We start from the raw sequence: 71,083 nt of genomic DNA on the forward strand, positions 1-71,083 counted from the left end.
GCAGATCAGTCGACGCAGATCAGTCACCGTAACTTTCTCAAAACGGCAACGCTTAGCTCAACCCACCTGGTGAACACTGAACACGCGGCACTTCGAAAACTGCGGGAAAATACTCCCAAGGAAAAGAAAAGGAGAGCCAGCATGCCGTCCGACTGACATGTGGGCCCACGCGCTCCTTACAGCCACCCCACGCAGGCCCTGCGAGACCCACCAATCAGCCCCGCCCACGGCCCGGGCCCGCCGTCCCCACCCCCACCCGACGCGCCCCAGGCCGGCCGATCGCAACACGCCAGTTCCACCCACGGCCACTGCCGCGTGGGACCGGGGAGGCCCTGCCCCACATGGCAGGGCTGGGGGGAGCCCGTCGCGGCCGAAAGAGCCCCGGACGAAAAATACCAAACGCACGCGAGGCCACACGCACCCCGACCCGTTCGTCCATCCCACCCCCGCCCCCGCCCCCGCCTCCCCCTCCCTCCTCGCCGCCGCCCCGCCGGGGACGCGGGCCGCCGCCGCCGATGGCCAAGACACGGAGGCCGCCCGCCCCGCCCCCGCCGCCGCCCCCCGCCCCCGCGGAGACCCCGTCCCCGCAGCGGAAGCGCAAGAAGAAGGGCCGCCCGTCGCTCCTCGACCTCCAGCGCCGTAGCCTCCGCCTGCAGGCGCAGAGCCCCGAGGCCGCGTCCCCGCCGCCCCCCGCCCGCCGCGGCCCCGACCCCTCCGACGACGACGACGACGCGGGGGGCGCCAGCACCGGGCGGCGCCGCCAGAAGCGGCTCAAGAACGTCCTCTCCGGCGCCGGCGAGGTCGGGCCCCCTCCCCCCTCCCTCCCTCGCCCCGAAATTCCGAGTCCCCCCGAGGTTTTGCGGGCGCCCGGGCGGGGTTTTGGCCCCGCGGGACACGCGGCGATGCCGGGCCGTGGTGGTTGGATCTGCGCGCGGGTCTGCGATTTTTTTCCCCGGGGCGCGGGGCCGGCCTCCCCCGCGGCACGGTACGGCGGGGGAGAGAATCTGGCGGGACGAGAGAGAGATCAGTACGCGGCACTGCGGGCGGGAGTGGCAGCCGCGGATTTTTCGAGCTTCCCGGAGAGAAGACGTTGGCTTTTTTTGGGCGGGCCTGGATTTGTTTTTGTTCCCCCTGGGGGTCTGCGTCTAGCTTAGGGGATCTCCACCTCGTCAGCGCTTTAATCCTTTCCTTTGGCGGCAAACAGTACGCGGATCTGACAAGTTTTTGACGGATTTGACTGCCTTTTCCTCGCATTTTTGTTGTTGTTGTTGTTGTTAACGGGTCGCGGCCAAGCAGGCGCTGTCGGAGCGGCGGCAAAAGTCGTCGCCTCTCAGAGCCAAGGATTTATTGCTGGCGAATGCAAAATTTTACGACAACCATGTTGACGCAAGCTTGCGATTTCATCCATGGCGGGCTCGCGAAGCAAATAGCTGACTGACTGACTGACTGACTGACTGACTGAAGTTCTTTTGCTGCTGCTGCAGGAGGAGGAGGGAGCTGCGGTGGAGGAGAAGAAGGATGCGGCGAAAGCGACGGGGAAAGGTGAGGTCTTGGAGGGAACCAAGCATCAGCCTTGAGGTGGTTAAAGAATTTGAATTTTTCTCTCCCTGCGGCTAACGTTTGCTCGCCTCTCGCTGCTGCTGCTGCTGCTTGTGGGAGCAGGGGCCGCTGCGTCGTCGGGTGGCGGGCCCACGGGGACGCCCCTCCCGGACAAAAAGTTGCTGCTCTTCATCCTCGACAGGCTCCAGAAGTGAGTGCCCTGGCCCCATCATCCTTCATCCTCCTCTGCTTCTCCTCTCCTCCTCCAATGGTCTTCAGCTATTCGCGTCTGTTTTCTTACTCTGCCTTGCCTTGCACTGCTTCTCCCAGGAAGGACACCTATGGAGTGTACTCGGATCCCGTCGACCCGGAGGAGGTGAGCAAGCGGTTTACCTCTCATGACTAGCTCTGTTCTTGTCATGTTGGAGTGCTAGTATGACTGTTTTGTGTGGCTGCAGCTTCCGGATTACCATGAACTCATCGAGCATCCGATGGACTTCTCAACGATCCGCGAGAAACTTTTGAGCGACAAGTATACCATCCTAGAGCAGTTTGAGGTATTCTGCCTCTTTTTGCTGTTACTGTTTCTATGCCTGATGTTTATTTTCTGTTACTGGGCTCTGTTCTGATCCAGTGGCAAAACAGATGTTGGCTTCTGCCCTCTGTTATATACATACTGTCTTTTATTCTGGGTCACACTTCATAGATTAGACTGTTGTCCTGCTTTTTTATTTATTTGCACAATCGAAGGCCTTCATCCTGGTTCTGTTTTTCCTTCTATTCTGTCTATTGTTTGTAATGTACTGACTCTTCCCTCTTAACTGGTGTTGTTTGCTTGTGCTTTCGGCACTTTGGGTTTTGAAGATACATTCCGATCTGCCCACATTAATTGAGGCGGTCGTCTGCATGTGACTTTTGCATGTATCTCAATTCCCATCGTGGGCCGAAATAGGGATCTTTTTGTATGAATTATTGTCCTCATTGGGGGGTACACTTTTTGATTGGCATTTAGAGATTTTCATTGTTGCTGTATATGATGTCCTTTACTGGAACTGTTGAGGGAGAAAAATACATTCAGCCTTTTCAAGGTTTACTCCTACTGCAGCTCTGCTGTTGTACTTATTAATTAAGTCCACATCTTATGCTCTGAAGTGCTATGACAGTGTGCTGTACATGATCACCTAACACAGTACAACTCCCGCTTTATTCTTGCCAGCTAACATAGGATAGATCACTTGAGGGTGAACTTCCGTGGGGAAGTACGTCCAATTTATGCAGAGATAATCCTGTAATTGATGTAGATATCTCCTTCTCGGAGATATAGTCGATGCACTGGAGAGTGCTTTTTTACAAGTTTAAGTGCATTTTATGTTGAGCTTGTATTTTGGAAATTGATATGTTCCATTAAACCAGCAACAATGATGACAATTTTCCGGCATATATATATATGTTGCAATTGTATGTGAGATTCATTACTGTCTTAAGGGATGATGCAAATCATAATGGAATAATACTCTGCTTCCGTGGCATGGATCTGTTTTGATATCGATGTTTTTCTGTGCAGAATGATGTATTTCTACTTACATCCAATGCCATGTCCTACAATTCAGAAGACACAGTATACTATCGCCAGGTATATATATTTTACTATGATGTAGTGCACATGCTGCTCGTATTAAAGATGTTTCAATCCATCCTGGCACATGTACTGCTGTATTATCTGGACGGTTACTTGGTAGCTCTTTGCTTAGGAATATGTAGGATGTGCTTGATTGGTCCTTCCATTTTTCTGGCAACCCCTAAGAATTTGGGGGACAGCCAAGTTTGGCATGCCAATGGCCCTTTGACCATTTTTGCGCCAATTGGAACCAAAATGTTTGTGGATTTTTGGCTAGCTAATTTATTTTCCAATTGGTACGTATCATAATTTTTGTATGATCAGCGCAGTTCTTTGGGAACTTATGTGTTAAGTGTGTAACTTGACCTTCTGCTGTTAGTTTGTATACCAACAGGACATCAAGTTTAGTACTTTTCACAGCATATTTCCTGAAAATATTGTGCATTCACAAGCGCAAAATCGAACCGGTACATTTTCAGAATAGTTGTTTCTGTTCTTTTGCTTCTTACACTATTTTGTCGTGTATGTAAAGTTGCAGTCTTCTTAGCTGTACCTAAAATGTTCGCATCTCCATAGGCACGGTCTATTGAAGCTCTTGCCAGAAAGGATTTTGAGAACTTGAGGCAAGCTAGTGATAGTGAAGAAGAACAACCGAAGACAGCACCTAGAAGAGGCAGGCCACCAAAAAATGCAAAGAAAACAGTTGAGAAGGTTGAGGACGATGGTTCACCAGATTTATCCAATGTAAAAGGAAACAGATCTGTAGACAACACTGAGACAAGAAAAAGATGGACTAGTGAGAGAACTCGAAATAATATTACCATGAGAGATTCATCCATTCTTCACCACAGCACGTTTGGTTCTTTTAGTGGTAAAAAAACAGAGAAAACTGGTGTTTACTCAGGTTTGTTTTTCCTAGTGTTCATTTCTCATGTTTTCTTTGCAGTGCTGTACTCGTGGAGCATAAATAAACATGGCTAATGCTACTTTCATCGTGTAGGGTCTTTGAAGTATGGAAAGAAGACTACTATTTTAGACGATGATCGGCGGAGTACATATGATCAGCAATACTCAAATTATAGTCCTCTTTTTTCTGCCCTTGATTGTGAGCGGAAACAACTACTTCCAGTAAGCACATTCTGACCAGCTTAAATTGAACCTTTAACTCTTGATTGAAACCTTTTTCAACTTAGCTGTTAAGGTGAATATCCGCAGCTACTACTTTACATTTGTTTCGGATTAAATTGACTTGGGGTTGGAAGAAAAAAGTTTACATGCTACATCAATAATTTTATACTGATTTTTTTTCATAATGGAAACAGATTGGGCTTCAGCAGCAACATGCATATGCCAGGAGCTTGGCACGGTTTGCGGCAAAACTTGGACCAATTGGATGGGATATAGCAGCGAAAGGAATCAGACGTGTATTACCACCCGGGACAAAGTTTGGCCCAGGATGGGTTGTAGATGGCGAGCCACCTCAAAACTCGCAGTGCCCGCGAGTTCCTGAAGTTGCCGACCCGACCGCAAAGTCCAGTATTCCATCATGCGGTATACCACCCAAAAGCGATGATCTACGTCGGAGTTCTGAGCTATCTTCAGATGGGGATGCTGCCGCAGGTGAAGAGTATATGACTAAAAACCAGCCAGTGGCGTCTACATCAGCAGGCATTGAAAGGAGCTCTACACCTGCCAGTAAAATACCCACGTATGAAAATGGAGCTACCATGACAGGTGATGGTGTGGGTAATACTCGACCAACGCCTCCGTTACAGCGGCAGAGTAACAGTCAAGAAGTCCCCTCTAATATCAATGGAATGACTGCTGCGCCGAACGCCATGGGTCAGTATGCTGGACAAGGTTTATTTGAGCAAATGACGCATGCCCAAGTGCTCGGGATGTTTTCTGGAGTCAATGGCAGAGCCAACGGGTTTCGTCATGGGCACCAACTGACGGAGGAGAGTGTTAAAATAGTGCAGAATGGAGTGATTGGAAAGGCAGCTACCACCACCAGCCCCTTGCAAGAAGCAGATCATGATCCAAAGGGTTCATATCCACAAGACGATAACAGGTCCGCTTCTCCAAGCTTCAATGCTGCCGGTTCCCCGCCTAGGGGGAAAGCGGCAGCGAATCCGAAGCAACCAGACTTGGTGTTACAGCTGTGAGCGCAGTAGCAGCCATTGACATACATAGTTAGTATCTGCCACCCCTGATGGAAACGAGATGGATCGGAAATTCAGAATCCTGCTTCTCCAGGGCCGATCATCCAGCTCCGGATCCGCTGATAGTACACCTGAGTTGTGCCCAAGAGCTTGGAAGGAAGGATAACCAAAGACTTAACCACCCGATGGAGAATAAAACGAGAGGTAAAAGTGAGGGTTGCGGGAAACAAAGGAAATAATCATGGGCTTGACCCCTAGCGAGCGAGCGAGCGAATGAAATTGTTGTAAAAGGGTAGGTAGTGTACAGATTCTAATCCTATTGAGGACGACGACGCTGTTCCAGCGGTCGACTGGTGGTGGTAATCGAATCGAATGTGTAACATTATTTATAGTAGAAGAAGTTAGCATACAAGCAAGCAAAGCGGTAAGAGGGCAAAGGTGAATAGTTGTGCCGTTTCGTCCGTTCCATCTTGACCTGAGCAGCAGCCTGTGGCATGCATGATCCTGTTCTAGTACTAGTAGTAAGGATCCAATCTCCTGACATGGTTATGTCTTATGTGGTGGTAGTGGTAATGATTTGTTGAAGTTGAATATATTTCTTGCTGTGGAATCTTGTTGGTATGTGATGAAGAAATGGGATGGATGGATGTTGTTGTTTTCGTCCTTTTGGGGATGTGCTTGGGTGTATTTGCTCCTTTTTCAAAAAGTTAAATAATTTTCTTAAAGAAAACTCCATATGTTTGCTTGCAGATTTTCCAAGCACGTGGAGTCGCAAATCATTTGCGAGATGTGCAGAAAAGAAAAAAATTAAACCAAGCAATTTTCCAGAACAATACAAAGTACTCCCTTCGTTCCATAATATAAGAACGTTTTTTACACTAGTGTAGTGCCTAAAACGTTCTTATATTATGTGATGGAGGGAGTAATTCACATTCTGGTTTTTATGTCCACCCGGATAGCAAATCGATGAATGTTGACACAAAATGTTTCTGGAGGATGTTGACATAAATTTTGAAGTTTGTTCTTTTTGTGCTTATTATCAGCACTTGTAACCGTTGCTGACACTGACAGGATGTGGGGGAAGTTGTGTGTATGTGTTCTCACCCGTCAAAAAAAAGTGTATGTGCAGTCTCTGTGGCATCAAAACTGTAGGAGCATCGCCAATAGCAGTTCTAAAATATAGGGCACTAGCAGTTTTTAAGGTATTTGAGGCAAAAAATGGTCTCCAGCAGCTGTCCTAGCGTAATTTTTTTGCAAAAGATTTTTAGGCAGCACAAGAAAAAGGGATCCAAGTGCGGCAGATATACAACGGTTGCGCAGTTGCCGAAAAACCAACCCCCTCCCCACCCTGAGCCTTTAGGGCATCTCCAGCCGTTGGCCTCCCCAGAAGGCATTTTTTTCGCCTCCTGGGGGGCTGCCGGCGAAAACTTCGGCCTGGGGGTGGAATTTTTTCCACTCGTTGCGCCCCCATAGCTCCATCGACAGGCTCCATTCCTTCATTCCTTCAAGCAAGAAACAAACAGAGCTCCATCGCCAAGAAACCACCACTGAGTTGCTTGCCGGAACCAATGGCGACCACCAAGAAGAGGGAGATGGTGTTCTTCGACGTGGAGGCTGCGCAGTCCCCGTCGCTGCCCAACGAGTGCAGCCTCCTGGAGTTCGCCGCCATCCTCGTCTGCCCGCGCCGCCTCGTCGAGTCTGCCGGCCGCGCTCGCCCGTCCGTGCCTGCTCGCTCGCCCGTCCGCGCCCGCCCACTCGCCCAGGCCGCGCCCTCAAGCACACGGACGCCCCAGCTGCCGCGACCGCGTTGTCCGTCCGGCATCGTCCTCCGAGAGGCTCGCGCTCGCCTGCCGCCCCCACTCTGCCCCGGTGCAGGGCACGCCCCTTCTCGTCTCCCAGCAGGCGCTCTCCACAATGCGCTTCGCCTACGCGTACGTGACACCGACCCCCGCCTGCGGTGGAGCTCCGTCCTCCTCGGCTACGCCCGTGGAGCCTCCGCACTGCGCTTCTGCACCCCCGCCTGGCTCGAGGAGGCCATGCGCTTCTGCATCCCGGAGCCGGCTGGGCGCGCGGCGCGGAGGGGTGGGGGGGCGGGCTGGCTGGCGGGAGGCCGGGCGCGGCCGCAGATGGCTGGCGGGGCAGGGCGCGCGCAGCCGGGCGCGGCGGCGACGCAGCAGGCCTGAGCTGCGGGAAGGCACCAGGGCAGGGCGGCGCGAGCGGCCGGGCGCGGCGGCGACGCGGCGGGAGCTGCGGGAAGGCACCGGGCATGGCGAGAGAGAAAGCGGACGGAGAGAGAGGGAAGGTGGGGGCTTTGCGAGGAAAAAGTGGAGAAAGCGACGGGGGAGTGGCTGCAGGTGGGCCGCAGGAGGCAAAAAAGTGACGTCGGCATGCCCAGCTGCCCCCCGGGGGGCTGGGTTCGCTGTGAGACTACCGATGCTATTTCTTTATAAATCCGGCGAAAAGTGATGCTTTGGGGGCGTGACTGGGAGGATTTTTTGTCGCCGGTGATAAAAAAATGGCCTGGGGGGCGTTCCTGGGGGCTCGGCTGGAGATGCCCTTAGCCGCACCCCTGCCTGACCTCCACCATCCCAATCGCCGTTGTCGCCTCTAGATTCGTGACCACTGCACGCGCCACTTCTGGATCTACTCCTCACACCTCGCCGCCGCCCCCACATCGTGCCCCGCTGCTGAAGCCGAAGACCGTCGCTCCGGCGCATCCGGCAGCCCTCCGCCGTCGCCATGCTGATGAAGCTCGTCGGGCCAAAGGTGACCATTTGTGACCTGCCCGATGAAGCCGAACACCGGCATTGTTGCGGAGGAGAGCGACGCGGGGATGAATTTCCTTTTCTTGCAAACAAAAAAAAATTAGAGAAGGAATCCGTGGAGCGTCACCGTGTCGCCGTGTCTGTCTGCTCGACAGGGAGCACAGCGCGGCACCCGACTCCATTGTTGCCCATGTGTCGGACCCAGGGGGCGGAAGGAAATACGTATGTGTCTTGTGGATCGGTACGAAATTTTTGTTGCAAGGATACGACACAGCGGGCTACCAAGACCCACGCCAGGCCCGTGGCCGTTGCCAAACCTGTACGACAGTATGTCCGTCCGTACAGACCGGATACACACGCGTAGTAGTAGATCAGGGGTGGCAGCTGGTGACGCGACGCTCCGTCGGAGGACAATCCCCAGTTCATAGCAAAAAGAAAAAAGAAAAAAAAAGACAATCCCCATAGTGAAGGGGAGAACTGGATCCCTCCATCCCGGCCGGTGATTCAGCGTGCGTCCCCGTACATCTCGGTGTGCCTGCGTGCTGCGTGCTGCGTGGTCGTGGACATCACCACGCCCGGCTTCATCGCGGCCGTGTACCGCCCGCTCCATCATCACACCGAAACTGGCTGTTCCTGCTCGCTTTCTCGCTCTCACTCTCTGATCAGACCGCGTCCGTGTTCGACACTCACGCGCCTTCTCTGTACAGGCGGCCTCCGTGTTGTTGTCAGTACACGGCTTGGATTTGTCGCCAGCCATGTCGTATCGGGTCCAAGGCGGATTAGTTTTGCATTCTCTGTTGAGCGTAGCCAACGTGGAGTTTTTCATGTTCATTATTTTGATTTTCACGCACGAGCCCAAACAGACAGTTTCGTTTTGTCTAGATTTTATCAGTTTAGGTCACAAAACGAACATCATATAGACATGCGCGTCGGTTAGAGCAACTCCAATAGGATGAACCAAACGAACGGCGGTTTCGTCCGCTTTTTGTCCGTTTGGGTCGGCGGCCCGCCCGGTTTTAGATATGGGTCGGCAACGCGCCGACCCATATGTGCCGGCTGGCTGCCCTATTTTACATTGATGAATTGCATTCAAACATATTGTCAAATAACATAGTTTAAACCGAATAAAATAGTATAGTTTACAAGCCGAATACAAATAAAAATGTTTCACATAGTTCTGCAAACGAATAAAGTTGCACGTGAGTTTCCCAGTCACGCATGTCATGATGAAATTGGATGAACTGTTCAAAGGTTGCCGTTCCTCCATGCTCAGGCACAGCATTCTCACCCTAAAACTGAAACCCTTGATCGTACAGACGTTCCGGGCGCTTGTCTTCTATGATCATATTGTGTATGATTACACAAGCAGTCATCACCTCCCACAGTTTCTGCGTGCTTCAGGTATTAGCAGGATACCGAATGATGCCCCATCGAGATTGCAAAACACTAAAGACACGCTTGACATCCTTCCTAGCACTCTCTTGCTCTTGGGCAAATCTTTTCCTCTTCTCTCCGACAGGGTTGGGTATTGTCTTGACAACAATAGTCTACTGAGGGTTGGGTATTATCTTCTTGGCCGCGGGCGGCTGTGTGGTGGTGGAGCGGGGATGAGAAGCAGTCGGCTCCCCGGCGGCAAGACGGCGGTGGCGGGCAACGTGAGAGTGGGCGGTGTTGCTGGACGAATGTGGAGGCGGCGGCAGCTGGCAGAGTCGCCGGCCAAAATGGGCGGCGGCGTCGGCGATGAAGGAGGCAGGCGAGGGTTGCTGTTGGATGGGGGTGGGAGGGGGACGCCAATGTGCCACCGACCAGCGGGCTCGAGGGAGGAGAAGGCGAGTGTGCGCGCGTCCGTCTCGTGTCCGCGCCGACGCAAATCCGGCTCAAAAATGGGCCGGGAATGGGTCGCCATCGGACAAAAAGCGGATGCGCGTCCGTTTGGGTCAGCGCGTTGGGCCGCCTTTTATGTCCGCGCCGACCCAAACGGACGGCGGCGGACGAAATGGATCGCCCCATTGGAATTACTCTTAGAGCATATGTACCCAAGACAGACAACCTACACTTTTTTTTTCAAAGAACGTCGCCGCCCTGCACGGGAGGAGCCCCGCGCCGCCGCCGGCGACCAGTCACCCACACGGGAGCAACCACACGTCGTCGCCGCCGGGGACCAAGCGCCCCACACCCGCCTCGCGGCGGCCCCGCCTGGTCGAGCGTGGCAGCCCTGGAGCCAGACGGTGCTCCTGATGCTGCTGTTATGGGAGGTGGCGGCGCTCCTGCTGCTGCGACATGTTGTTGTTGCTGCTGTGTTGCCGGGATACTGTGCTCCAGCACAAGCCGCGCCTGCGCCTGGCCTGCTGCGGCTGCGTCACTGGGGGAGGCGGCGACGACTGGTCGGGGACGCACAAGAGAGAGTAGAGAGAGAAAAGCAGGGTAGGCGGACCCGACCAGACACGAGCGAACAAGGACGGCCCAGACTATACATGTTGTGCTTGCTTTCGACCCAAACCTAGAGCAAATTTGGTCCGAAAATAGGTCCAAACAAACAAAAAAATAAGATGATTCTATGGTTGGGCCATCGTTTTTGTCCGTTTGGACCCCAACAGACATGACCAGACGAAAATGGGCTCATTCGTTGGAGTAGGCCTAAAAATCACTCAAATGGATTTTATTTTCGGTTCAGTCAGATTTCGTAGGCAGTAGACAAAGAGAGAGATAGAAAGCAGCAGCACCAGCAGCAACATAACTCCAAGCTCGAGCTGAGGAGGATGGACAACGAGGTATCGCCTGCACCTCGTTGGAGGCAGGGATGACGCGGCTTGTAATGAAGGCACAACCTGAGAGAGGAAGAAGGCTCACTGATTCTGGAGTAGGCCTTTTTCATTTTGGTGCATTTAGGCTGCTCATAATGGGAGTATCATAAGTAGTATTATGCATGCCAACTAAGCAATTTTGATGAGGTGACATAGAATTAAATGAAGAAAGAAAGGCTTGAGTATCATATCATGATACCGTATTATATTAAATGATGTGCTACTTTGTGTCATGCATGACAATAAATATAGTCCTCTATGATACCAACTTATGATACTATGCATTAGAGATGTAGTATCATAGACTAGTATCATATGCATGATACTAGTATATGATACTTCCCATTATAACCAGCCTTAAGATTAGGCAACTCCGAGCTCAAGCCGGGGATGCAGCAACCCTGGATGCGGGCTGCGGGCCGAGACTCTCCCTTATTATTTCTTGCTTAGGGCATCTTCAACGCCGACCCGTAAATTCCAAGGGTATATGTCCGTTTTTGTGTCCAGACGTGGTCCACGGACATGATACGAGACGGAGCCATCCAGCGTTAATTATAAAGTATCCGGCTGGGAGGAGAGAAATAGATGAGGACCATGCATATGGTGTGCTGTCCGTTTTAGAGGAGATAGAGAATAACGGGACCATGCATGTGCCGAGAGAGAGAAAAGAGGAGGACCATCCGGAGGCTTTTGGTTGGTCAAGTGAATGTCCAGACTCCGGTACATCTCTCCTACTTCTGTCTTCAATTTGCCGAAAAACGGACGTCCATACGGTTTGACCAATACGGGTCTTCATAGGATTGCAAAAGTGAACAAATGTATCCGCCCCGACATATACCGGAGCTTTGCGGATCTCCCTTGAAGATGCCCTTATTATCTTATATACTACTCAGCAAGAAAAATCTGCAACATTTTTTGTCCTTAACTCTGGCATTATGTGTAATTGAAATGTCAGCGAAGTGGAGTGGTTCACAAGCATGGCTAGCCGAGCAAACTACTGTAGTTGACGTTAATTTTGCCGGGCCCGTCAGAGAAACCTAGGAATAGGCAATCAATCAATCAATCAATCGATCGATCGATCATCGCGCCAGCCACACAACTGGCTCCCCCTGATGACAGGACGGACGCAATGGTTTATACTAGTGTAGTTTATAAATATAATTTACTAAAACATCTCACGCATGTGATGCGAAGCAACTTGACATGCGTGGACAATTGGTGCCTCCACACTCCACACTCCACAGTCTACTCTGCGAATACTAGATCGCCGCTAGCTCCTTCCTGATGAACAATGCTGATCCTTCACCTTTGCACTCGGCATAGAGCAGGCAACCAGGCCCATCCTGCAGGCAGGTGATCATGTCATGGCCGGCCCAAGCTGCAATCCATCCCGGTTCTCACGCGCCCACGCATGGACCTGTACTACTTTGTCAACCAGGGTGGCGGTGGTAGAAATCCGCATGATGCATTCATCCACGTTGCAATCATATCCCTGTGTGTATGATTTGGGCCGACCTTTTGGGAGTTAGGTTTTGGGCCGACCTTTTGGGAGTTAAGTTTTGGGGTTTGATTCGATTACAGATGCCCTTGTATACATGGAGATGGAGTGAGATCGAGGGAGTAGATCGGAGCAAAGATGGCTTGGAAGTAATTGTCATCGCATCGCAGTGGAGTGGTTCACCTTATCTTCCTTTTTTTTTGTAAAGATGAATCCTCTTAGGCTTTTTTATACTTTAGTCTTTGCTATACGTTCTATTTGCGATTTCCTTATATCATGCCATGCGACCCTATTAAGCGGGTCCCACTTGTCATTAACAAGCTTAAATTGACCGAATCGGGCGACTAGTGTTATTTGCAAAAAAACTAGCCTCGGAATCAGTGGTTTTTGGCACAATTTTATAGAAGTGTGATTTATACAACACTAGACTTCAATGTCAATGGTTTCTGCAATTCAAGAGAGAGCAGATCGGTGCAAAGATTGGTTGGAACCTACTCCCTCCGTCCGGGTTTATTAGGCCTCTCAACATCACAAGCATGCCCTCTTTTATAAGGCCCCACGTTGGAAAAGTGCATGCATGCAACCATTTCATTGGTTGTATTGAAAGCTATTGTTGTTGGTGCCATGGCTGAAAAGTTAATACACTTCATGTGTGCTTTTTCATTGGCTGCATGCATGTGAGAGAGTGCATTGGGAGTGGAATGGAAAAATTAATGTGAGCAAATTACTATGTGTCTTGGTTTAAAAGAAGTTGTCTTTAGGCATAAGGCTAGTCATAGTGGGAGTAACTTAGATAGTAACCTAGCGCACTTCGAGAAACTTTTGCTTATGTGGCATGTAGTTAATGAGAAGTGGTAACATAATATGTTAATGTAACATAGCGCTTCCCAAGATAAGATGAGTCTACAAACCATTAAATGAAGTCACATATGACACTACTAGTATATTACTTTGCATTATGAAGGTGGTAACTTAGACTACTACCTCCGTTTCGGTTTATAAGTCCTACGCGTATACCTAGGTTGCCAATTTTATCACCCTAATATAAACTATATGACACAAAAATTATATCGTTGGAAAATAGAACATCTAAAGTTTATATTGTTATATTTTTTGTAATATATGACTTGTATTAGGTTGGTCAAATTGACGACCTAGGAGTACGCGCATGCCCTGTAAACTGAAAGAGATAGTAGTATCATATGCATGACATTAGTATAAGTTATTCCTCACTATAACTAGCCTAATAAACCCGGACGGAGGAAGTAAATGTCAGCGTCAACGCAGTGGAGTGCTTCACAAGGAAGCCTAGCAAGCTAAAAAAAGCTAGGCAGTAACTAGTTGGTCTTTTGTCGGGTCCATGCACGGCACACCTGATTAATCACGCCATGTCCTAGGAATCAATCAATCAACCAACCAACCAGCGCGTCACACCATTCCACACACAAGCGGCACTGATCCAGAGTAAGAGCATCTACATCCGGATCCTTCAAACCATCTCTTATATGCTCGTGGGCGTGCATGGTCAGTGTCCGAACAAAAAAGAAGGAAAAAAGTGATCCAACTGAATCTCTTATATCTTTCCTATATGTCTGGCCTGTCCGCGAACCCTCATTTCCATTTCAAATATAGGAAGAATATGAGGGCTCACGGACACGCCCGGATGCGTCCGGTCAATTCGTCACATAGGACGCAACCCCACCTCGGATCACCTTTTCTTTTTGTTCAATCATTCTTTTCTTTCTCTCTCTTTACCTCCACCAATCACGTGCAAGTGACTGGACATATAAAAAAAAAGAATTATGGCTGCACGAATGAATAAATAATGGCTTAAAATGGACACGTCCGGTCACGACCGGACCCATCAGTGAACGTTTGAGAGATCGAATTAGAGATACGTGACCTGAAGGTGCTCTAACAACCTAGACCAGATTGCCCACTCACATCACACGCATGTGATCGACACGACGCGAAGCAACCTCACATGCATGCATGAAAAACCGGTGCAGCTGGATCGATCGATGGCCCCTACATTCTACGCACGCGGTCTATGTACAAGGTAGCGCCAGCCAGATCGCCGCTCCTAGCTAGCTAGCTAATGCTCTTGGTATTCCCTCTATAAAGAAATATAAGAACGTCTAGGCCACTACTTTGATATTCACTACTAACACCAGGACTAATCTTGGTCTACACCACTAGCCGCTGCAGTACACCAGCTAGGACTAATCTTGATCTACGTAGTACACCACCAACCACTGTACTACACTAGCTAGGACTAATCTTGATCTACGCAGTACACCACTAACCACTGTACCAGCACTCACGTACGTACCAGTGCCGAACTGGTCTGGTCCCAGAGCCACTATTGCACTGGTTGTAGAGCGGGCAACCCCTGGCCGGCCGGCTATGAAATCTTGCATGATCATGTCAAGTCATGTCATGCCCGGGCCATGCCGCAATCCACTCCGGTCCTCGCGCGCCGCTGCAACATTCACTCGTGCTTGCTTGGTTTTAACCAGGGTGGGTGGTAGAAATCCGCATGACCCATGCATGCATGCATGCATGCATGCGCCCACGTTGCAATCATGCATCCACACACACACGTCCTTTCCACGCATCATTCATTCATTCATTCATTCATTCATTCATAGGAGTGTCCATGTCGGTCAGTGTTAACCCGGCAGGGGTGAACGAATAAAGTCGTAGTAATGCATCATCATCGTGTCGTTTGCGTAGTTACCGACGGTTCAGGTCGACGGAAATGCAACCAGAAATGGCATCCGATCAATGCTTCGATGCTAATCGACCGCATGTACTAGTACCATTGTAGTACGACGCCCATATGGGCACGCACACAAAGTGCGTGGGTGCGCGGGCCAAGCCAGGCGGCGGCAGCGGCATGCATGATTATGGATCAAGAGTTTGGTAACACAGTGGCAATTTTGGTGCAGCGCACGCCAATCAATCAAGAGCCTGGGGAGGCATTGCATTCCAGGGAACACTTCCCCCTGACCTGGCCCAGCGGAGCAGACCACACTAGAGCAACCGAGGAACAGGGTGCAGGGAGGCAGATCGATCGGGATGCATGGCACCGACAGATTCATTCTTCTTCTGTCTTGCCAAATGTTTAAGAAAGGCCTCCTAGCAGAATCTCTTTTATTCCCAACTGTCAATGGTGGCAGCTGGGTTAAACTAGTACCAATTGTTCCATTGTGTCCGCTTCAGGTTTGTCCTTGGTGAGTCGAGCATTGGAGTTGCGCCCGGCTCTCTTGTTGCCTACTCCATCCATTCATTCAGGAATTCTTGGAAGACGCACTTTGTCTTCCTTGAAGAGTACACAACATGTTCACTACTCACTATGCAATGCATGCACCAACCCTCCCCGGCCTATGAAGTCTCCAACAAGAAAACTATATATATAACCAGGCAAAGCATCATCCCGATTCTTTTTCTTTTCTGAGAGAGCATAACAAGTGCCAATTTTTTTGGCTCAGAGCGATCATGTGAGATATAACTATATATGCATGGTCATGCACCCGGCCATGCATGCATCAGCACCAGCATCTTCCATGATTACTTCTGAAACAGTTTCAGGGCAGTACTGTACTGTTGTTGCGTCCAGAGCACCTCCTGCATTTGCACTCCAGAGTCCAGCAACAGTCGCAGAGGGCAGCCAAGCATGCATGCACGTTCGTCTGAATGAATACAATGCATCTGCAAAAACTCAGCTATGACTCCCTGTCGACCAGTCAGCCAGTCCCGTTGTACCCTCGTTTAATCAGAGGGGGCATGGCCAGATGATACACACTGCACTGTGTATAACAGTGCAGTCAGTGCAGGACACATACGCCCATTGATAAGCCTTCAATTTTTGCTGGCCATTTGATTCTTCATTTGTAGTGTAACTGAAAAGAAAAAGACACGGGAAATTTCAACAATAACCAACCACGGTGAAAAAGCGGGGCGAAATCTACCACCCATTAACATTGTATATTAGTGCAAATTATTCAGATATCTATTTGAATAATGATGGGCTCTCCCGCCGATTTCTATTAAAGAAACTGCCGAAGATTACCCAGATACAGGTTATGCCAAAAATCGCCGTGGCTTTGTCGGAAAAATCCAACTAGATTTCCGATTACAATAATATTTCTTGCAATAAACATCCATCGTGACATAATGCTTTAGCCAAAATATTTTGGCGGATTACAGTGGCTAAGAAAAAATGTACTCCAAATACACCAGAGAAAGTTTTTGGGAGATGCACCAAAAAGGCACGTGTAAAAACGAGAGTGACATGTGAGCCCGCTGCTAGATTTTCTCACCAATGGCAAATCAAAGAAATGAAGCATCTCACCGTCAAGAGGAAGGGTGGACAAATATCGTAGGGAGTGCAGCTCATCCGAGATCAACAATAGTCGTGGCGAAAAGAGAGGTAGAATCTACCACCCATTATCTCTTCTTTTTTGCGGGATACCACCCATTATCTCAACACATACTATTTCAGACATCCTTTTAAGACATAGGCCCTCCTGCTGATTTCTATTAAAGAAACCTTTGAAGATCATCAAGATATGGCTTTGTCAAATATCGCCACGGTGGGATAGCAAAAGTTCAATTGCATTTCCAATTACAACAGTATATACACTTTGAATACATAAAAAGGGTCTTGTGGAATGCGCCAAAACAACACACGTAAACCGAGAGTGACATGCGGGTCCGATTGGATTTTCTCACATATGCCAAAGCAAAGCAACAAAACACCTCAACATTCATGGAGAGAGGGGTGGACAAATATTATTGTCGAGAGCATATCTAATAAGATTTCAACAATAACCACATCGAAAAGAGAGACGGAATCTACCACCCTATATCTCAATTACAGAGTTTATAATAACTTTTCTAAACAATGGGTCATCGATGATTTTTATTAAATAATCTATAAGAAAATAAAGTTATGGCAAATATCTGCAATGCTTTGTAGCAAAAATCTAACGTCATTTTTCAATTATGATAATATATTTTGTAGCGAGCATCTATTGCCATATCTCTACGGTTCAGGCACATCGGTCATCACACATTTGTCTATATGTACATATTGCTTAATCCGAAAGAGTTGACGGGTTAAAGTGGCTATGACTCCATTGACTAGTCAATCCCGTTGTACCTTGGTTTAATCAGAGGAGGGAGCTAGCATAGCCGGATAATATACACTGCACTGTGTATAACACTTTAGCCAGTGCAGAAACGTACACACATTGATAAGCCTTTGGCTTTATTGGCCATTTGATTCATGATGTGTCGCGTACCTGAAGAAAAATAGGTTAAGTTAGAAATTTCAACAATAACCGCGGAGAGAAGAGAGGCAAAATCTACCACTCATTACATCAATGCAGTTCATTCGGATATTCTTTCAAAACAACATGAAGGTTATTGAAAATACAACCACGTCAAATATCGTCGTGGTTTGTAGCAAAAACCTAGCGACATTTTTAGTTACAATAATACATCTTGTAACAAACATCCCTCTGGCGAATCAACATGTGGTTGAGATGGTTAGGTGGACAGTGGTATCCCCAACCCACCAGGGTTCAAATCCTGGTGCTCGCATTATTTCTGGATTTATTTCAGGATGGCGATGCGCTTTCAGTGGGAGGAGACGTTTCCGTCAAGATGATGTGCCGGCTCAGTCTTTCAGAGGTGTTCATAAGGGTGAGTATATGCATGTGTATATGAGCGTTTGTGTCTGTACTGATGCTAAAGAAAAACATTCCTCTGATATCTTAGCGACGTAGGCGCGCAATCGTCACACATTGTCTGTAGGCACATACCATTTCTATCCAAAAGAGCCAACGTGTTAAAGTGGCTAAGAAAAATGTGCGCCGAATACATGAATAAATGTTTTGCGAAACAACGCGCCCTTCCGCCGATTTCCATCGAAGAAACCATCAAAGCTTCTACAGATACGGCTATGCCAAATGGCGTCGTTCCTTCGTAGCAAAGAAAATAAAATCCAATAGCACTTGCAATTACGACAATATATCTTGCAATAAACATCCGCCGCGATACCTTAGCGGCGGGCGCGCCGGTCATGATACGCTATGCATACCGCTCTATCTCAAGACAAATCCGACAGCATAAAGCGGGCGACACAAATACGCGCCGAATGCATAAAAAAATGGTTCTGCGTAAACTGAGGGTGACACGTGGGCCCGGGCGGAGTTTCTCACACATGGCAAGGCAAAAACAGCGAGAGGGGGAAGGGGAAGAAGGGTGGACAAATATCATCGTCGTGTCCTACGAGGAGCACGAGATAGAGAGAGAGAGCGCGGCGGTGGCTCATCAGATCTACTCCTCCGCCACCGCGCAATTAAGCCAGCACAGTCCACGCCAGGAAAACCGTACGCACGCAGCAGTCACGCTCACGCTCGACTCCACTCCCCCATCCTCATCTCGCGGGAAACCCAGCCAGCCAGCCCGACCAAGAAACCGGCCACGAGTCCCTCTCCCTCACCCTCGCTCGCTCCCTCCCTCCGTCCGGACGGAGCAAGAGCGAACAAGGCCGCGAGACTGCCGGCCGGCTTCCAAACCGGGATTCGATTTCGGTCTTGGTTCCGCTTTCCCGCAGGAGCCAGCCAGAGAGTCTGTGTGGACTTCGTTTCGTCCCGCTGGTTAATGCTTTCCCGAATTGCTCCTCCGCCCCGCCACCGCTGGGGCCGCCGCTGTCCTCCTCCTCCTACTCCCCACTGCTGCTGATGCCGGCGATTACTTCTTGCCTAATTTGCGCAGCCCCCCGGCCCCGGCGCGCTGTTGCCTGCTAGCCCCGCAATCCCTCGCTCGCCCGCTCGTCGGCCGCCGCTCGATCGATCGGTCCAACCAATCCTGGCCCCTGGATTGGAGTTCCCCCGGGACGGGGCCCATGCCGACGGGTTCGGTCGCACATTTATAGCCCCCCTCCCTCCCCTGGGCGAGCGAGATTGATCCTCCTCCCTGCCCTCGCGCCGCAAGTATCTGACAGGTGTTCTGATTTGGGGGGGATGGGCTGCTTCGGCTGCTTCGCCCCGGCGGCGCGCCGAGGGGCCGGCGACCTCAAGCCCTCCAAGCTCGCCCACCACTGCACCGACGACGACTCAGGTTCCTTTCTCGACTGATTTCTGCCCGTCCCCTCCCCGCCCCGCCGCCGCGTGGTGCAAAGCGCTCTTCTTTGTTCCTCATCTTTCTTATCCGTGTTGTGTTGTTGGGTCTTGGAGCAGTCGCGGACGCGCAGAGGAAGGTGGCGCCGGACGTGGGGAGCGGCTGCGCGCACAGCTTCACCTTCAAGGATCTGCTCGTCGCCACCGGCTACTTCAACGAGGCCAATTTCATCGGCGAGGGCGGCTTCGGCAAGGTGTACAAGGGCAAGATCTCCAAGACCAACTCGCAGGCGAGTCCCCACTCTTCCTCCCCTGTTTCACCTCTGTTCCTCCGGCGGCCCTGGTTTCCGGTGAAAAAAAGATTCGATTGACTGTTTTCCTCCTCCTCACAGGGCGCTTCCGATGCGCAGATGGTGGCGGTGAAGCAGCTGGCCCGGGAGAGCGTGCAGGGGAGGAAGGAGTTCCTGGTGGAGGTGCTCATGCTCACGGTGCTCAGCCACCCCAACCTCGTCAGCCTCGTCGGCTTCTGCGCGCAGGGGGACGAGCGCCTGCTGGTCTACGAGTACATGCCCTTCGGCAGCCTCGAGAGCCACCTCTTTGGTAATACTTCTTCCCAGAATTCTTCAGACTCGCTCTCTGTTTTTGGTTCAGTTCATCTGTGCAATGCAGTTAATATCCATGTTGATATGTATTGGCTATTCTTCATAATGTGCGTGTTATGGTACAGTTCAGTTTGTGTGGTAAACCTTCACGCTACTCGCACTCGCTCTCGAAAGTAATTCGTGTGGATTTGGGAAAATCAAAGGGGAAAAGAAATGGAGATCATAGAAGAAACCATCTATGGTTCCCCTCTCTCAGTTCTGGGAAAGAGGTGACTTTGAGGATTTGCTTTTTGGGGGTTCACTTTTGGGAACCATCCATGGTTGTGCTGCTGTCTGTTAGTCTATGATAACTTCTGATAATGGTGGAATGAAAAGTCTAGTTACCATTACCAAACAAAATAGAAGGTCGTACTTCTGTCGAAAAAACAAAAGGTCATGCTCCAACTGTTCGAAGATTCTTCTTGTCCGGTACACCGATATGAGGATTTATTGGAGTTTCACTTTCTCAGGATCATGGTGTTTTTTTTCCTTTAACTATGAAACAGATGGTATTTTGATCGGGTTACTCACTTCATAAGAAAACAAATATTTAGTTGTCTTCATACCTACTTCTTATAAAGATCTGGGTTGGTGGTGGTCCATTCACCCATCATCAAGATTTCCTGTTGTGTTATTAGGACATTACCTGTTGTCATCCATTATGTGGAGGACATAAGGTTCATTCAACTGATGTATACTTTGAGATATATCTTTCTTTGTTTTGCACAAAATTATGGATGTGATGGCACAAATGTTTAAATGACTGATGCGATATAAAAAGAAAAAAAAAACTTCTGTAGCAACACATGGGTATTTTTTGCTAGTACGAACACTGGAGGAAAAACATCTGAGTACCAAAAGTTAAACCTTCAAGTGTTGAAATTTTTACTTTTATGTGCATTCAGGCAATACATGTGGGTCCTCACACATGAGCAAAAAGAAAGAAATCAAAATCGCCTCCATTTTCTCTTTTCCAATAAAGAAAAACTCGACCCATGGGCAATAGCACCCAGAGAATAACTTATATTAAGAAGAACCGAGCACCCTGCTGACGCCAGGCCTCGAACGCGGGTGGGCGAGCAACAAGCGCGCAGACCCGCGCTCCTAGCCAGGCGAGCGATGCTCGGTTCTCTTTCTTTTTAGCTTTTATTATCTGCTTTAATAGAATTCAGGATGCCTGTTCTTCTACATGTTGAAGTATTAATTTCTACAAAAATCATGAAGAAACAATAGGTAGATATTTTATCTGTATCAACTGTTGGTTCATAAACCACCCTTGAGCACCCTGCTGATGCCGGGCCTCGAACGCGGGTTGGCGAGCAACGAGTGCGCAGACCCACGCTCCTAGCCAAGCGAGCAGTGTTTGGTTCTCTCTTTGTTTGTCTCTCTTATTCTCTACTTTAATAGAACTCAGGGTGCTACCCATTCTTCTGTATGTTGAAGTATTCATTTCTTCAAAAATCATGAAGAAACAATTAGACAGATAATTAAGCCGACCTGCGTTCCTAGCCAATCGAGCATTGGTCGGTTCTCTTTATTTGTCTTTTTTATTATCTGCTTTACTACAATTAGGATGCTATCTGTTCTTCTATATCTCGAAGTATTCATTCCTACAAAAATTGTGAAGAAACGATAAGACAGATTTTTTTTCTGTACTAATTGTTCGTGCATCAACCAACCTTTAGCACCCTGCTGACACTGGGCCTCGAACGCGGGTCGGTGAGCAACGAGCATGCAGACCTGTCCTAGCCAATCGGGCTATGCTCGGTTCTCTTTCTATGTCGCTTTCATTATCTGCTTTAATAGAATCCAGGATGCTATCTATCTTTCATATGTTGAAGTTTTCATTTCTTAAAAAATCATGAAGAAACAATAAGGCTGATATTTTTTCTGTATTAATTGTCGGTGCACCTAGACAATCGAGCGTTGCTCGGTTCTTTTTCCATGTCGCTTTCATTTTCTGCTTTAATAGAATTCAGGTCTATCTTTTATATGTTGAAGTTTCTATTTCTACAAAAATCATGAAGAAACAATATGGCAGGTATTTTTTCTGTATTAATTGTTGGTGAATCAACCAACCTTCCACCTCTGTTTCTTAGTGCATGGATTCAGATTGGAATTTTGTGTTTTTTAGTACTTGATTGCAATCCGGATTTTGTATTTAAGAAAGTCAAAGTTGGGACAAAGATATAAGTTAAAAAAGGTCAGACATGGTATAGTATATCTATGCACTATAATGTTCAAGAATAATAGGGGCAATAGCTCCCCACCGTTTAAAATATACACTACAGTACTACTTTGCATTCCCCATATGTCCTCTGCCATCGCCTTTGTCTTCCTGATTTGTTCTCTTGTAAGGCTGAATACTTTGCAAGATTTCTGAAACTATGGGTATGCTGTCTCCTCTTTCAAGGGATTAAAGTCAGGGGACAATGTAGTTTGTTATTGTCATTTATGTTCATGTCCATTTACAAACACTATTAAGTATTGAGTGTGATGGTAACGCCTCTGGAGCGACTGACCCCAGTTCAAAGCCTGGGTCTCGCATAAAAAAATTCCCTCTCGCTGGCACGCACAGAGACACCAACCCACGTGAGGGTCGAGTTTTTTTTTGTTGTGTATAGTTATTAAGTTGGTAAGTATTATTGGCTAATCGCTTAGTTGGGTAGTGTGAAGTGTGAACCATCCATTTTGTGTATTCTGGAAAACTACAAAATAAACTGGTTTCAGCGTGCAATCCGCACAAAAACTTTGTCATACTCGCTTATATGTTTCTTACCTGAAAAGCAACCTTTTTGATGATTGAACATTTTCCTACATGCCAAAATTATTGAGCACATAATGCCTAAGGTTAGCCAGAATTGTCCCCACGTAAATTATTGAAGCTCTCAGGTCCTCGTGCTTTGTCTCATGCCTGAACATCACATGGTCTGCACAATGATAGCAGTACTAGGTGATGGGCATGATGTGAACCATCTGAACTTTTCTGCAAAGTTCCTTTATTTTCCTAACATGTAATCTGTTTCAGTGATGTGCTCCTGCTAAACTTAGGCCAATACTTCCAGTCTTCCAAAAATGTGTTATCGTTACTCGACTTGATTTTTTTATCTAACCGTTTGCGTACTTTCTGTTTCTTGTCTCACTATGCTTGATACATCTTTTACTTATACATCAATTTGGTTATTTGTATACTGAATGAAACATCGTGTACACTTCATTCACTGATAGAAATTTTCACCTTTGAACAGATGTTCCTCATGGCAAGCCACCACTCGACTGGAATACACGAGTGAAGATAGCTGTTGGGGTAGCAGAAGGGCTCTCATACCTGCACAACGTGGCAGACCCACCGATCATTTACCGCGACATGAAAGCTGCCAACATTCTGCTGGATGAGGACTTCAGCCCAAAGCTCTCCGATTTTGGACTGGCAAAAGTTGGGCCCGTTGGTGACAGGACTCATGTGTCTACCAGGGTCATGGGTACCTATGGATACTGCGCTCCTGATTACGTGGTGAGTGGCAAGCTTACCATGAAATCCGACATCTACAGCTTTGGTGTTCTTCTGTTGGAGCTGATCACCGGGAGGAGGATCTATGATGCTTCGAGGCCTAAGCCAGAGCAGAGTTTGCTAACATGGGTAAGCAGTTCTACCTCGTTCCATACTTTATATGCATCCTCTCAGAATCTGTCTGCAGAATAGCTGTCTTTTCTTAGAATCCAATTATATCTTGAGAGTACTCTGTTTTCATAGACATGTTAATTTTCCTTCTATTTGGATGATGTTCACATAAGTTTCTCTGTTCCTTGGCAAAAGAAAAAACATATAATTTTCTCATTTTTACCCACATTGCATCATTGCTGCCATTGAACATCAAATTTGGAATGGTTAATTTGAGTATCATCAAATTTGTTTCTGTAAAGCTCTGGAGGGTTACTCACACCTTTCTTTTATTTATCTTTTTGCAGTCAAGGCCATTTATGCATGACAAGAGGAAATTCCACCGGCTGGCTGACCCAGCCCTCCGCGGCAGCTACCCGCCCTCGGCGCTCAACCAGCTGGTGGTGATCAGCATCATGTGCCTGCAGGACCAGCCCCACGTCCGCCCCATCATCGCAGACGTTGCGATAGGCCTGAACCATGTCGCCAGCCAGCCTTATGCTTCCCTGGCCTCCATGGGCTCCCCGGCATACAGCGGCTCACCGCAGTACAGCCGCACGCCGTCCAGACGGCGAGGAGGCGGCGGCGGCAGCAGGAGGGTCTCGCAGTACGCGTCCTAGCCTCCTATAGGCCTCACTGGGCCTGGCGAGAGAGATGAGTGCGGTAGGTCGTTGAACAACCTGAAACTGTCGAAATGTCATAGAGTCGCGGCAGAGGGCTGGTATGAAGGAGACCGGTGAAATGTCATAGAGTTGCAGCTGACTGTGTGTGTGTGTGACTGTTGGTTTTTTCGTGTTGTTTGTTGGTTCTAGTAGCTTCATAAATTGTGTGGCGATTTTGTACATATGATCAGTCATGCGTATTGGTCATTCCTGGGATGATAGGGGAACAGCAATGTATTTGCTGTTTTGGTTTTTGGTCAAGTTGTTATTGTCATCATTGAGTATTTTTTTTTGTGGGGTGGGGGTGGGGGTGGGGGGTATCTTCCAAAAGAGCAATGCTATTCTTACGTATGTGTTTTACATAAAACTCCGTCTGTCCGATAATATGAGACATTTTTGCAAGCTAACGTATTATGTTATGGGACCGACTTGGGCGACGGTTATTAATTCAATTTGCTCTAGGTAGTTACTCCTCTCATAACACGTAAGATTCAAGTAAAACTCTTGCGTAGGAATAAGATTTCTGGTTTCAAAAAAGAGAAAAATTATCAATGTCGATGATCCAGTGGGAGATTGTGCTTGCACATGTGGCGGTGTGAGAGTTTCTTCAGATTGATAAATACTCCGTGTGTGACGCAGAACATATATAGGGAGGACCAAATCTACACAAGGGAAGGGACAAAATGGTTAGTAAAATAGCTAGCACAACTTGGTTACTCTTGGAGTATATCGTCTTTTCCTTGGACATCTGCAAAAACAAAAATAAATGGACCTTGGGACATGTGCCGGGTTAAGAGGTGGTGAAACAGGAATGTACCCAAAATCATTGCGGAGTGTTATCTTTTTTTTTTGACACGTCAACGGCGGGCTTACGCCGGCCTGAATTTATATTACCGAAACCAACGTCATTACAGAGAGTAGAGTTACAGGGGGTGGTGTAGGAAAAAGAAAGAGAGCAGAAAAGGGGAAAAAGGAAGATTACACAGGGACTATAATCTCGTGGCTAGGTGAGACAACATAGCGCCCCAGTTGCGGAGAAGCGATTGATATTGAGTGTGGTCGCATCGATGAGACGAAAGCACAAGGTCGTCCGTTGCGACCATGGCAATGTGGTGGATGCCCGGAGTTTCATTGCTAAAAACTTTGGCATTATGATGTTTCCAAGAGTTCCAAAGAGTGGCAATTATCACGATTGAGCGCACTTTGCCGCTCAGAGTTCCCCTCCAAACATCTTCTAGGTTGTCCGAAAATCCATTATATAAGCTTTTCAGCTCGTCCAGAGAGGCCGGAGGAAGAAGGTGTGTGATGCTCTCACAAGCCCCGCACAATGGGCAAGCAACAGAGGTTGCGATTATTTCCTTTTGTATTTATTACTAAGATAAGATCTCAAACAGTTTGTGCCTTGCGATTTTTTCGACCAGTGCTATACGGACGACACCTCTGCACACGATTGTGAACGATGAATCAAATCATCCATTAGATTGGATCATTTCGAAAATCAGCTCCGTTGAAGATAGGCATCGTTCAGATTTCGTCCGTGGACTGCCGTGTGCAGAGCAGTTTTGTTCTTTTTAAACATTTACTGCTTTCTTTACCAGTGTAGTAGTAGGCAACGTAGTAAACGCCGGAGATACAATAAGCACGGCGTGTATACACGTGAAGGTTGCAATTGAAATATTGCTCCCAACTTAATGGATGTCAACTGCTGGTATATCTTTTTTTAATCAAAAGGGAGTTTCCCCCGGTCCCATTTTTATTATTAAAATGAAACCACAACAGTTCACATCATTCAAACTTGGCCAAAGTGGCAAGTAAGACCGGCATAACAAGCAGGCAACCAAAGGAAGCGGATTAGGAGCACTCGGGTGCTCCACTCCCCTATATTCAAAAATAATTTAATAATTCAAAAAAAGCCAAAACAAATCTTGGATATATTTTTGAATCAAATATGACTAGGTATTGTACTCATAGAAAATGTTTGGCCAAGGAATAATTCTCGTTGACTTCAGGGCAAAAAAGAACAAATTTATGACGACAATATAGCATGAATAGTACTTGTATCTAGCATTTTTTAGGAAATCTTTGACCCCGGATACAATAAAAGACATTTCCTATTTAAATATTTTTATACGAGTGCAATACCTGGTCATGTTTGATTCCGTAAAAAGTTCCGGGATTTTTTGACTTTTTTTGAATTACCAAATTATTTTTTAATATAGGGGGGCGTAGCACCCGAGAGCTCCTATGCATTTTCGGCAACCAAAGGGCTATCCACGATACTTGACGATTTAAGACATCACAAGCCAGGGATTAAACGCCAAAAGGCAATAACCAAGAGATCAGCTATGAAGCACATATCATCCCCAGGGGCGGCAGGGGCAGGATCTAGCCAGGCGATCAGGTATATCTTTCTTCTTCTTGTACTCTTTCATTTTTACAAGGCTTTGTAGATGTTTCAGACGGTGCGCGAAATATCACAATTTTATTTGTCTGAAACGACTTATAAAAATGAACGGAGCGAGTAGTATTTTCGCTCATGTCAAATCAAATGGTTTGCGCATCAGCCAGCCAGCGTGTGGCCACCGAGTAGCTTCTTGCTATTGCCATAATTTTTTCGTCGCGCACTCAAGTAACGTGTAAAAACAGAAGAGCAACAGCTGATCAGATGGCCGAGTTGGTCTAAGGCGCCAGATTAAGGCTCTGGTCCGAAAGGGCGTGGGTTCAAATCCCACTCTGGTCAATTTCCTTTTTTTGTTTTTGACTTCGATTTCCATGCATGCACACGAGTAGTCACTCACCGGAGGCCGTCGCTCTGTCCAGCTACCCGAGACGACGAGGCAACCAGCGCGATCTAAGCAGCAGCAGCAGCCAGGAGCACCTGCACACTTGCACTGACCAGCCAACGCGCGCGTCACCGGCCGGGAATTTCCGGCTGCTTGCGAGGCCACTCCATCCTCGCTGTGGCGGTGAACTTGGCCCCTACGGCATGTCCTCGGCCACGACCAGTTCACTTCCTTGGCGCCATCGACCTCGCGTCCTCCCCTTGTCAACGTCGGCCGGCCCCATCATTTCGTTTCCGCCACAACCCAACTGCATATACATAAGCAAACGCGCGCACACGATCACCTAACAGGCTAACACACACGCGCACGAAAACAGCCAGAAGAAGAAGAGGAGGGAAGCTAGATCAGCTCAGCTCAGCTGTCATGGGGAACTGCTTCCGGTCCGGCGGCAAACCCACAAGCCCTCCGGCCAAAGGGAAGCCGTCGCCGTCGTCGTCCACCAGGGAGAGCGGCGGCGGCGGCGGGAGGGAGGAGGAGTCCTTGGAGTCATACCGCCGGTGGCCGAGCGCGGGCGGGCGTGTCCTGGACGCGCCGAGGCTGCGGGTGTTCACGCTGGCGGAGCTGCGGGCGGTCACGCGCGGGTTCAAGCCGGAGATGGTGCTCGGGGAGGGCGGCTTCGGGCGGGTCTACAAGGGCTGGGTCGACGACCGCACCCTCAACCCGGCCAAGAGCTCCGCCGGCGTCGTCGTCGCCGTCAAGAGGCTCAACGCCGAGAGCGTCCAGGGCCTCCAGGAGTGGCAGGTGAGCTCATCTCATCCCCCGGCCGCCGGTTTCTGTTGCTTGCCTTGCCTGCCTCCCTCGCGGCTCCATTCCCATTCCGAGTTGATTCAGTCAGCCTCTCCCATCCCATCCATGGCATTTCTACTGGTCAATTTGCACTTCATTAATTTTGTCTCCGGGTTGCACTAGCAGCTGGGAAGGAGAAACCCATGCCTTTCCATTAGACGACAATGTCAATGGCGAACATTTCCCTGCGGCTCACCACTATTGAGCTAGTCCTGGTCGTGGCCTGTCAAGTGTCATCGGTGTACTAGTCTCGTCAACCCTGCATGTACCTAGCTGATAAGTAATTCGCCTGCCAATTCCAACATGCTTCTAAACTCATACTCCCTTCATAAAGAAATGTAAGAGTGTGTAGATCACTAAAATAGTGATCTAAACACTCTTATATTTGTTTACAGAGGGAGTGGTATTGTTTAAATCCGTGATTCTTTTTAACATGGTACTAAGTGCTTACGTATATCCACATGCATTCATACCCATGAACACACACATGTACACCCTACATCTGTGAACATTCCATGATTCAGTCGGTCTCGCCTCCCATCCATGCATTTTTCCTGGTCAATATGCACTTCATTATTTTCGTCTCCGGGTTGGGTTGCGCTAGAAAAAACCCGTCCCCTTTCTATGTGATAATAATGTCAATGGAGAACATTTCCATGCGTCTCACCATGCTTCAGCTAGTCGTTGTCTTGGCCTGTCGGTGTACAAGTCTAGTCAACCGTGTCTGTACCTAGCTGATAAGTAATTCGCGTGCCATTGCCAACAAGCAACGAGCTGCATTTTTCAACTCCATGTGCTTGTTTGTGTGCTTGCAACATGCTTCTAAATTCATACCAACTGTCTGAATCCATGATTATGTTTACACAGTCAAACTGTAGCTGGTATTTTGAAATGTAGGTGCTAGTATGTGTGTACCTTGGCTATGATCGGGTCCATGCCACTTTGCTATCAATTCCATTGCTCGTATGCTTATGCTTGGGTTGGTTGATTCATTTTCTTGGTCAATTTGCACTTCACTAACTTTGTTTGCCCTAATATATAGCTACTTTTATAAAAGTGACATGAACTTTGTTTGCCCTAATATATAGCTACTTTTATAAAAGTGGCATGAATATATAAAAATTACATATGGAACAAGTCAATTTTCATGTGTGGATTTCTTGCTCCTCAGCTCCAGGAAGGGAGCCGAGAGGCAGGCATGGCAAACAATTGATCACGGAAGAAAAAAATCCGGCACTAGACGATAATGTCAGAACATCTCCAACAGGCGCGCTTCGCCTTGGCGCGATATGAAGAGGTTTTCTAGATGCACAAAAACACTGCGTCCAATTCGGTGGCCCCACCAGCAGCAGCCCGCGCGCATAATTCGGCACCCGAATTTTGCAGCCCAACAACCTGCGTGCACACCTGTGCGCTAAAGTTTTTTGTGTGCACTCTATTTTACATCGTCTACTAGAGCGCTGTTTTTTGTCCCTGACGCACAAAAACGCTAGATTATAGCGCGTGAGATATTTTTTAGGCGCTTGTTAGAGATGCTCTCACCGGAGAACATTTCCCTGCGGCTCACCACTCTTGAGCTAGTCGTTATCGTGTCCTGTCATCGGTGTACAAGTCTGGTCAACCCTGTATGTACCTAGCTGATAAGTAACTCGCTGCCAATGCCAGCAAGCAACAACCTGCATTTTTCAACTCCATGTGCTTGTTGGTGTGCTTCCTGCATGCTGCTTCTAAATTAATAATGCTATGCACAAAGAGTTACACGCAATCACATGTTGATTAGGATTTTTTTTCTTTCTAGCTAGCCCCCCCTTTTCACGGGGTGGGCCCTTCCTCCCCTTAATCTCCAATCAAAACTTACTGGTTTGTAATTCCCTGTTGTAATTCCCTGTAACTATGTATCTCTAGCATTATTCATACCATCTGTCTGAATCCATGATTATATTTCACGCATAACTCGAATTTAGACAGCCAAAGTATGGCTTGTATTTTGAAATATAGGTGCTAGTATGTATGTATGTACCTTGGCTATGATTGAGATTGATTGATGCGGTCATCTTTATTATTATTTAACAGAGTCTGACAACATGCATACATGGATCAACCCAAAAGCCACCTATGTAGGGAACAAAGTTGCAATACCTACATTCATGATAATGATAATCTGTCTGAATTGCATGAACGGGCACTATCTAATCCGGTGGCCTCACGCAGCTGCCCCGCATCGGGCCGAGAGCACCACCCGGTCTGGCCGAGTGTTCGTATTCAAAATACATTTTGTTGTATTTCAAAATGTTCTGTTGTATTTTTCAAAAATCCGGCCTTCATGGAGACCAGGATGAAAAAGCCAACAAAAAGTCCATCCCTTTCTGTTACTGTTACTTACATGATAATGTCAATGGAAAACATTTCCCTGCGGGTTCACCCCTTTCCAGCTGGTCGTTGTCTTGTGCTATGGCCTATAGTATAGGTGTGTGTACAATTCTGGTCAACCTCCCCTGTACCTATAGTTGACAAGTACTAGTAGTATGCGTGATAATTAATGCCAGTAAGCAACAAGCTGCATTTTTCAACTCCATCAATTTGCTGGTTAATTTGCTTCCAATCCATGCCGTCACCTCGTAGTTCATCGATTGCACCTCGTGTATGTACTTCCTCTATTTCTTTTTAGTCTGCATATAAGATTTGATCAAAGTCAACTTTATGAAAAAAAATATATCAACATCCACAATACTAAAATTATATGTCATGAAAATTAATTTTATCATGCATCTAATAACATTGATTTCATAGTGTGAATGTTGATATCTTTTCCTATAAAGCTAGTCAAAATTTACAAAGTTTGACTTTGACCAAATCTTATATGCAAACTAAAAAGAAACGGAGGGAGCATTAGTTATTCCCAGCTGTCCATGTTCATTTTGGGTTGTGTGCTCTCTGGCACTACTGGCCAGCACATGAGCTGGGTTTCACCTTTAGTTTCAGAAAAATTTCAGCACCAATCGAAATCACCGAAATTCAGTGATTTCCACGAACGCTTGAATTCAGTTAAATGTGTGAAAATTGTAAACTATTTTGAAAAATACTTGAATCCATGTGTACTACTGAAATTGCTGGGTCGAAAGGTAAATATTTAAGTGTCTACTGAAATTATGAAATTCACTTAATTTCATGGTAATTTCACTGAAATTGAAAACCTCACCGGCGTGCCGTGCTAACGCGGCAACTTGTGTTTTTTTGTGTATGGCAAGTGCAGTCGGAGGTGAACTTCATGGGGCGGCTGCAGCACCCGAACCTGGTGAGGCTGCTGGGCTACTGCGGCGACGGCGAGGACCGCGACCTCCTCCTCGTCTACGAGTTCATGCCCAAGGGCAGCCTCGAGAACCACCTCTTCCGAAGTACGTAATCCATCCACCATGCAATGCATCCATCGCCATTGGTCGATCTCGATCCATCCACACGCTGCACTTTGCTCTTCGCTGACCTCTCCTCGATCCATGCATGTCGCAGGGGGCGGCTCGTTCGAGCCGCTGTCGTGGGCGACGAGGCTGAAGATCGCCGCCGGCGCCGCGCGGGGGCTGGCGTTCCTGCACTCGCCAGAGACGCAGATCATCTACCGGGACTTCAAGGCGTCCAACATCCTCCTCGACCACGACTTCGCCCCGAAGCTGTCCGACTTCGGGCTGGCCAAGAGCGGGCCGGCGGCGGGGCGGTCGCACGTCACCACGCGGGTCATGGGCAGCTACGGCTACGCGGCGCCCGAGTACGTCGCCACGGGCCACCTCTACGTCAAGAGCGACGTCTACGGCTTCGGCGTGGTGTTGCTGGAGCTGCTCACGGGGCTCCGCGCGCACGACCCCAACCGGCCCAGCCACCAGGCCAACCTCGTCGAGTGGGCGCGCCCCTACATCGCCGGCGGTAGGAAGCTCACCGGGCTCATGGACCAGCGCCTCGCCGGCCAGTACCCGCCCAAGGCGGCGCTCCGGGCCGCCAGGCTCGCGCACCGCTGCCTCTGCGGCGACCCCAAGGCCCGGCCCTCCATGGACGACGTCGTCGCCAAGCTCGAGGAGATCGACGCCAGAGGGAGCCGCGACGCGCTGCCGCCGAGGCCGAGGCCCGTCCCGGCGACATCACAAAGGTCGCCGTACCGCGGTTCATCCAAGCCGGCCTGACGACGAACTGATAATTCCATCTGTTAACGAATGGCCTTTGATGATTAATTTCTTGATTTCTTTGTTAGCTAGTCAGTTTTGTTTCGCTTCATACTACTTGCCTTTGAATTACTAGGTCACTGCCGAACTTGTGGCTTTGTATTCTTGTGTACTTTGTCTAGTAGGAGTAACAAAAAATGGCAGGCATTTCGATGCACATTCAGAGAAAAAAGAAAGGAGAAGAAACATCAGTCTATAAGCAATCACAGACTGTTGCATACATGTTATGGATTTCTGAAGCAAGGTGTACAGGTGTAATCCCGAGTAATTATTATACAAAAATAATACCACCAAAAAAACTCTAGCATTCCGTTGTTCTCAAACAAAAAAAGGGAGGAAAATAAAACATCTCCTATCATCCTATTATGCATGCACCATCGTCGGCCCGAGGCTGTCTAGGAGTCTAGACAGCTCCCTGCCTCACACATGAGCAGCACTGATCTTGAATCAGCAGGATTGCATTTTTCGAGACCAGAGATGAGATTGATGGACGCATGTATTCTTACAGCGAGCAAAACAATCCGAGTGCACTCATCTGCAAATATGTGGATGCAAGTAAGATCAGTTAACCGTGCCATCGAATTTTACAAGGGAAATGATTTATACTATTTCTGAAAAGAAAATTCAGTCCAGCAATACTTACACAAGCGAGAAGGCGTTTCAACACCGTAAGGATGCATCTTCGACTCTTCATGACGCTCAAACTGACGCGTGAAGGCAGGAGACATAATTCTCTCAATTCCACAGCGCATGCCTTCAAGCAAGCTTTCGAATGTTTGAAACCTTGAAGGTGCTTCAGAATTGCAAGACGGATCAAACAAGCCCAGAAAGAACTTACATTTGCCAGGTAACCTGAACATGAGTTCTAGACCTAATGCGAAGCTTCATTTTGACAAATTCCTATTCTTTCCTATTCTGTACACTAGTTTGGTAACTGCGGTAAACGAGTTTCCCTATGGCTGAATATGACCTAGTCTACAAGTACAAAGTGTCATATTCAGTTATCACAGATCAGGCTGACAGATAACTCACCAAGCATATGACTACTGGATGGACCACAGTCCACAGACTCCAAATATTTACAAAGGTGGTCTGTACCATAACTGAAAACTTGGAAGAAGGGGTGGTTGTTTTCAATGTTGAAGAAGCAGTGTCAGGATTAACCGAAGGAACCACGGAGTGCCGGTTGAACTGTAGGGTTCACAGAGATCCTAACTGTTTTAGCACTTGATGACTTGTACACATCGATACACTCCAGAAGGTCTGCATCACATGTCAAAAGAACCCACTCCGACTCATCATCCAAGTACTTGAGGTCATAAATTTCCCGAGAAATGCCGAACCGCTTTGCGATTTCTTCTTTTAGCTTTTCAAAGCCCCAACTCGGCTGAAGCCGGAATATGCATCTTTCCTCGCCATACATGGCTTTTATCTTGAGAGAATCAGGCTTGGCTTCTTGCATGCCTGACATGTTTGCCATTGGTTTGTGTTCACTGAATAGCATGTGACTCTGAGACCTACAAAGGGTGACAGGTTTCTCTTCAGTGAATAACTGCAGTTCGTCGTGGCTCGCAGCTTTCATCTGTGTCGAACTCTGATTCTCCTCCATGAAAAATTCCTGCTTCACCGCAAGCTGAGGAGCGCTGCTTTGCTGTTGTTGAGGCTTTGGATCGCTGGAGCAGCCCAGGCTAGAATTTGAGCTCTGGCTGTAGGTGGGTGAGAGGGAATTAGAGCCAGAGGTATGGGGACTGAATCTGCTCTCGCACTGTCGATCAGGAACTGAAGGCTCCAGCTGAACCTTTTGCTCTGATGCTGGATAGCTCAGATCTCCGTGCAATTCTCTTTCTGACCATGTAGTCTTGGTGAAATTCTCATAGAGTGAACTCAGCCGAACTGTTCCTTCAGCTCCATGTACCGAATCAATGACCATTTGCAATTTCTTTAGAGAGTGCCCAACTTTCTTGATCTTCCTTGATGGCCAACGATCAATTCCATGATGTCTGCATATTCTCTTCAATGTAGTAGGGCACACTGGAACGAATGGTATAAAGACAATAAGTTATAGTCAATTATAGACATTGCCAGTTTGTATGTATGCAAACAGTCAGTGAAGAATCTAGACCAGTGTGTCTTTCAGTTGCAAATTGTTGCAAGAACAGCATCAGCTGAGTTATTGAGAACTAACTTTATTAGAGTATAAGTCTGTTTTTAAGAGTCCCTGTCTAATTATTAAGTGATTATACACTCCCCTTTTTGGTAAAGGGAATAATATTTACTCAGACGTAGCATCGAGGCAATACGACTGCAATGAGTACAAAATCTGGGCTCTGCATAGCAAGATGCGCACTCCTATTTGAGCCACCCAAGTAAAGATATGGGTATTAGGAAGGAATAGTGGTGCCAGGTTTTTAGCAAGTTGTCTAAATCTACTGACTACGCATCCAAAGAGAGAAAATGCAAGTGAAACAACAAAAAGAACGGTAAAGAAGAGTAGAGTTGAGAGAGTCATAAGTTACCTCCTAAATTCTTTGCAGCTTCTTTCAAACTACCAGCGAAATGCTTCCGGAGTTCTTGCAGGCTCACCGTTTTCTCAATTTTAGTTCGCCGCTTCTCTATTGCTTTGTCTGAGTTTGAGAGGCTTCGATCACTGGAAAAAGGTGAACCCTTGGCCTCATATTCTTCATGCTTCTTAAACCCTGGAAAGAAACTTTTATCTTCAGGTACTAGCACCGGTGAAGTTGGCCAGCCAGCTGTTACACTAAACCCTTCATCCTCTTGTTTCCTGAACCCAAATGGCAGGCCACAATCTGTTTCTGCCTGCGCCGCATTATTCTGAACATCCACAAGGCTTGCAATCCATGAAGATACCTCCTCGGAAGCATCCACTGATGTTGTCCTTGCAGGAATATCAATGCCACTAGCAAGCTCATCCAAGATTTCAGCAGGCTTGTCACAAACTTCTGGTGGGGTTGGCGAGCTAGTTTCAGGCGATCCATCATTCGCCAGTTCTTTCACGCCGACAACTCGCAGTGTACAGGAGGCTTGTTGTATGGTATTGGACAGAGAATTGAGCATGTTCCCTTGCTCTTCACTATCTATGCAGTTGTTTGGCAAGAAAAATTCCAAGATAAGATCCATACTCCCGGTCTTGACGCTTCGCAGCCGAATTGCCACCGCGGCCCTTAGGCCGAAAAGCTTTGCATAATGTGAGAGAGGGTATTGGACCTTGCTGTAGGCAGTAATGTCTGGGCAGAAACATGGCTCATTTGTCCCGAGCGCCGTGCCGACAACACCCTCACCCCTGAACAGATGATGCTCGGAGCAAGCCTGGTGAAAGCCAGTCATGGCGGGATCGCCGACATAACACGCTTCGTCCACGGTGGAGACACAGTACTTGTATTTTTCGTCGGAGTGGCGGCTCGCCCTTTTGGCCTGGCAGACGCAGGGTATCCATGTCTGGGCCAGTGGCAACTTATGGGTCTCACAAACAGCTTTGAGAACATGCGCGATCTCTGGTACAATTGCTCGGTAGGAAGTATCGACCACCTGACAACAATGAAGCAGAGCATATGTTAGCGACGCCAACATTTCGGCATTCTACCGCAAAACAACCAGGAACTTGGTGTCTTTCTTTCAGCCCACCTGTGCGCGAGGATCGCTTGAAACATCAGAACCTCTGAGATCAACCTCCTGCAAATTTTCACAGATGTAGCTTTAGAACACAAGGGAATCATCAAGGAAAGAGGGGCGAAAAGGCTGATTACTTCGGGGATCGGCGTGCCCGGTAGTTATCACATCTTCCCCCTAAGGGCATTTCATCGAACAGGTTAAGCGCATAACATGATACGCACGGTGCACACAGGGGTCTGGAGAATGGAAAGGGCGACAAGCAATGCGCTAAGATGTAATCTACCTTGAGAGCGTTGCAGATGTTGTCGATCTCGGCGTTGTAGTTGATCTTCTGGGTGGTCATGACGAGCTCGACGACGCCGAGGCACGCGCCGGTGCGGCGCTCGAAGACCGGCATGGCGACGCTGCCGCGGATGTCGAAGTGCTGCGCGTAGCGGACGCGCGGGTACTCGTTGTCGGTGAAGAGGCGCACGTCGGGCGTCCACTCGGGGACGCGGCCGACGAAGACGCGGCCGGGGAGCCCCAGCTCGGCGCAGGAGGTCTCGTCGGCGGAGAACTGGTACTTGACGGACACGGTGCGGTAGCTCTCGAGGCGGTCGCTGCGGCGGTCGAGCCAGAAGGGCTGGCCGCAGGTGGTGAGCACCTGGCGGTCGCCGATGCGCGTGGGCACCCACACCTGCACCAGCAGCTCGCCCGCCGCCCCGCGCGACCGCGACGCGATGCCCTGCAGCGCGCGCCCCAGCCGCTCCTTCACCGACGCCGGCGCCTCCTGCGGCCGGATCAGCCAAGCGCGGCGCGACTCGTCGTCCCCGTCCTCGCCGTCGTCGTCGCCGCCGCCGGCCGGGGCGGTGGTGATGGTGCTGCCGAGGTCGAAGAGCGGGGAGAAGGGGCTCGGCGACGCGCCGCCGGGGTGCAGGAACTCGGGGAAGTCTGGCCCGGGCGACGCGAGCAGGAACTCCTCCATGAGATCCAGCTCGTCCATGCCGGCACGCATGCTGCTGCCGCGCAGGCCGCCCTCGTCGCTCCTTTGCATCGGATGCTCCATGGCCACAACCAGCTCGCTCGGCAATCCTCAGACCCTCCGCCGCATACGCACCAACCAAGAACGAACCGGCCGGCGACGGGGACGGGGCGGAGCGACGGGAGCCACGAACCTCGGATCAACTCCTCGCTGGGCACAAGGGGAAAAAGAGAGGAGAGGAAAAATCTCGTCACGATGCAATCCAAGGAATCTAGCAGCAGGCAGGCAATAAGATTTGATGCGCATGGCTGCCACGACGGACGCCACTAGCTCGCGGGAAGCCGTTCCCGGCCGCACCACTCCATCGGCAGGCACGAGCAAGTAGCGGTAGCGGACGAGACATCCCCATCCCCATCCATGATGGAAACTAAAGCGGGGCACATCGCCGTCAGCTAGCCCCGCCCCGCCCCAGCCACGCCCTGGGAGGAAAGTGAAGAGAAGAGAGAGACGAGACGGTAGACAACCGCAGGCAGCCCCCCCGGTGAACCCCCACCACGTTGTCGTGGCCGTGCAACTAGCTGGCCGCCGGCCGACTAGCGCGCGCTAGTGCCCCTCCAACTCCTAGCTATATAGCCATAGGCGCCATAGCCATGGCGTCTCGTCTTCCCCGCGGAGACGGAGGAGGAGGAGGGGCAGTGCTCACGAAGAAAACGACAAGGAAACCAGAGCAGCTCAGATCAGATCGGGCGCCGAGGAGAGGAGCTCACCTAGCTCGGTGGCACGCGGAGGCGATCTCCCATGGCGATAGGGCCCGACAAGCAGTCAGTCGATGAGCGGCTCCGGATCACTCTCCCGTTCCTCTCGGGCTCGCACTAGGACTGCGGGGTGCGGTACCAGACGGATCCCGCCGCAGCCGCCGCCGCCAGGAATAAAGTTAGCCGCGGTTGCGCGCGAGTGGGGAGGGTACGTAGTACGGGAGGATGTGGGTTGGTGGGCTGGCCGGGGTGGGGGTGGTGGATTTGTACTTGAGGACGGCGCGCAAGTAGCCTCTGCGTCTGCCTCTCCTCCTCGGAGTGCGCTCTCAGTTTCTACTCCTACTCCTCCAGCGACGAGCTGCTGCCGTGGCATGACATGACATGCGCTCCTCGGCTGCATCTTTGTTTGTGCATCCGCACGATGACGACGACGACGACGGAATCTTCGAGCGGGCCAGCTTGACGGGAATGGGCCTGGCTGGGGGCCCGAAGTCAACCGGGCTTGGGCGTGGCGCGAGGGGCAGGACGGGGAATTCCTCCTCGTGGGGGCTGACGAGGGCAGAACGTGCATCTATCGGGCCCCGCCGTGGCTGAGACCGCGAACCCGTGAGGCGTGATTCCGTGGTGGGTGAAAGAAAGATTCTCCCTCGCTCCACTGCTGTTATTTTTCTCCCTTGGATTAAACATTTTTTCTTTCTTTTTGACGAAACGGCCTTTGATTGAATGAACTTCTTCAAATAGCAAAATGAGACTTTCAAGACAGCGTCAAAAAAGAAAAAAAACTACATGTTTGGTGTTTTGGAAGGTGTACCTGCTGTAGGCCGCGGCTTTTCCCGTGATGCACATGACTTCGTCAATTTCAAAGCCCCGAGGGTTCATCGACGAGCAGTGTCAGATATACCATTGGGGGGAGCAGGGGTGGCCACATTGGGTTGCTGGCAGCTGAGCTTCGACTCCCAGGGCTGCCAGCGACCCGGGGTGGCCACCCCTTGGCGCGCCCCCATGACCCCCCCCCCCCCCCCCCCCGGGTCGCTGGCTGCTGAGCACCTATCTTTCCTCCGGCGGTGCGGCCGTGTGCGTCTTTCTGTGAAGTGATACATGACGTGAGGTTGAGGAGGGGAGGAGTTTGGGCTTGGGCTGGAGTGCACGCTAAACTGGGATGCAGTAATTGCTTTGAACGCCCAATTTTGAATTGCACCAAACGTTCATAAGCAGCCACCAAGCTATCGATCCAATACTGAATTGATCATTTTCTGCTAACTCCTAGTCCTAGTGAATGTTGCGTCGCCGGTCGCCTCTCCGTGCGGCCTTGTGCCCCTGCCGCTCTCTGTGTTATTGTTGTATGTTAGTAGTTTCAACATTCAAGCGACAAGAGTCCATGTTTCTATGTTACTTTTTTGCTGGGAATGTTCATCGACGAGCAGTGTAGTTTTATTCAAACAAAAGTGCTCCTGGGACAGTTAACCAAAAGGCGGATGATCATGAAGGATGGTTCAGAGTCCAAAGAAATAAATGATGAAGCAACACCAAGGTGTGGTTTATACCAAATGCCTAGCAAAGTAGTGGAAGATCGAGCAACACCTCCTGCTCCTGCCTTGGCAGAACCCGAGTTTCTATGTTACTTCAATCAGCACAACTCGGCTAGAACTTGGTGGCTAATGAGTCAAGTCGAGTTTTGATTTGAACATGTTAACATAATGAGTTTAACGAACAGAGCTAACGAGTTACTCGTTTAGCTCATTAATCAGAAGTGACATGCGATAAGTACCAATATTGTTGTTGATTGTTGTCATACATGGAGTGCACCAACTGTTTCTTTAACGTAGATTATCGATTGTTGTGATTTGTGAAGAAAAAATATGTGTCTACATTTTTTTAGGTTAATTGCATACATGATACGCATATTTTGTTATTCACATTTATAACAAGCTTAGCTAGTTTCTTTTGCAGGGGTAAAAAGGGTGTATTAATCAAGAGCAAATCAGTTCATCCCTACACATACTAGCTAGGGATTTTGTCCAGCCCGGACTGGATCTGAACAACAATGCGATCCTCAGTCCTATCAAAGTTCGCTAAAAAATGACTAATACTATTATGCTCTCGACTAATATGAGCTAGCTCGCGAGTTACCGGAGTTGAGCCGAGTTTGAATCTGACCTTGTTAACAATCGAACCTACTTTCAATGCGAGGTACGTACTCCTTTCGTAAATTAATATACGAGCGTTTTAGAGGCAGTAGCTAACAATCAAGCCGTGCGAATACCGCTGGTTCCCTTCCATGGTTCTATCCTGTGAACTACCACGAGGTGGGCGACGATGACGAGAGGAGCTCACGCTGGTGTGCTTGTGTAACTGGTCTGTCATTTCTTAGTCATCACAGTCGGTGAGACGGATGCATGATACATACTTTTCACCAGAAAAATGTACCAACGCGTACGGACGCAAGCCACTGTCCTCCTCTAACTGGGTAGCATGAGTTTTTTTTTTTTGACAGGGACCGGTAGGAGGAGTTTATAACTCTCACGCTAGCTCCATGATTGTAGGAGGTGGTGTACAGACATCACTCACTCACTTAACTAAGTTCCGGCCTATAAAATCCTCATGCGTTCTTGTCATCTAGCTAGCCTGCAGAGTCTTCGATCGAGACGGTAACAGTTTACATAGAGTTTCCCGGCCGATATTATGCTCTGACTATTTGCGGTATGTACGTACGTGCTGGAATCTAGCCGCTGTTCATCGGGATCCAGCCGGCCGGGATACGTCGACGCACAGGACAAATATGAACACCGGTACTGTCACATCAGCCCGGTGGTGTCATCGGGCGGGCAGCAGTACTACAAAACTCCGGCGAGGTGCGTACGTACGTATAATACGCCGCCGTGTACGAGCTACGTGCGCGGTGCTGGCTGTTGGGCGGGTTTGTTTTTGCTCTATGATTAGCTGTCGTGGATCTCGAGACATGTTCGCGTTTCAACTCTCTCGGCCATGGAAAAATGGAAAAAAGAAACTCTCAACTTGATTCATATTCTGTGCAGTATATATAATAGTATGAGAGATGTGAATGTGATCCATGGGGGCTGGGAAGTCTAGGTAATGATCGAAGCAAGAGGCTAAGCTGGCAGCGGAGATGGTTGAGATACGGATGGATTTGGAATCGTGGTGCTTGCTGTTGTCTACAGTGACGCCATTGTTTTGCTTGACGGGAGATTCAGATACCGCTGGGCTGGCGCTTTGGACTTATCGTAGCTGTGGTATACGTGGGTGGCAGCGAAATATCTCTACAACAACAGTGCCTATACGTAGCTGTTGCCACCATTGTTTCGAAATGTGCGACTTTGAAATGATAAATTGGAGTCTGGTTTCTTTATTTTCAATCGTTGTAGGACGTGCATCATTGTGATATAGGCAAACTATAAAAATTGTCATATTGTATTTCTGATGGGTTGGAAAAAAGAAAAGATGGGAGAGAACAGAAGCGTGTTGTAGATTAGAGTAGAAAATAATATTAGAGTAATGCTACACCTACAAAGGGGTTCACACAATTTTTATGTGACTAGACAACTGGCAAGTTATGACTGGGGTTAGGGAGAGACGGGCCGCAACCCACTTAAATTCAGGAGGGAGAGAAGTATTCATGGAAAATTACGTAAAAACTTGCGCTAGTCTTCGTAAGTCTAGGATTACTCATAATAATATAGCCACCTACAAAATACCGTGCCATGGCATATAATTTGGTTGGCTATTAGGTTAGTATTTTTTTCCACTTTCTAAATTTCTCCTTCCTCTCATTAATTTACTCATTTTGCATAGGAATGCGTGTAGAAATTGACTCTTGCATGAGAGTTCACTCCTCTCTCTTTTTTGCATTGTAAATGTCATGTAAGTGGGTTAGGCTAGTCATAGTGTGGAATAACTTAGACTAGTGTCTATGACATTAATCTATGTTACTACCTTCATAGTGCAAAGTGACATAAAAGTACTAGTATCATATATGGTTGCATTTATTAGCTTGTAGACTCAAACTTTTTTGGTAAACACTATGTGATGTTAACATAATATGTTACTCTAAACACCTCTCTCCTTATTAACTAGCTGCCACATAAGCAAACTTGTCTTGGGATATGTTATGTTACTAGCTATTACTCCCACTATGACTAGCCTTATAATTAAGAGACAATGAAATCGAAGAGTGAGCTCTCATGTAAGAGCCAATCTCCGCGTGTACTCATAGATAAAAATGTTGATTAAGAGAAAAGAGAAAAGAGAAAGTGGTTTGCATACTAACTTAATATCCAAAATTGTAGCCAACTCTTTCATCTGCATTATTAAATCTCTACTATTAAAGGGGGGTTGGTAGCGTTGCCTCCACCTCCTCCCTTATTTTTTCCTCTCCATGCCTCCCTCTTCACTTTGGTTTTATTTTGTTTTTCTGAATAATCTCAACAGATGCCACACAAAATAAAAAACAAAGTAAATAGAGTAACTTGAAATAATCAATACAAAATTGGTACTTTCCAAAACCACGTCATGCGTTAACTCAATAAAAATAAATAAAATAATTTGTTACCAAAATCTCAACTCAATCAAAACTTTTCTTGCCTTCCCCACTAATACCCAAATCAAATCAAATCTTAACAAAACCTCAACTAAATAAAACATTTCCTTGCGTTCCCCTACATATACTCAAATCAAATTAAATCTTATCAAAATCTAGAATACGGTGAGTGTAAGTTATACGCCGGATATGTTGATGTTGAACCACTAGAATATTTATGCCCCGTTGCAAATAAGACTAGATTTTAATGACATGGTTGATTTATATATCCAGCTGGCTTTAATATTGTGTGATTGTGAGGAATTTTATCTCACGGGATGATTGGTTTGTAGTCGCACTTTTGTCGTGTAGCCCGCACACGCGTGTCTTTGCGACAACCACATAAGGTAATATCACGATGACATGGATTATTTGTGTGGTGATTAGGATTCAGTCACATAATGCCACATGACTTTGGGTCACAAACATGTGGCTCATTTGGTCACTGTCCCACATGTTAGTTGCCCAAAGTCAGGTGACGCAATGTCACTAAATCTACGTCCATTGTCAGGATATGCATTGAAATTAGTATTGAATATGTGTATTAAGCTAGAATTATACTTGGTGTATATGGAGGGTTAGGTGTGTAAGCCATACAAGTGTAGCACGACCCTATTATGTAAAAGCACTGTGTGGTAGGTAAAATAGACTACACAAGCTGATAGGCCAAACATGAAATTGCAAAGGGAATGACCCGCGTGCTCATGCCAGGGGTGACCCGACCGACCATGGCGCGATGGTCGAGATGTGTCTGATGAGCTTGACGGGCTTGTCTTGGTCTGTTGTATGTCGATCTAGTGCATTGGATGAGCGCTTACAATCATGGGAATGTATCTAGTGCACCCACCTTGTGGTGCTACCAGTGGACCTCATGTCGTAGCATATTTTCAAATGTTTGAAGAATCTAGAAACATCTAGCACATTGACACACCATAAATGTATGTTGCCACACAAATTTCAAATCAAAATTCGAAATATTTCAAGAGATACAAAAATGAAAAATTTGACATCATTGTCATAATTAATTGGCCAAATCTAAAGACAACTTATGTTATGTACTATTCAATTTTGAATTTCTTATTTTTGTGTGTTTGGGGCTATGTTTCAAATTTTCATTTCATATTTGGTGACAACATGCATTGATGTTGTGTGATGTGCTAACTTTTTTTAAAGAATTTTCCAAACATTTAAAAATATGCTATGGAAGTTCGGTGCACCAGATGCACCACAAACACCGGTGCACCATATTCTCCCAACAAATGGCCGGGGACGTGATGATGTTTGATGAACCTAGTTAACAATTTTTTTTCTATTTTGTCTATTTTTTATAATGATCAAAACACATAAATTCTAACAGGAATATGGGTCATGATATAGCATACTATATACTGTTATACATTGACTCCGCACCTTGTCTACACTTCATCTACTAGAATACAACGAGCTAGTGACATCGGTGCGCAAGCAACTAGTGTCTTGGGCCTCCTTTTGGTTTGTATAAATATTAGAGGAATTCTAGAGGATTTTCGTACAAAGGGTGGATTTTATTGGCTCAAAATCACACATAAAGAGAATACATAACACAATGAGCACAGACCTAGTCACTACATAGTTCGGATGCACACAACCAACCCAACACACATGCACGAAAACAACCCAACAACTAGCAAAGTCATATACGACCAAAACTATGCGTAGGCGAGGAAAAAGGAAAAAAAATCCCTAAACCAATGTGTGATAGGCAAATTGCAGTAATGGCCATATCCGCACGAACCATCTCATGACACCACACAAATGATGAGATTTTTTTCAAAGCAACGCCTCAAGAAGGGAGTGATACTAAAGTGTCATCGTCACCGAATCCAAGCATGAAGGGCATAATCTAGGTTTCCACCTCGGAGAACCAATTTGAGCATATACGAGCAATGCCTTCAACAAGTTAACAACGTAAAATAAACATCGCCATTGCTATGTATAATCAAGTTGGGTCAAACCCAGTCTTTGACCTCACAGCTAGAGACCGTGTGCTCCAGTAGCACCACCGTCGAAGTCATTCAAGTGTTGTTGCCATCACTTTTTCTGCGATCCTAGCATCTACATGTGATGTGACCGTCGTCGATGTACAACCATCCCTTTGTGTCCAACATCATCCATAATTTGCATCTCACCGCCGAAGTCAACCGCTGGATCTTGAGATATGAACACTCCTGAATATCTTTTTGTGACCATCGCAGTCGTGCAGCCATAGGAGGTTGCTACCTCTTGAGCACTGCATTGGTTTTCCCTTGAAGAGAAAAGAGTGATGCAGCAAAGTAGCGTAAGTATTTCCCTCAATTTTTGAGAACCAAGGTATCAATCCAGTAGGAGATCACGCTCAAGTCCCACGCACCTACACAAACAAATAAGAACCCCGCAACCAACACGATAAAGGGGTTGTCAAGCCCTTCACGGTCACTTACGAAAGTGAGATTTGATAAGATAATATTTTTGGTATTTTGATAAAGAGAAATAAAGATGCAAGGTAAAATAAACGGCAAAGGAAATAACTAAGTGTTGGAAGATTAATATGATGAAAGATAGACCCGGGGGCCATAGGTTTCACTAGTGGCTTCTCTCAAGAGCATAAGTATTACGATGGGTAAACGAATTACTGTCGAGCAATTGATAGAATTGAGCATAGTTATGAGAATATCTAGGTATGACCATGTATATAGGCATCACGTCAGAGACAAGTAGACCGAAATGATTCTGCATCTACTACTATTACTCCACACATCAACCGCTATCCAGCATGCATCTAGAGTATTAAGTTCATAAGAACAGAGTAATGCTTTAAGGAAGATGACATGATGTAGAGGGATAAACTCATGCAATATGATATAAACCCCATCTTTTTATCCTCGATGGCAACAATACAATACGTGTCGGTTCCCTTTCTATCACTGGGATCGAGCACCGCAAGATTGAACCCAAAGCTAAGCACTTCTCCCATTGCAAAAAAGATCAATGTAGTAGGCCAAACCAAACTGATAATTTGAAGAGACTTGCAAAGATAAACCAATCATACATAAAAGAATTCAGAGGAGAATCAAATATTGTTCATAGATAAACTTGATCATAAACCCACAATTCATCGGATCTCGACAAACACACCGCAAAAGAAGATTACATCGAATAGATCTCCAAGAAGGTCGAGGAGAACTTTGTATTGAGATCCAAGAGAGAGAAGAAGCCATCTAGCTAATAACTATGGACCCGTAGGTCTGAAGTAAACTACTCACACATCACCGGAGAGGCCATGGAGTTGATGTAGAGGCCATCCGTGATCAATGCCCCCTCCAACGGAGCTCCGGAAAAGGCCCCAAGATGGGATCTCTCGGGTACAGAAGGTTGCAGCGGTGGAATTAGGTTTTAGTGGTGCTCTTGGATGTTTGGGGGGTACGTGGATATACATAGGAGGAAGAAGTACGTCGGTGGAGCAACGGAGGGCCCACGAGGGTGGAGGGCACGCCCAGGGGGGTAGGCGCGTCCCCTGCCTCGTGCCTTCCTCCCTTGTTTCTTGACGCCCACTTCAAGTCTCCTGGATCACGTTTGTTGAGAAAATCATGTTCCCGAAGGTTTCTTTCCGTTTGGACTCCGTTTGATATTCCTTTACTTTGAAACCCTAAAATAGGCAAAAACAACAATTTGGGCTGGGCCTTCGGTTAGTAGGTTAGTCCCAAAAATAATATAAAAGTGTAAAATAAAGCCCATTGACATCCAAAATAGATAATATAATAGCATGGAGCAATCAAAAATTATAGATACGTTGGAGACGTATCAGAGGTCGTTGCAACACAGTTTGCAGTCAACCCACACCTGGCTGATCAGATGTGGATCATCACCCCCATGTAGTGGACCATGCTACTTGTAGAATGTGTTGGTATTTCCCCGAAGAGGAGAGGATGATGCATAGTAGAGATAAGTATTTCCCTCAATTAAGAACCAAGGTTATCAATCCAGTAGAACCACACAACACCTCGTTAGCAGCACCTACACACAAAATAACAAATCCTTGCAACCCAACGCGAACAAGGGGTTGTCAATCCCTTGGCGGTTACGTGCAAGATAAATTTGTGTAGTAATTGATAGATAGGTTGAACAAAAATACAAAATAAATTAAATAAAGTAAAATTGCAACAAGGTATTTTTAGGATATTTAGTATATGATAAAAGAGGACCTGGGGGGCATAGTTTTCACTAGATGCTTCTCTCTTGAAAATAGCATACGATGGGTAAACAAATTACTGTTGGGCAATTGATATAAAAGCAAATAATCATGATGATATCCAAGGCACTGATCATGTATATAAGCATCATGTCCGAGACAAGTAGACCGAAATGATTCTGCATCTACTACTATTACTCCACACATTGACCGGTGTCCAACATGCATCTAGAGTATTAAGTTCATAAAGAATGGAGCAACACCTTAAGCAAGATGACATGATGTAGACAAAGTAAACTCACGCATGAATAAACCCCATCTTTTTATCCTTAATGGCAACGATACAAATACGTGTCATGTCCCCTTCTGTCACTGGGATTGAGCACCGTAAGATTGAACACATCACAAAGCACCTCTCCCATTGCAAGAAAAATCAATCTAGTTGGCCAAATCAAATCAATAGATCAGAGAGAATTATGAAGTTATAATAATCATGCATGAAAGAGTTCAGAGAAGACTCAAATAATATTCATGGATAATTTGATCATAAAGTCACAATTGATCGGATCTCAACAAACACACCGCAGAAAGTGATTACATCGAATAGAACTCCAAGAACATCAAGGAGAACATTGTATTGAAGATCAAAGAGAGGGAGAGAGAGAGATCTAGCTACTAACTATGGACCCGTAGGTCTATGGTAAACTACCCACACATTATCGGAAGGGCATCAAGGTTGATGTAGAGCCTCTCTGTAATTGATTCCCCCTCTAGTAGAGTGCCAAAAAGGCCTCCAAATGGGATCTCGCGAGAATAGGAACTTGCAGCGGCGGAAAAAGTATTTCGGGTGGCTTTATGTTGGTTTCTCAATTTTTGAGAATTTATAGAGGCGGAGTTAGGTCAAACGGACCCACATGGGCCCCACGAGCCACCAGGGCATGCCTACCCCCAGGGCGCACTCTGATGCCTCATGGGACACTGCTCCATCTTCTCGTCTCCTCCCGAAGCTTCTAGGGTCGCTTATGTCCAGAAAAAATCACCAAAAAGTTTCATGGCACTTGGACTTTGTTTTGTACTGATATTCCGAAAAACAAAAAACAGGCAAAAACAACAATTAGCACTGGGCACTAAGTTAATAGATAAGTCCCAAAAAATGATATATAAGTGCTTGTAAATGTATATAAAACATCCAAGATTGGTACTATAATAACATGGAGCAATCAAAAATTATAGATACGTTGGAGACGTATCATACCATAGCACCGTCGGCCGGCCACCACCCTCGCAGAAGGCTAGCACCACACTACCGTGGTCCGCCTCCTAGAAAAGAGCAGAAGATCTTGGCGGACAACCAACCACATTTAGCTGCCCGAGCTGGATGCCACCTACTCCGAAGCCGCCATGCCTCTCCGCACGAGATCAACCATGCGTGCTGCAGCTCAGGTGTCAGTGGGAGATGCACTGCCAATTCCCAATGTTGTGGGACTGCTGCCCTTGCGTCACGCGACAAAGCACCGGAAGCCCGCCGGCCTCTGAGCATCTTTGAATCAGTGATCCCTCCGTTGTCTAACGGACTGCACCAGCCATCACCATGCATCAATAAACGCACCACTGACATCGTTCTCCGCGTGACATTTCGTCAGCAGGCTCCTCCGATGACGGCAAAGTGGGGAGAGTAGGCAGAGCCGACGGCGGATGAGCAAGCCACCGCCTGTGTCGCTCAAGTGAGCGACGCGGGGTCCGATCTAGTTTTATCGAAGCGAGAATAATGAGCTTGGTCGTCCCGCATTTCTAAAGGGTAGGTAGCAGATATGATTTTTAAAGGAAAATTTGCAATATAGCCCTTTGATTTGTAGGAATTAATCCTTGTTCCTGTGTATGATTGGTTCCTATCCTTCACCTTTCAAAGAAAAGAAAACATTTGCTCAGATCTAATGGAAAAATTCCTATCATATGAACCAACTGACATCTCTTTCCTATAGGAACTCAGATACATGTCATCTCATTTTCTATTACTTTCCCATTCCTATGACTTTCCTATCTTATGAACCAAAGAAGAGGCCTAGTCTTTGCAGTACAACATCTTGAGTGCTCTCTTCAGATGGTTTGTTTCCCTCTTACTCATTTATGTTTGCATGTTATGTTCTAATACGGTTCTCCAGGTGGTCTAGCTTCATAAAGAGCTGGTGCATCACTTGATGCATGGGTACAATTAGGCTGGCCATAGTGGGAGTAACGTACCTAGTAACATAAATCACCCCAAGTAAAATTTTCTTACGTGACGTAGTTAACAAGGAGAGAGACTACTACGGAAACATAATATGTTACCATTACATAATGCACCCTGAGGCAAAATGAATGTACTTCTAAATAAATGAAGACTTGCATGACACTACAGTTATGTTACTACCCATTATAGAAGTAGTAACATATGCATATTACTAGCCTAATTTACTCCTCACTATGACTAGTGATATGAATTTCTGTAGGAGAGGTGAGCTGCAAACTGCATAATTTGGACAACAAAGTTCCAATTCATGTCAAAAACCATGTCACAGAAACCACTTTTATTAGACCAAATTAAGTTGTTTGGTTTGAAAAGATGTGGAGCCACTTTATCCGGTATCAAAGAGCGAGGACCACACACGTATCTCTCCTCCCATGGAAAAAGGCAGCTATGGTTTCTGCCTCCCCGGTGTTGCCGCCAATGTGCCTCGTCTCCTGTGGCCTTAGGGCCATTGGGCACGGCGGATCCCGACCCATGCTAACGCGCGTGCGCGGGGGGGGGGGGGGGAGGGGTGGCTCTGTTTTTAGATGTTTTTCAAGTTTTGTTAGGGTTTGTGCCCTATTCAGGACAAATTCCTCATATTGGGTACTTTAATTAATGGTACGTACAACAAGTACAAGGGCTAGCTAAAGAAAAGAAAAGGGAGGGGTAAACGGGTAAACATATAACGAGCAGGTGCCAACACTATTTCTTATTTTGCAAAAAATATCAGATATATCATAAAGATTCACCGGAAGTACAAAATGAAGGAAATATGCCCTAGAGGCAATAATAAAGTTGTTATTTATATTTCCTTATATCATGATAAATGTTTATTATTCATGCTAGAATTGTATTAACCAGAAACTTAGTACACGTGTGAATATATAGACATACAGAGTGTCCCTAGTATGCCTCTACTAGACTAGCTCGTTAATCAAAGATGGTTAAGTTTCCTAGCCATAGACATGTGTTGTCATTTGATAAACGGGATCACATCATTAGAGAATGATGTGATGGACAAGACCCATCCATTAGCTTAACACTATGATCGTTTAGTTTATTGCTATTGCTTTCTTCAAGACTTATACATGTTCCTATGACTATGAGATTATGCAACTCCCGAATACTGGAGGAACACTTAGTGCGCTATCAAACGTCACAACATAACTGGGTGATTATAAAGATGCTATATAGGTGTCTCCGGTGGTGTTTGTTGAGTTGGCATAGATCGAGATTAGGATTTGTCACTCCGATTGTCGGAGAGGTATCTCTGGGCCCTCTCGGTAATGCACATCACTATAAGGCTTGCAAGCAATGTGACTAATGAGTTAGTTACAGGATGATGCATTACGGAATGAGTAAAGAAACTTTCCAGTAACGAGATTGAACTAGGTATGATGATACCGACGATCGAATCTCGGGCAAGTAACATACCGATGACAAAGGGAACAACGTATGTTGTGCGGTTTGACCGATAAAGATCTTCGTAGAATATGTATGAGCCAATATGAGCATACAGGTTCCGCTATTGGTTATTGACCAGAGATGTGTCTCGGTCATGTCTACATAGTTCTCGAACCCGTAGGGTCCGCACGCTTAACGTTCGATGACGATTCGTATTATGAGTTTATGTGATTTGATGTACCGAAAGTTGTTCGGAGTCCCGGATGAGATCACAGACATGACGAGGAGTCTCTAAATGGTCGGGACATAAAGATTCATATATTGGAAGGCTACATTCGGTCACCGGAATGGTTCAGATCGTTTCGGATAAGTTTCGGAGTACCGGGGGTTACCGCCCCCCGGGAAGTTATTAGGCCTCATGGGCCTAGTGGTGGAAGAGAGGAGGCATGCCAAGGTGTGGCGCCCCCCTAGCCCAAACTGAATTGGACTAGGGCTAGGGGGGCCGGCCCCCCTTTCCTTCTCTTCTTCCTCTCCTTCCTTCTTCTCCTACTTGGACTAGGAAAGGGGGAAACCTACTCCTACTAGGAGTAGGAATCCCCCCTTGGGCACGCCCCTTGTTGCCGGCCCTCCTCCTCCTCCCCTCCTTTATATACGGGGGAGGGGGGGCACCTCATAGACCCACAAGTTGATCTTTAGCCGTGTGTGGTGCCCCCCTCCATAGTTTTACACCTCGGTCATATTGCCGTAGTGCTTAGGTGAAGCCTTGCATTGACAACTTCATCATCACCGTCAACACGCCGTCGTGCTGACGGAACTCACCCTCGGCCTCAGCTGGATCAAGAGTATGAGGGATGTCACCGAGCTGAATGCGTGCAGATCGCGGAGGTGCCGTGCATTCGGTACTTGATCAGTTGGATCACGAAGACGTTCGACTACATCAACCATGTTACTTAATGCTTCCGCTTTCGGTCTACGAGGGTACGTGGACACACTCTTCCCGCTCATTTCTATGCTTCTCCTAGATAGATCTTGCGTGATCATAGAATTGTTTTTGAAATACTACGTTCCCCAACAGTGGCATCCGAGCCAGGTCTATGCGTAGATGTTATATGCACGAGTAGAACACAAAGAGTTGTGGGCGATAATAGTCATACTGCTTACTAGCATGTCATACTTTGATTCAGCGGTATTGTTGGATGAAGCGGCCCAGACCGACATTACATGACCGCGTTCATGAGACTGGTTCTACCGCCATGCTTCGCACACACGTGGCTAGTGGGTGTCTATTTCTCCAGCTTTAGTTGATTCGAGTTTGACTACGCCCGGTCCTTGTTGAAGGTTAAAACAACACACTTGACGAAAAATCCTTGTGGTTTTGATGCATAGGTAAAAACGGTTCTTGCTAGAAGCCCATAGCAGCCACGTAAAACTTACAACAACAAAGTAGAGGACGCCTAACTTGTTTTTGCAGGGCTGGTTGTGATGTGATATGGTTAAGATGTGATGATATATAAATTGTTGTATGAGATGATCATGTTTTGTAACAGTTATCGGCAACTGGCAGGAGCCATATGGTTGTCGCTTTATTGTATGAAATGCAATCACCATGTAATTGCTTTACTTTATCACTAAGCGGTAGCGATAGTCGTAGAAGCAATAGTTGGCGAGACGACAACGATGCTTCGACGGAGATCAAGGTGTCAAGCCGGTGACGATGGTGATCATGATGGTGCTTTGGAGATGGAGATCAAAGGCACAAGATGATGATGGCCATATCATATCACTTATTTGATTGCATGTGATGCTTATCTTTTTATGCATCTTATTTTGCTTAGTACGGCGGTAGCATTATAAGATGATCTCTCACTAAATTCCAAGGTACAAGTGTTCTCCCTAAGTATGCACCATTGCGACAGTTCGTCCTGCCGAGACACCACGTGATGATCGGGTGTGATAAGCTCTACGTTCACATACAACGGGTGCAAGTCAGTTTTGCACACGCAGAATACTCGGGTTAAACTTTACGAGCCTAGCATATGCAGATATGGCCTCGGAACACTGAGACCAAAAGGTCAAGCGTGAATCATATAGTAGATATGATCAACATAGTGATGTTCACCATTGAAAACTACTCCATCTCACGTGATGATCGGACATGGTTTAGTTGATATGGATCACATGATCACTTAGATGAATAGAGGGATGTCTATCTAAGTGGGAGTTCTTAAGTAATATGATTAATTGAACTTTAACTTATCATGAACTTAGTACCTGATAGTATTTTGCATGTCTATGTTGTTGTAGATAAATGGCCCATGCTACTGTTCCGATGAATTTTAGTGCGTTCCTAGAGAAAGCTAAGTTGAAAGATGATGGTAGCAACTACACGGACTGGGTCCGTAACTTGAGGATTATCCTCATTGCTGCATAGAAGAATTATGTCCTGGAAGCACCGCTGATTGCCAAACCCGCTGCAGGAGCAACGCCGGACGTTATGAACGCCTGACAGAGCAAAGCTGATGACTACTCGATAGTTGAGTGTGCCTTGCTTTACGGCTTAGAACCAGGACTTCAACGATGTTTTGAACATCATGGAGCATATGAGATGTTCCAGGAGTTGAAGTTAATATTTCAAGCAAATGCTCGGATTGAGAGATATAAAGTCTCCAATAAGTTCTACAGCTACAAAATAGAGGAGAATAGTTCTGTCAGTGAACATATACTCGGAATGTCTGGGTACCACAATCACTTGACTCAGCTGGGAGTTAATCTTCCGTTTGATAGTGTCATTGATAGAGTTCTTCAATCACTGCCATCAAGCTACAAAAGCTTCATGATGAACTATAATATGCAAGGGATGGATAAGACAATTCCTGAGCTCTTCGCGATGCTAAAGGCTGCAGAGGTAGAAATCAAGAAGGAGCATCAAGTGTTGATGGTCAACAAGACCACTAGTTTCAAGAAAAAGGGCAAAGGGAAGAAGGGGAACTTCAAGAAGAACGGCAAGCAAGTTGCTGCTCAAGTGAAGAAGCCCAAGTCTGGACCTAAGCCTGAGACTGAGTGCTTCTACTGTAAACGGACTGGTCACTGGAAGCGGAACTGACCCAAGTATTTGGCGGATAAGAAGGATGGCAAAGTGAAAGGTATATTTGATATACATGTTATTGATGTGTACCTTTCTAATGCTCGTAGTAGCGCCTGGGTATTTGATACTGGTTATGTTGCTCATATTTGCAACTCGAAACAGGGGCTACGGATTAAGCGAAGATTGGCTAAGGACGAGGTGACGATGCGCCCGGGAAATGGTTCCAAAGTCGATGTGATCGCCGTCGGCACGCTACCTCTACATCTACCTTCGGGATTAGTTTTAGGCCTGAATAATTGTTATTTGGTGCCAGCGTTAAGCATGAACATTATATCTGGATCTTGTTTGATGTGAGACGGTTATTCATTTAAATCAGAGAATAATGGTTGTTCTATTTATATGAGTAATATCTTTTATGGTCATGCACCCTTGATGAGTGGTCTATTTTTATTGAATCTCGATAATAGTGATACACATATTCATAGTATTGAAACCAAAAGATATAAGCTTAATAATGATAGTGCAACTTATTTGTGGCACTGCCATTTAGGTCATATTGGTGTAAAGCGCATGAAGAAACTCCATGCTGATGGGCTTTTGTAATCACTTGATGCTTGCGAACCATGCCTCATGGGCAATATGACTAAGACTCCGTTCCCCGGAATAATGGAGCGAGAAACCGACTTGTTGGAAATAAGACATACTGATGTATGCGGTCCGATGAGTGTTGATGATCCCGGCGGGTATCGTTATTTTCTAACCTTTACAGATGATTTGAGCATATATGGGTATATCTACTTGATGAAACATAAGTCTGAAATATTTGAAAAGTTCAAAGAATTTGAGAGTGAAGTGGAAAATCATTGTAATAAGAAAATAAAGTTTCTACGATGTGATCGTGGAGGTGAATATTTGAGTTACGAGTTTGGTCTTCATTTGAAACAATGCGGAATAGTTTCACAACTCATGCCACCCGGAACACCACAGCGTAATGGTGTGTCCGAACGTCATAACCACACTTTATTAGATATGGTGCGATCTGATGTCTCTTACTGATTTATGATACGTCTCCAATGTATCTATAATTATTGATTGCTCCATGCTATTATATTACCTATTTTGGATGTTAATGGGCTTTGTTTTACACTTTTATATCATTTCTGGGACTAACCTACTAACCGGAGGCCCAGCCCAAATTGCTGGTTTTTTTGCCTATTTTAGGGTTTCGAAGAAAAGGAATATCAAACGGAGTCCAAATGGAATGAAACCTCCGGGAACGTGATTTTCTCAACAAACGTAATCCAGGAGACTTGGAGTGGGCGTCAAGAAACGATCGAGGAGGGCACAAGGCAGGGGCACGCCTACCCCCTGGGCGCGCCCTCCACCCTCGTGGGCCCCTCGATGCTGCACCGACGTACTTCTTCCTCCTATATATATCCACGTACCCCCCAAACACCACGAAAACCTAATTCCACTGCCACAACCTTCTGTACCCGAGAGATCCCCTCTCGGGGCCTTTTCCGGAGCTCCACTGGAGGGGGCATTGATCACGGAGGGCCTCTACATCAACTCCATGGCCTCTCCGGGGATGTGTGAGTAGTTTACTTCAGACCTACGGGTCCATAGTTATTAGCTAGATGGATTCTTCTCTCTCTTTGGATCTCAATACAAAGTTCTCCTCGATTCTCTTGGAGATTTATTCGATGTAATCTTCTTTTGAGGTGTGTTTGTCGAGATCCGATGAATTGTGGGTTTATGATCAAGTTTATCTATGAACAATATTTGAATCTCCTCTGAATTCTTTTATGTATGATTGGTTTATCTTTGCAAGTCTCTTCGAATTATCAGTTTGGTTTGGCCTACTAGATTGATCTTTCTTGCGATGGGAGAAGTGCTTAGCTTTGGGTTCAATCTTGTGGTGTCCTTTCCCAGTGACAGCAGGGGTAGCAAGGCACGTATTGTATTGTTGCCATCGAGGATAAAAAGATGGGGTTTATATCATATTGCATGAGTTTATCCCTCTACATCATGTCATCTTACTTAAAGTATTGCTCTGTTCTTATGAACTTAATATTCTAGATGCATGTTGGATAGCGGTCGATGTGTGGAGTAATAGTAGTAGATGCAGAATCGTTTCGGTCTACTTGTCGCGGACGTGATGCCTATATACATGATCATACCTAGATATTCTCATAACTATGCTCAATTCTATCAATTGCTCGACAGTAATTCATTTACCCACCATAATACTTATGCTCTTGAGAGAAGCCACTACTGAAACCTATGGCCCTCGGGTCTATCTTCCATCATATTAATCTTCCAACACTTAGCTATTTCCTTTGCCGTTTATTTTACTTTGCATCTTTATTTCTCTTTATCATAAAAATACCAAAAATCTTATATTATCATATCTATCAGATATCACTCTCGTAAGTGGCCGTGAAGGGATTGGCAACCCCTTTATCGCATTGGTTGCGAGGTTCTTATTTGTTTGTGTAGGTGCGTGGGACTCGAGCGTGATCTCCTACTGGATTGATACATTGGTTCTCAAAAACTGAGGGAAATACTTACGCTACTTTGCTGCATCACCCTTTCCTCTTCAAGGGAAAACCAACGCAGTGCTCAAGAGGTAGCAAGAAGGATTTCTGGCGCCGTTGCCAGGGAGATTCGTGCCAAGTCAAGTCAAGATTTGACTCCCGACAGCGAGACATTTCTGGCGCCGTTGCCGGGGAATCTACGCACAAGTCAAGACATACCAAGTACCCATCACAAACTCTTATCCCTCACATTACATTATTTTCCATTTGCCTCTCGTTTTCCTCTCCCCCACTTCACCCTTGCCGTTTTATTTTCCCTTCTTCTGTTCGTCTTTTCATTTGCTTTGATGTCTTACTTGGCTTGTTTGCTTGTTTGGTTGGAGTAGTTGTTTATTTATTGCTAAACAGAGAACCTTAGATCTATGGATCCTCATCCGCTTGCTAATCTTTTTAATAGATCCAATTATGATGAACCAATTGCTAGTGAGTTTTGTGCACTAGATTATCTTTATGAAGTTTTGCTTGAAATTCGTGAATCTGAAAATTGTGATGAAGTACTTTATGGAGTGATTCACGATGGATCTTTGAATAGAAAGCATGATTACAATGATGATAGTATAAATTCTATTAATGTCAATTGTGCTTATAATATGCAAAACCCTAAGCTTGGGGATGCTAGTTTTGCTATGTCTGTTGTAATGATCATGTTTGGGATGATTCTTCTTTTGATCTTGAAAATTTATTTAAGCCCCATGATGAATATGAGATTGATAATAATGTTTGCAATAATATTGAAAGTGGGTTTGAAAGAGTGTCAACTTTGCATGCATGTGGATCGTGTTGAAAATATTTTATGTGATAGCTATTTTGTTGAATTTGATTATGATCCTACATGTAATTATTATGAGAGAGTAAAATATGGTGGTAGAAATTTTCATGTTACTAATTTACCTCTCGTTATGTTGAGATTGCTATTGTTTCTTTCCGCTTCCTTGCATATGCCAGTTTTTGCTTGCCTTGATAATTTGTTTGCCTATAAGATGCCTATGCATAGGAAGTATGTTAGACTTAAGCGTGTTTGTCACATGTTTTATGATGCTCTCTTTGTGCTTTAATTCTTGTCTTTCATGTGAGCATCATTAAAATTATCAATGCCTAGCTAAAAGGCTTTAAAGAAAAGCGCTTGTTGGGAGACAACCCAATATTTTTCCTTGATGTTATTCAATAAATAATTTACCTAGCCTCTGTTTTGGTTGTTTTTTGAGTTTAATTAGTGTTTGTGCCAAGTAGAACCGTTGGGAAGACTTGGGGAAAGTCTTTTTGATCTTGCTGTAAAAAACAGAAACTTTAGCACTCACGAGAATTGCTGCCATTTTTATTTGGAAAGTGATATTTAGTTAATTCCTTTTGAAGATGATTAATAGATAAATTTCTCACGTCCAGCAATTTATTTTAGAATTTTTGGGGTTCCATAAGTTGCGTTAGCTACAGATTACTACAGACTGTTCTGTTTTTGACAGATTCTGTTTTTCTTGTGTTGTTTGCTTATTTTGATGAATCTATGGCTAGTAAAAGAGTTTATAAACCATAGAGAAGTTGGAATACAGTAGGGTTAGCACCAATATAAATAGAGAATGAGTTTGTTACAGTACCTTGAAGTGATGTTTTGTTTTCTTTCGCTAACGGAGCTCACGATATTTTCTATTTTGAGTTTTGTGTTGTGAACTTTTCAAGTTTTGGGTAAAGATTTGATGTATTATGAAACAAGGAGTGGCAAGAGCCTAAGATTGGGGATGACCATGGCACCCAAAGGTAAAATTCAAGGAAATGAAATAGCCTAAGCTTGGGGATGCCCCGGAAGGCATCCCCTCTTTCGTCTTCGTCTATCGGTAACTTTACTTGGAGCTATATTTTTATTCACCACATGATATGTGTTTTGCTTGGAGCGTCTTGTATGATTTGAGTATTTGCTTTTTAGTTTACCACAATCATCCTTTCTGTACACACATTTTGAGAGAGACTCACATGATCTAAAATTTATTAGAATACTCTATGTGCTTCACTTATATCTTTTGAGCTATATAATTTTTGCTCTAGTGCTTCACTTATATCTTTTAGAGCACGGCGGTGGTTTTATTTTATAGAAATAATTAATCTCTCATGCTTCACTTATATTATTTTGAGAGTCCTTTAGAACAACATGGAAATTTGCTTTAATATAAAAACTTTCATAGAAGTGCATTGAATACTATGAGAAGTTTGATACTTGATAATTGTTTCAAGATATGGAGATGGTGATATTAGAGTCATGCTAGTTGAGTAGTTGTGAATTTGAGAAATACTTGTGTTGAAGTTTGTGATTCACGTAGCATGAACGTATGGTGAACCGTTATGTGATGAAGTCGGAGCATGATTTATTTATTGATTGTCTTCCTTATGAGTGGCGATCGGGGACGAGCGATGGTCTTTTCCTACCAATCTACCCCCCTAGGAGCATGTGTGTAATACTTTGTTTCGATAACTAATAGACTTTTGCAATAAGTATGTGAGTTCTTTATGACTAATGTTGAGTCCATGGATTATACGCACTATCACCCTTCCACCATTGCTAGCCTCTCTAGTATTGCGCAACTTTCACCGGTACCTTAAACCCACCATATACCTTCCTCAAAACAGCCACCATACCTACCTATTATGGCATTTTCATAGCCATTCCGAGATATATTGCCATGCAACTTTCCACCGTTCCGTTATTATGACACGCTTCATTATTGTCATATGGCTTGCATGATCATGTAGTTGACATCGTATTTGTGGCAAAGCCACCGTTCATAATTCTTCATACATGCCACTCATGCATAATTGCACATCCCGGTACACCGTCGGAGGCATTCACATAGAGTCATATTTTTGTTCTAAGTATTGAGTTGTAATTCTTGAGTTGTAAGTAAATAAAGTGTGATGATAATCATTATTAGAGCATTGTACCAAGTGAGGAAAGGATGATGGATACTATGATTCCCCCAAAAGTCGGGATGAGACTCCGGACGAAAAGAAAGAGAAAAGAGGCAAAAAAAGAAGGCCTAAATAAAAAAATGAGAGAAAAAGAGAGAAGGGACAATGCTACTATCCTTTTTCCACAGTTGTGCTTCAAAGTAGCACCATGATCTTCATGATAGAGAGTTTCCTATGATATCACTTTCATATACTAGTGGGAATTTTTCATTATAGAAGTTGGCTTGTATATTCCAATGATGGACTTCCTCAAAATGCCCTAGGTCTTCATGAGCAAGCAAGTCACACCCACTTAGTTTCTTTTGTTGAGCTTTCGTATACTTATAGCTCTAAGTGCATCCGTTGCATGGCAATCCCTACTCACTCACATTGATATCTATTGATGGGCATCTCCATAGCCCGTTGATACGCCTAGTTGATGTGAGACTATCTTCTCCTTTTTTGTCACCTCCACAACCACCATTCTATTCCACACAAAGTGTTATACCCATGGCTCACGCTCATATATTGCGTGAAGATTGAAAAAGTTTGAGAACATCAAAAGTATGAAACAATTACTTGGCTTGTCATCGGGGTTGTGCATGATTTAAATATTTTGTGTGGTGAAGACAGAGCATAGCTAGACTATATGATTTTGTAGGGATAACTTTCTTTGGCTATGATATTTTGAGAAGACATGATTGCTTAGTTAGTATGCTTGAAGTATTATTATTTCTATGTCAATATTAAACTTTTATCTTATATCTTTCAGATCTGAACATTCATGCCACAATAAAGAAAAATTACATTGAGAAATATGTTAGAAAGCATTCCACATCCAAAAATTCTTCTTTTATCATTTACCTACTCGAGGAAGAGCAGGAATTAAGCTTGGGGATGCTTGATACGTCTCCAACGTATCAATAATTTTTGATTGCTCCATGCTATTATATTATCTATTTTGGATGTTAATGAGCTTTATTTTACACTTTATATCATTTTTGGGACTAACCTACTAACCGGAGGCCCAGCCTAAATTGATATTTTTTTTTGCCTATTTTAGGGTTTCGAAGAAAAGGAATATCAAACGGAGTCCAAACGGAATGAAAACTTCGGGAATGTGATTTTCTCAACAAACGTGATCCAGGAGACTTGGAGTGGGCGTCAAGAAACGATCGAGGAGGGCACGAGGCAGGGGGGCGCGCCTACCCTCCTGGGCGCGCCCTCCACCCTCGTGGGCCCCTTGATGCTCCACCGACGTACTTCTTCCTCCTATATATATCCACTTACCCCCCAAACATCCAGGAGCACCACGAAAACCTAATTCCACTGCCGCAACCTTCTGTACCCAAGAGATCCCATCTCGGGGCCTTTTCCGGAGCTCCGTCGGAGGGGGCATTGATCATGGAGGGCCTCTACATCAACTCCATGGCCTCTCCGTTGATGTGTGAGTAGTTTACTTCAGACCTACGGGTCCATAGTTATTAGCTAGATGGCCTCTTCTCTCTCTTTGGATCTCAATACAAAATTCTCCTTGATTCTCTTGGAGATCTATTCGATGTAATCTTCTTTTGCGGTGTCTTTGTCGAGATCCGATGAATTGTGGGTTTATGATCAAGTTTATCTATGAACAATATTTGAATCTTCTCTGAATTCTTTTATGTATGATTGGTTTATCTTTGCAAGTCTCTTCGAATTATCAGTTTGGTTTGGCCTACTAAATTGATCTTTCTTGCAACGGGAGAAGTGCTTAGCTTTGGGTTCAATCTTGCGGTGTCCTTTCCCAGTGACAGCAGAGGCAGCAAGGCACGTATTGTATTGTTGCCATCGAGGATAAAAAGATGGGGTTTATATCATATTGCATGAGTCTATCCCTCTACATCATGTCATCTTACTTAAAGCATTACTTTGTTCTTATGAACTTAATACTCTAGATGCATGCTGGATAGCGGTCAACGTGTGGAGTAATAGTAGTAGATGCAGAATCGTTTCGGTCAACTTGTCGTGGACATGATGACTATATACATGATCATACCTAGATATTCTCATAACTATGCTAAATTCTATCAATTTCTCGACAGTAATTCGTTTACCCACCGTAATACTTATGCTCTTGAGAGAAGCCACTAGTGAAACCTATGGCCCCCGGGTCTATCTTCCATCATATTAATCTTCTAACACTTAGCTATTTCCTTTGCCGTTTATTTTACTTTGCATCTTTATTTTTCTTTATCATAAAAATACCAAAAATATTATCTTATCATATCTATCAGATCTCACTGTCGTAAGTGATCGTGAAGGGATTGACAGCCTCTTTATCGTGTTGGTTGCGAGGTTCTTATTTCTTTGTGTAGGTGCGTGGGAATCGAGCGTGATATCCTACTGGATTGATACCTTGTTTCTCAAAAACTGAAGGAAATAATTACGCTACTTTGCTGCATCACCCTTTCCTCTTCAAGGGAAAACCAACGCAGTGCTCAAGAGGTAGCAAGAATTTCCCCGCTGGGCGCACCCTCCACCCTCGTGGGCCCCTCGTTGCTCCACCGACGTACTTCTTATTCCTATATATATCCATGTATCCCCCAAACATCTAGGAGCACCACAAAAACCTAATTCCACCGCCGCAACCTTCTGTACCCGAGAGATCCCATCCCGGGGCCTTTTCCGGAGCTCCGCCGGAGGGGGCATCGATCACGGAGGGCCTCTACAACAACTCCATGGCCTCTCCGGGGATGTGTGAGTAGTTTACTTAAGACCTACGGGTCTATAGTTATTAGCTAGATGGCTTCATCTCTCTCTTTGGATCTCAATACAAAGTTCTCATCGATTCTCTTGGAGATTGATTCGATGTAATCTTCTTTTGCAGTGTGTTTGTCGAGATCCGATGAATTGTGGGTTTATGATCAAGTTTATCTATGAACAATATTTGAATCTCCTCTGAATTCTTTTATGTATGATTGGTTTATCTTTGCAAGTCTCTTCGAATTATCAGTTTGGTTTGGCCTACTAGATTAATCTTTCTTGCAATGGGAGAAGTGCTTAGCTTTGGGTTCAATTTTGCGGTGCTCGATCCCAGTGACAGAAAGGGAACCGACACGTATTGTATTGTTGCCATCGAGGATAAAAGGATGGGGTTTATATCATATTGCATGAGTTTATCCCTCTACATCATGTCATCTTACTTAAAGCATTACTCTGTTCTCATGAACTTAATACTCTAGATGCATGCTGGATAGCGGTCGATGTGTGGAGTAATAGTACTAGATGCAGAATCGTTTCGGTCTACTTGTCGCGGACGTGATGCCTATATACATGATCATACCTAGATATTCTCATAACTATGCTCAATTCTATCAATTGCTCGACAGTAATTCGTTTACCCACCGTAATACTTATGCTCTTGAGAGAAGCCACTAGTGAAACCTATGCCCCCCGGGTCTATCTTCCATCATATTAATGTTCCAACACTTAGCTATTTCCTTTGCCGTTTATTTTACTTTGCATCTTTATTTCTATTTATCATAAAAATACCAAAAATATTATCTTATCATATCTATCAGATCTCACTCTCGTAAGTGACCGTGAAGGGATTGACAACCCCTTTATCACGTTGGTTGCGAGGTTCTTATTTGTTTGTGTAGGTGCATGGGACTCGAGCGTGATCTCCTACTGGATTGATACCTTGTTTCTCAAAAACTAAAGGAAATACTTACGCTACTTTGCTGCATCACCCTTTCCTCTTCAAGGGAAAACCAACGCAGTGCTCAAGAGGTATCAAGAAGTACCCCCTAGGCGCGTCCTCCGCCCTCGTGGGCCCCTCGTTGCTCCACCAACGTACTTCCTCCTCCTATATATATCCATGTATCCCCCAAACATCTAGGAGCACCACAAAAACCTAATTCCACCGCCGCAACCTTCTGTACCCGAGAGATCCCATCTCGGGGCCTTTTCCGGAGCTCCGCCGGAGGGGGCATTGATCACGGAGGGCCTCTACATCAACTCCATGGCCTCTCCGGTGATGTGTGAGTAGTTTACTTCAGACCTACGGGTCCATAGTTATTAGCTAGATGGCTTCATCTCTCTCTTTGGATCTCAATACAAAGTTCTCATCGATTCTCTTGGAGATCTATTCGATGTAATCTTCTTTTGCGGTGTGTTTGTCGAGATCCGATGAATTGTGGGTTTATGATCAAGTTTATCTATGAAAAATATTTGAATCTCCTCTGAATTCTTTTATGTATGATTGGTTTATCTTTGCAAGTCTCTTTGAATTATCAGTTTGGTTTGGCCTACTAGATTGATCTTTCTTGCAATGGGAGAAGTGCTTAGCTTTGGGTTCAATTTACGGTGCTCGATCCCAGTGACAGAAAGGGAACCGACACGTATTGTATTGTTGCCATCGAGGATAAAAAGATGGGGTTTATATCATATTGCATGCGTTTATCCCTCTACATCATGTCATCTTACTTAAAGCATTACTCTGTTCTCATGAACTTAATACTCTAGATGCATGCTGGATAGCGGTCGATGTGTGGAGTAATAGTACTAGATGCATAATCGTTTCGGTCTACTTGTCGCGGACGTGATGCCTATATACATGATCATACCTAGATATTCTCATAACTATGCTCAATTCTATCAATTGCTCGACAGTAATTCGTTTACCCACCGTAATACTTATGCTCTTGAGAGAAGCCACTAGTGAAACCTATGGCCCCCGGGTCTATCTTCCATCATATTAATCTTCCAACACCTAGCTATTTCCTTTGCCATTTATTTTACTTTGCATCTTTATTTCTCTTTATCATAAAAATACCAAAAATATTATCTTATCATATCTATCAGATCTCACTCTCGTAAGTGACCGTGAAGGGATTGACAACCCCTTTATCGCGTTGGTTGCGAGGTTCTTATTTGTTTGTGTAGGTGCGTGGGACTCGAGAGTGATCTCCTACTGGATTGATACCTTGTTTCTCAAAAACTGAAGGAAATACTTATGCTACTTTGCTGCATCACCGTTTCCTCTTCAAGGTAAAACCAACGCAGTGCTCAAGAGGTAGCAAGAAGTACCCCCCTGGGCGTGCCCTCCACCCTCATGGGCCCCTCGTTGCTCCACCGACGTACTTCTTCCTCCTATATATATATCCATGTATCCCCCAAACATCTAGGAGCACCACAAACACCTAATTCCACCACCGCAACCTTCTGTACCCGAGAGGTCCCATCTCGGGGCCTTTTCCGGAGCTCCGCCGGAGGGGGCATTGATCACGTAGGGTCTCTACATCAACTCCATGGCCTCTCCGGTGATGTGTGAGTAGTTTACTTCAGACCTACAGGTCCATAGTTATTACCTAGATGACTTCCTCTCTCTCTTTGGATCTCAATACAAAGTTCTCATCGATTCTCTTGGAGATCTATTCGATGTAATCTTCTTTTGTGGTGTGTTTGTCGAGATCCGATGAATTGTGGGTTGATGATCAAGTTTATCTATGAACAATATTTGAATCTCCTCTCAATTCTTTTATGTATGATTGGTTTATCTTTGCAAGTCTCTTCGAATTATCAGTTTGGTTTGGCCTACTAGATTGATCTTTCTTGCAATGGGAGAAGTGCTTAGCTTTGGGTTCAATTTCGCGGTGCTCGATCCCAGTGACAGAAAGGGAACCGACACATATTGTATTGTTTCCATTGAGGATAAAAAGATGGGGTTTATATCATATTGCATGAGTTTATCCCTCTACATCATGTCATCTTACTTAAATCATTACTCTGTTCTCATGAACTTAAGACTCTAGATGCATGCTGGATAGCGGTCGATGTGTGGAGTAATAGTACTAGATGCAGAATCGTTTTGGTCTACTTGTCGCGGACGTGATGCCTATATACATGATCATACCTAGATATTCTCATAACTATGCTCAATTCTATCAATTGCTCGACAGTAATTCGTTTACCCACCGTAATACTTATGCTCTTGAGAGAAGCCACTAGTGAAACCTATGGCCCCCGGGTCTATCTTCCATCATATTAATCTTCCAACACTTAGTTATTTCCTTTGCCGTTATTTTACTTTGCATCTTTATTTCTCTTTATTATAAAAATACCAAAAATATTATCCTATCATATCTATCAGATCTCACTCTCGTAAGTGACCGCGAAGGGATTGACAACCTCTTTATCGCGTTGGTTGCGAGGTTCTTATTTGTTTGTGTAGGTGTGTGGGACTCGAGCGTGATCTCCTACTAGATTGATACCTTGGTTCTCAAAAACTGAGGGAAATACTTACGCTACTTTGCTACATCACCCTTTCCTCTTCAAGGAAAAACCAACGCAGTGTTCAAGAGGTAGCAATTTACCGCTATCGTTTTGGGGTTATGCTTTAGAGATGGCTGCATTCACATTAAATAGTGCACCATCTAAATCCGTTGAGACGACGCCGCATGAACTGTGATTTGGCAAGAAACCCAAGTTGTCGTTTCTTAAAGTTTGGGGCTGCGATGCTTATGTGAAAAAGCTTCAACCTGATTAGCTCAAACCCAAATCGGAGAAATATGTCTTCATAGGATACCCAAAATAGACTGTTGGGTACACCTTCTATCACAGATCCGAAGGCAAGATATTCGTTGCTAAGAATGGATCCTTTCTAGAGATGGAGTTTCTCTTGAAAGAAGTGAGTGGGAGGAAAGTAGAAATTGATGAGATAATTGTGCCTGCTCCCTTATTGGAAAGTAGTTCATCACAGAAATCAGTTCCAGTGATTCCTACACCAATTAGTGAGGAAGCTAATGATGATGATCATGAAACTTCTCATCAAGTTACTACCTAACCTCGTAGGTCAACCAGAGTAAGATCTGCACCAGAGTGGTACGGTAATCATGTGCTGGAAGTCATGTTACTTGACCATGACGAACCTACGAACTATGAGGAAGCGATGATTATCCTAGATTCCGTGAAATGGCTTGAGGCCATGAAATCTGAGATGGGATCCATGTATGAGGACAAAGTGTGGACTTTGGTTGACTTGCCTGATGATTGGCAAGCCATAGAGAATAAATGGATCTTTAAGAAGAAGATTGACGCTAACGGTAATGTTACTGTCTACAAAGCTCGACTTGTTGCGAAAGGTTTTTGATAAGTTTAAGGAGTTGACTACGATGAGACCTTCTCACCCGTAGTGATGCTTAAATCCGTCCGAATCATGTTAGCCATTGCCGCATTTTATGATTATGAAATTTGGCAAATGAATGTCAAAATTGCATTCCTTAATGGATATCTTATAGAAGAGTTGTATATGATGTAACCAGAAGGTTTTGTCGATCCAAAAGGTGCTAACAAAGTGTGCAAGCTCTAGCGATCCATTTATGGTCTGGTGCAAGCATCTCGGAGTTGGAATATACACTTTGATAGTGTGATCAAAGCATATGGTTTTATACAGACTTTTGGAGAAGACTGTATTTACAAGAAAGTGAGTGGGAGCTCTGTTGCATTTCTGATATTATATGTAGATGACATATTGTTAATCGGAAATGATACTGAATTTCTCGATAGCATAAAAGGATACTTGAATAAGATTTTTTCAATGAAAGACCTCGGTGAAGCTGCTTATATATTGGGCATCAAGATCCATAGAGATAGATCAAGACGCTTAATTGGACTTTCACAAAGCACATACCTTGATAAAGTTTTGAAGAAGTTCAAAATGGATCAAGCAAAGAAAGGGTTCTTGCCTGTGTTACAAGGTGTGAAATTGAGTCAGACTCAATGCCAGACCATTGCAGAAGATAGAGAGAAAATGAAAGTCATTCCCTATGCTTCAGCCATAGGTTCTATCATGTATGCAATGCTGTGTACCAGACCTGATGTGTGCCTTGCTATTAGTTTAGCAGGGAGGTACCAAAGTAATCCATGAGTGGATCACTGGATAGCGGTAACATCCTGAAATACTTGAAAAGGACTAAGGATATGTTTCTCGTATATGGAGGTGACAAAGAGCTCTTCGTAAACGGTTATGTCGATGCAAGCTTTGACACTGATCCGGATGACTCTAAGTCACAAACCGGATACATGTTTTTATTAAATGGTGGAGCTGTCAGTTGGTGCAGTTCCAAGCAGAGCGTCGTGGCGGGATCTACGTGTGAAGCGGAATACATAGTTGCTTCGGAAGCAGCAAATGAATGAGTCTAGATGAAGGAGTTCATATCCGATCTAGGTGTCATACCTAGTGCATCGGGTCCAATGAAAATCTTTTGTGACAATACTTGTGCAATTGCCTTGGCAAAGGAATCCAGATTTCACAAGAGAACCAAGAAATTCAAGAGACACTTCAATTCCATCCGCGATCAAGTCAAGGAGGGAGACATAGAGATTTGCAAGATACATATGGATCTGAATGTTGTAGACCCATTGACTAAGCCTCTCTCACGAGCAAAACATGATCAACACCAAGACTCCATGGGTGTTAGAATCATTACAATGTAATCTAGATTATTGACTCTAGTGCAAGTGGGAGACTAAATAAAATATGCCCTAGAGACAATAATAAAGTTGTTATTTATATTTCCTTATGATAAATGTTTATTATTCATGCTAGAATTGTATTAACCAGAAACTTAGTACATGTATGAATATATAGACATACAGAGTGTCCCTAGTATGCCTCTACTAGACTACCTCGTTAATCAAAGATGGTTAAGTTTCCTAGACATTGACATGTGTTGTCATTTGATAAATGAGATCACATCATTAGATAATGATGTGATGGACAAGACCCATCCGTAAGCTTAGCACTATGATCGTTTAGTTTATTGCTATTGCTTTCTTCATGACTTATACATGTTCCTATGACTATGAGATTATGCAACTCCCGAATACCGGAGGAACACTTAGTGTGCTATCAAACGTCACAACATAACTGGGTGATTATATAGATGCTCTACAGGTGTATCCGATGGTGTTTGTTGAGTTGGCATAGATCAAGATTAGGATTTGTCACTCCGATTGTCGGAGAGGTATATCTGGGCCCTCTCGGTTATGCACATCACTATAAGCCTTGCAAGCAATGTGACTAATGAATTAGTTATGAGATGATGCATTATGAAACTAGTAAAGAGACTTACCAATAACGAGATTGAACTAGGTATGATGATACCGACGATTGAATCTCGGGCAAGTAACATACCAATGACAAAGGGAACAATGTATGTTGTTGTGCGGTTTGACCGACAAAGATCTTCGTAGAATATGTAGGAGCTAATATGAGCATCCAGGTTCCGCTATTGGTTATTGACCGGAGATGTGTCTCGGTCATGTCTACATAGTTCTCGAACCCGTAGGGTCCGCACGCTTAACATTCGATGACGATTCGTATTATGAGTTTGTGTGATTTGATGTACCGAAGGTTGTTCGGAGTCCCGGATGAGATCACGGACATGATGAGGAGTCTCGAAATGGTCGAGAGATAAAGATTCATATATTGGAAGGCTACATTCGGACACTGGAATGGTTCGGGTCGTTTTGGATAAGTTTGGGAGTATCGGGGGTTACCGGAACCCCCAGGGAAGTTATTGGGCCTCATGGGCCTAGTGGTGGAAGAGAGGAGGCAGGCCAAGGTGTGGCGCCCCCTAGCCCAAACCGAATTGGACTAGGGCTAGCCCCCCCTTTCCTTCTCTTCTTCCTCGCCTTCCTTCTTCTCCTACTTGGACTAGGAAAGGGGGAAACCTACTCCTACTAGGAGTAGGAATCCCCCCCTTGGGCGCGCCCCTTGTGGCCGACCCTCCTCCTCCTCCCCTCCTTTATATACGGGGGAGGGGGCACCCCATAGACACACAAGTTGATCTTTAGCCGTGTGCGGTGCCCGCCTTCACAGTTTTACACCTCGGTCGTATTGTCGTAGTGCTTAGGCGAAGCCCTGCGTCGGTAACTTCATCATCACCGGCAACACGCTGTCATGCTAACGGAACTCACCCTCGGCCTCAGCTGGATCAAGAGTACGAGGGACGTCACCGAGTTGAACGTGTGCAGATCGCGAAGGTGCCGTGTGTTCGGTACTTGATCGGTTGGATCGCGAAGACGTTCGACTACATCAACCGCGTTACTTAACGCTTCCGCTTTTGGTCTACGAGGATACGTGGACACACTCTCCCCGCTCTTTGCTATGCTTCTCCTAGATAGATCTTGTGTGATCGTAGGATTTTTTTTGAAATTCTACGTTCCCCAACACAAAACACCTCAAACATAATAGAAGTTACATCGAGGTGCCAACACTATTGGAAGGCCTGCACCGAATGTTTGAAACAACTATATTCTTCTTCTGAGCTAAATATGTAATCCACCTCAACTCCTCCATTTCTTTTTCCAGCGAGCATATAATTTAGATCACTCAATTGCCTTGAAAGTGAATTCATTGCGAGTATTCAAGATGGCTCGAGCTACCTGAATGGTGGTCTCCTGAGAGAATGGAAGCTAAAAATGAAGCTTAAGTTGATTGATCTGATCTTGAATCAAACCAGCAACCGGTGTCCAAACCTGATGAGTTTTTTGTTCATCATATCTCAAAACCATTACAAAGAATCAAGTTTATTTTTTTCCAATGATCTTCATGAAAGTTTTTATTATATCCCTCTTGAATATCTATCACTTTGGGACTAGTTTCGTATGTTGCTTTTGATAAGCTCAAACAAATTTAAGTGAAGAACATGAGCATAAAATTTTTCTTCTCTCAAAATAATATAAGTGAAGCATGAGATAATTTCTTCAAAATATTACTAACTGTCAAACAAATCTAAGTGAAATGAGAGCATTTCTTCAAAAATATTAAAGCACACTGTGCTCAAAAAGATATAAGTGAAGCACTAGAGCAATTCCATAGCTCAAAAGATTTATGTGAAGCACATAGAACAATTCTAACAAATCATAGCATAATTTGGCTCTCTCAAATAGGTGTGTCTAGCAAGCATAGATGGCACAAACTGAAAAGCAAAACAAGAAAGACTCATATAATACAAGACGCTCCAAACAAAACTCATGATATGTGACGAATAAAAATATAGCTCCATGTAAAATACTGATGGTCCTTAGAAGAAAGAGGGGATGCCTTCCGGGGCATCCCCAAGCTTAGTTGCTTGGTTCTCTTTGAATAATAACTTGGGGTGCCATGGGGCATCCCTAAGCTTAGGCTCTTTTCACTCCTTATTCCTCCATCCATCGTGATCTCACCCAAAACATGAAAACTTCAATCACACAAAACCTAACATAACATTCATGAGATCCATTAGTATAACAAAGCAAATCACCACTCTAAGTATTGTTGCAAACCCATTCATTTCTAAAGGGTAGGTAGCGGATATGATTTCTTAGGAAAATTTCCAATATAGCCCTTTGATTTGTAGGAATTAATCACTGTTCATGTGTAGGATTGGTTCCTATCCTTCACATTTCAAAGAAAAGAAATATTAGCTCAGATCTAATGGCAAAATTCCTATCATATGAACCAACTGACATCTCTTTCCTATAGGAACTCAGATACATGTCATCTCATTTCCTATTACTTTCCCATTCCCGTGACTTTCCTATTTTATGAACCAAAGAAGAGGCCTAGTCTTTGCAGTATGCCATCTTGAGTGCTCTCTTCAGATGGTTTGTTTCCCTCTTACTCATTTTTGTTTGTGTGTTATGTTCTAATACGGTTCTCCAGGTGGTCTAGCTTCATAAAGAGCTGGTTAGGTGCATCACTTGTTGAATTGGTACAATTAGGTTGGCCATAGTGGGAGTAACGTACCTAGTAATATAGAGCACCCCAAGGCAAATTTGCTTACATGACATAGTTAACGAGGAGAGAGACTACTGTGGTAACATAATATGTTACCATTACATGATGCACCCCGAGGCAAAATGAATGTACATCTAAATAAACACTTGCATGACACAACACTTATGTTACTACCCATTATAGAAGTAGTAACATATGCATATTACTAGCCTAATTTACTCCTCACTATGACCAGCGTTATGAATTTTCATAGGAGAGGTCAACTGCGAACTGCATAATTTGGACAACAAAGTTCCAATTCGTGTCAAAAACCATGTCACACAAACCACTTTTATTAGACCAAATTAAGTTGTTTGGTTTGAAAAGATGTGGAGCCACTTTATCCGGTATCAAAGAGCGAGGACCACACACATATCTCTCCTCCCAAGGAAAAAGGTAGCTATGGTTTCTGCCTCCCCGGTGCTGTCGCCGATTTGCCTCGTCTCATGTGGCCTTAGGGCCATTGGGCACGGCAGATACCGACCATGCCGACGCGTGCACGCGTGGGGGGGGCTCTGTTT

At 45.6% G+C, this 71,083-nt stretch overlaps 4 protein-coding genes and 1 non-coding gene across 6 annotated transcripts; 4 read left to right on the top strand and 1 right to left on the bottom strand.

Moving 5' to 3' along the window:
* Positions 1-500: 500 nt before the first annotated feature.
* Positions 501-5,978, top strand: LOC125511325 (uncharacterized). The gene is made up of 9 exons (XM_087522198.1): positions 501-800; positions 1,485-1,542; positions 1,663-1,750; positions 1,870-1,915; positions 1,998-2,096; positions 3,104-3,172; positions 3,734-4,061; positions 4,158-4,285; positions 4,480-5,978. The coding sequence occupies exons 1-9, from the start codon at positions 516-518 to the stop codon at positions 5,320-5,322; spliced, it is 1,944 nt and encodes a 647-aa protein (XP_087378324.1). The 5' UTR covers positions 501-515; the 3' UTR covers positions 5,323-5,978.
* A 12,730-nt stretch (positions 5,979-18,708) lies between these two features.
* LOC125511329 (putative serine/threonine-protein kinase PBL21) lies at positions 18,709-24,744 on the top strand. 2 transcript variants are annotated; one of them, XM_048676674.2, is made up of 5 exons: positions 18,709-19,520; positions 19,640-19,809; positions 19,930-20,119; positions 23,409-23,800; positions 24,130-24,744. In XM_048676674.2, the coding sequence occupies exons 1-5, from the start codon at positions 19,424-19,426 to the stop codon at positions 24,439-24,441; spliced, it is 1,161 nt and encodes a 386-aa protein (XP_048532631.1). In that variant the 5' UTR covers positions 18,709-19,423; the 3' UTR covers positions 24,442-24,744. The 2 variants fall into 2 exon arrangements, with proteins under 2 accessions (XP_048532631.1, XP_048532630.1); XM_048676673.2 differs by having other exon boundaries at positions 18,710-19,520; positions 19,912-20,119.
* A 2,335-nt stretch (positions 24,745-27,079) lies between these two features.
* Positions 27,080-32,422, top strand: LOC125511328 (putative serine/threonine-protein kinase PIX13). The gene is made up of 3 exons (XM_048676672.2): positions 27,080-28,067; positions 31,366-31,507; positions 31,620-32,422. The coding sequence occupies exons 1-3, from the start codon at positions 27,690-27,692 to the stop codon at positions 32,279-32,281; spliced, it is 1,182 nt and encodes a 393-aa protein (XP_048532629.1). The 5' UTR covers positions 27,080-27,689; the 3' UTR covers positions 32,282-32,422.
* Positions 27,143-27,223, top strand: TRNAL-AAG (transfer RNA leucine (anticodon AAG)). Its single transcript has one exon. It is a non-coding gene; the product is annotated as a tRNA-Leu (tRNA).
* A 74-nt stretch (positions 32,423-32,496) lies between the features above and the next one.
* Positions 32,497-38,071, bottom strand: LOC125511326 (protein NLP1). The gene is made up of 6 exons (XM_048676670.2): positions 37,679-38,071; positions 36,234-37,121; positions 35,963-36,010; positions 34,837-35,866; positions 32,964-34,351; positions 32,497-32,855 (listed from the first exon to the last, which is right to left on the bottom strand). Exons 2-5 carry the CDS (start codon positions 36,993-36,995, stop codon positions 33,480-33,482), a joined length of 2,712 nt encoding a protein of 903 aa, XP_048532627.1. The 5' UTR covers positions 36,996-37,121; positions 37,679-38,071; the 3' UTR covers positions 32,497-32,855; positions 32,964-33,479.
* Between the last annotated feature and the right edge of the window lie 33,012 nt (positions 38,072-71,083).

Source organism: Triticum urartu, chromosome 5A (assembly GCF_056163025.1).
Source record: "Triticum urartu cultivar PI428250 chromosome 5A, HENAU_Tu73, whole genome shotgun sequence".
Classification (NCBI taxonomy): Eukaryota; Viridiplantae; Streptophyta; class Magnoliopsida; order Poales; family Poaceae; genus Triticum; species Triticum urartu.

Excerpts from the sequence above, each read along its gene's own strand:
- LOC125511325 (XM_087522198.1), top strand. The coding sequence starts at position 516 with ATGGCCAAGACACGGAGGCCGCCCGCCCCGCCCCCGCCGCCGCCCCCC. Across the intron at positions 2,097-3,103 it reads CCATCCTAGAGCAGTTTGAG|AATGATGTATTTCTACTTAC; the intron begins GTATTCTGCCTC and ends TTTTCTGTGCAG. Across the intron at positions 4,062-4,157 it reads GAAAACTGGTGTTTACTCAG|GGTCTTTGAAGTATGGAAAG; the intron begins GTTTGTTTTTCC and ends TTCATCGTGTAG.
- LOC125511329 (XM_048676673.2), top strand. The coding sequence starts at position 19,424 with ATGGGCTGCTTCGGCTGCTTCGCCCCGGCGGCGCGCCGAGGGGCCGGC. Across the intron at positions 19,521-19,639 it reads CTGCACCGACGACGACTCAG|TCGCGGACGCGCAGAGGAAG; the intron begins GTTCCTTTCTCG and ends GTCTTGGAGCAG. Across the intron at positions 23,801-24,129 it reads AGCAGAGTTTGCTAACATGG|TCAAGGCCATTTATGCATGA; the intron begins GTAAGCAGTTCT and ends ATCTTTTTGCAG.
- LOC125511328 (XM_048676672.2), top strand. The coding sequence starts at position 27,690 with ATGGGGAACTGCTTCCGGTCCGGCGGCAAACCCACAAGCCCTCCGGCC. Across the intron at positions 28,068-31,365 it reads AGGGCCTCCAGGAGTGGCAG|TCGGAGGTGAACTTCATGGG; the intron begins GTGAGCTCATCT and ends TGGCAAGTGCAG. Across the intron at positions 31,508-31,619 it reads CGAGAACCACCTCTTCCGAA|GGGGCGGCTCGTTCGAGCCG; the intron begins GTACGTAATCCA and ends TGCATGTCGCAG.
- LOC125511326 (XM_048676670.2), bottom strand. The coding sequence starts at position 36,995 with ATGGAGCATCCGATGCAAAGGAGCGACGAGGGCGGCCTGCGCGGCAGC. Across the intron at positions 36,011-36,233 it reads ACATCTGCAACGCTCTCAAG|GAGGTTGATCTCAGAGGTTC; the intron begins GTAGATTACATC and ends GAAAATTTGCAG. Across the intron at positions 35,867-35,962 it reads CAAGCGATCCTCGCGCACAG|GTGGTCGATACTTCCTACCG; the intron begins GTGGGCTGAAAG and ends CATTGTTGTCAG.